This window comes from Gigantopelta aegis, chromosome 6 (genome assembly GCF_016097555.1).
Source record: "Gigantopelta aegis isolate Gae_Host chromosome 6, Gae_host_genome, whole genome shotgun sequence".
In the NCBI taxonomy this organism is placed as follows: domain Eukaryota; kingdom Metazoa; phylum Mollusca; class Gastropoda; order Neomphalida; family Peltospiridae; genus Gigantopelta; species Gigantopelta aegis.
In genome coordinates this window covers 4,792,720-4,864,808 of record NC_054704.1, presented here as the reverse complement: position 1 = coordinate 4,864,808, position 72,089 = coordinate 4,792,720, and the positions used below count along the sequence as shown (strand labels likewise).

At 37.7% G+C, this 72,089-nt stretch overlaps 2 protein-coding genes across 3 annotated transcripts; one reads left to right on the top strand and one right to left on the bottom strand.

Moving 5' to 3' along the window:
* Nucleotides 1-26,965: 26,965 nt before the first annotated feature.
* LOC121374935 (39S ribosomal protein L15, mitochondrial-like) lies at nt 26,966-56,998 on the bottom strand. Of its 2 annotated transcripts, none has more exons than XM_041502076.1 (4): nt 56,948-56,998; nt 48,809-48,963; nt 42,153-42,318; nt 26,966-27,779 (listed from the first exon to the last, which is right to left on the bottom strand). In XM_041502076.1, the coding sequence occupies exons 1-4, from the start codon at nt 56,981-56,983 to the stop codon at nt 27,318-27,320; spliced, it is 819 nt and encodes a 272-aa protein (XP_041358010.1). In that variant the 5' UTR covers nt 56,984-56,998; the 3' UTR covers nt 26,966-27,317. The 2 variants fall into 2 exon arrangements, with proteins under 2 accessions (XP_041358010.1, XP_041358009.1); XM_041502075.1 differs by lacking the exon at nt 56,948-56,998 and adding an exon at nt 52,864-53,013.
* A 119-nt stretch (nt 56,999-57,117) lies between these two features.
* LOC121374934 lies at nt 57,118-60,849 on the top strand. Its single transcript, XM_041502074.1, has 2 exons — nt 57,118-58,131; nt 60,457-60,849. The coding sequence occupies exons 1-2, from the start codon at nt 57,180-57,182 to the stop codon at nt 60,627-60,629; spliced, it is 1,125 nt and encodes a 374-aa protein (XP_041358008.1). The 5' UTR covers nt 57,118-57,179; the 3' UTR covers nt 60,630-60,849.
* The last annotated feature ends 11,240 nt before the right edge of the window (nt 60,850-72,089 follow it).

The window sequence follows — 72,089 nt, the reverse complement described above, 5'->3', positions numbered from 1 at the left end:
AATAAAATAAAATAATAAACTTTATTAAAACAATTTTTAATGGGATTTACTCTAACATTATTTTTTATCTGATTTGTTACAAACAAAATACATTATCAGTGTTTAAACGTATATGCTTAAGTGGATAATAAATAAAATACCACAATCATGTTCGTTTTTTTTTTTACAAAACACGCGAACTTCCTTGTGTCTGGTGGAATGAACATGGTCGAACGAACATAGTCAGAAACCAGAAAAGTTAGCTCGTTTTGTAATAATGATATACTCGTATGACGATAATAGGTGGTACGTTCTGAACCTGAACAACAAAACCGCCATCCGTGATCAAGACCGTATCTCTGCACAATGCAGAGTCAAATGGATATTTGGCAAAGTCTTGGTTGATTCCATGAAGCTCTATCCAGAGCCTTGTCTATAGGACAGCCACTCCTATACAGCTGACCAAGTATCGAGTGAATATCAAACATTAATAACAACAACACCAAATCAAAGACACACAAAACCACCATGGAGCCCCCGCCCCATCAAATCCCGAGAGACCACGTGGTTTATAGAGACGGCCCTGAGTGGGCTCCCATTGTTAAGATGTTTTCAACAAAGACTGTTTAAAGGCAGATATAATTTTACTACTAGGATGCAGGAAATTGAATTTCAGGACATCTAGTTTTCAAAATTTTACGGGGGAGCACATCTCCTAACCCCCTAGAAACTTTGCTTTGCGCCCTCGATGTCAGTCACCCCCTCCCCCCAATGTCTACTCGCTTCCGCCGTGCCTGCATTGTAAGTGTTTTCACCTAACAGTGCATTTTAAATAAGTTTTAAAAGTTCTTAATAAATTAATTTTCTGGTTTGAAATGTCAGTATCTGCATATACAGTGTGTTTTATGTTATCCTCATGATTGTAGTACCCCAAACCGTATTGTACCTCCAAATAGTATGTTATCCTCATGACTGTAGTACTCCAAACCATATTGTACCTGCAAATAGTATGTTATCCTCATGATTGTAGTACCCCAAACCGTATTGTACCTCCAAATAGTATGTTATCCTCATGACTGTAGTACCCCAAACCGTATGGTACCTCCAAATAATAATACTAAACGTATGTTAGGATGTAACATCAAAGTTAAACTACTACAAACATTAGGGCGACTAGAAACACATTCGATACACATAAGCTGATGTTCTAAACATTACACTGTATTCGAGAAGGGACTTTAACTGTTAAAAGCGGTTTATCATTTGGAAATATCCTACAATGGTTGCAATGTCAGGATAATCCCTTTAATGACCAACTCTACATATTAAATACATGTGCTTGTTTAGATTATCTACTCAAAGTCTGTATACTCGAGGTGTTACTTATCATCCTAATGTTGGTTGTTGCTCAAATTTCAATCTATTTCCCTTTTTCTTCGTACATACAAAATACATAGGAGGTAAAACGATTAAAAACACATTCAATATACAGACACAAAGTTTGTTTTGTTTTATTTAACGACGCCATTATAGTACATTACAGATACATTTAAAAACAAAATGTTGTTAGTGTGTTTTCCGCTGCTAACAGTTAAATTATTTTTTAATAAATAAATAAATAAATACTATACTGATACTATGTCTTGTTTTTTGGAGCATGCTTTTCTGTTTATTTTAATTTACTTTTAAAATAAAAGATTTTACTAATAAAAGCATGGTAAGAAAATCTGATTTCATAGGTTACAGAGTCTATGCGTTCATCAGTAAACCTAACAAAATGAGAAGAAGGAAATGTCTATGCGATCATCAGTAAACCGAACACAATGAGAAGAAGGAAATGTCTATGCGATCATCAGTAAACCGAACACAATGAGAAGAAGGAAATGTCTATGCGATCATCAGTAAACCGAACAAAATGAGAAGAAGGAAATGTCTATGCGATCATCAGTAAACCGAACACAATGAGAAGAAGGAAATGTCTATGCGATCATCAGTAAACCGAACAAAATGAGAAGAAGGAAATGTCTATGCGTTCATCAGTAAACCGAACAAAATGTTTTTCCTTCTTCTCATTTTGTTCGGTTTACTGTTAAACGCATAGACTCTGTAACCTATGAAATCAAATTTTCCGAACAAAATGAATGCACTGGTATGACGGACGCTAACGGCTAATTTTAAAACTATCCTTGATGACCGGTCCGAACACTGGCTGTGGTCCAACTGTGACACTGTGTTTGTGATTATTCTTCAAGTCCTACTCTTCACCACACTTACGGCAGTTACGACGACGCTTGTGTTCAAAGTCCGACCACCCATCCCCCGACCACCCATCCCCCCGCCATATTGCCATGTTAATCTGGAGAGAAATCTTAAACACATAGCCATGGAACTCTTCACCGCATCGTGGTGCACTGCGCAGCCGCGGGCTTGGTCTAGCGACAGTATCCAAAGTGACTTTGAAAAACTATACTTGTCTCCTTTTCCCTTGGATCTCACACAACGATACAAGAACTTTGTTTTGAAAATAAATTCACTTTACCGTTTTAGAAGTTTAGTGGTTACTTCGCCACTGAGTTAGACACGATTTATGGCGTCAATGGCGGAGGAATTTGGAACTCTTCAAAGGGAGGTAGTAGACGTCCTCATAGACTGGAGACTGGGAAGGAAGACCTCGGGAAGAATAAACAATCGACATGCAAATTAATAACCACTTACCCCAAGGACAACACGCTACACGGAGGTGATTCTCCATCAAAACCAGTCAACTCAACAACAACTTTTCTTCTTTTCTCCAGAACCCCCGGTCATTTTGGTTTGAAGAGATAAAGAAGAAAGAAAAGAACACTATATGACGAGTGTAGGAACGCTATGACAGTCTTGTTGAACTCACATCATACAAGACTATTTCACGGATGTTTAAACTGTTCATACACTTGTTATTACAAGACTGTCTTTATTAGAAATCGAATAGAACTATACAAAGACAAAAGGTTTAGCATTGTACTTTACAATTACATCTCAATCAGAATGACGTGACAGTTACATGTTTCATTTTGTACTGAAACTCGTCTGTTACTTACACTGACAAATAATGCATCAATTAAACCAAGTGTCTTTTTAAAGCACATTTACCAAGTTTCTAAACGTTTTGGTTTTAGTATATATAGCCATAGGCAGGGTTTTTTTAATTCGTTATTTTAATGCTATCTAAAATATGTACATAAATGAAAATAACAAAATCAACGTTTATCACGGTACAAGAAAGTCCAAGATATATTTCTGTCAAATTTGAAACAACTGTCGAAACCTCCAATGTTGAAATATTAATGTACCCGTTTGTCATAGCCAATCGAGAAACATTTAGGTCGGATGTCATGCTTACAGGAAACTTCACAAATAGACATTTGTTAAGTGTTTGGAATTTGATAATGTATGATACATTTTATTTTAAAAATACTATAAAAGCCGAACGTGGCTATATTTATAAATCAGATAGAATATATTATAATAAAGTAATAAATATAAACTATTCTAAATATCATACGGACAAATTATTGTATTAACATTGGAATCTTCATAGTTATGGAAGTACACAATATTAAAAATCATACTATTTTTTTTACTTCACTTTCATAAACAAGTAATGGTATATTAATGAAATGCAAACTGAGCATGTCCTCATTTGATGGATTGCTAGATAAACTTCAAAGAGAAGGTGCGCCTGGGGAAGAAAATAGCAATAAAACTATGGATAACCTACTAGTATATTCCACACGTCTTCGCTCGTTAGTTACATACTACGACGTCACTTAGCTCGAAGATAAAATACACTTTAAGACGAAATATTACAATTACAGGACAACTAAGTTGTCTGATGGAGGGAATCTCAGAAGTTACGGTAGCTTTGTGTATTAACTATGTATAAATACTATCGAGGGATAAGGTCACATGTTCAAAAACGTTAACGTTAAAGTTTGTTTTGTTTAAAGACACCACAAGAGCACATTGATTAATTAATCATCGGCTACTGGATGTCAGACATTTGGTAATTATGACTCGTAGTCATCAGAAGAAACCCGCTGTAGTTTTCCATTAGCATCAAGGGATCTTTTATATGCACTTTCCCACAGACAGAAAAACACATACCACGGCCTTTAACCAGTTGTGATGCACTGATTGGAACGAGAAAAGAAAACAATCAGCTGAATGGATCTACTGAGGTGGTTCGATCCTGCAACGCAAGCACCGGGGGCGAGCACTCAACCGACTCAGCTAAATCCCGCCCCCACAGACTGATAAATTGTAAAAATCAAGAAAAGCTCATTATTAATTTACAGATGCCGTTTGAAGCAATATTTGGAAGTGTATGAAAGTTGATTATTACATAGGAAAATGTTAGCAAGTCTTAGAGAGGGAGGAAGCAGTTATATATTATTTCATACTTTAATTGGAGATTGTATATTAGTAACCTTTAGAATTGGTGGAGGGGCAATGAACCCTCCCTCCTGCCGTTTCCAACACGTTTGTATTAAAACACTGATCGTTCAGTACAACTGCGTATCATATAAACTGCACACACGTTCGCTGAATCACCGTCATAAAAACGAAAGGCAAAGATAAGAGGATGGCGCATGCTTGATTGGACGTGTCACCTTCAGCGTTGCGCGCGCAGTCCCTTGATCACCGAGATAAACCGCAAGGTGCCCGTAGCTAGGTTTTTAATTGGCATATTGTCCGCTCGCCACTTGTTTCACCTGGATCAATGATGAAAAACCTACCCATCTTGACACCGCCGAGTAGCCATGCGGAAATTATTATTCACGAAAACCAATCATGATGGGGAGATAATGGCAGTAGACGGAATAGGTTGGGTCGGACCATTTTAACAAAAGGACGGGTAACCAGCATCAGGTTTTATGATCAGTTGAGATAATAGTGTCTTTGTTTTAAATGACTCCCATGTGGTTCATTTTTACTTTTCGTTTTTTTTGCCATCTCATTAGTTGAAAGCACTACCCGGGATGAGGCGATAAACGGAATAACCTTGTTTGGTATTAGTGTTCGCCGTTCACCGATATGGAACAAAACCTCAGACATATTCCTGATACAGTATACATAAATGTCATATTACGTCACATTTGATGTTATTTTTATTATGCAACATCTTATGGTTATCATTTCACACTTCGATATCATACTATCACAATAATCAAACCTACGTTAATGGGGACTACACAAAAGCAGTCCAGCGGTTTAAATAAAAATTAATATTGTTACTTCATTGAGAATATAGTTGTTGACTGCTAAATTAAGCACCTACACGTACATACAACTTTGGTGTTGAGGATCCCAGTGGTATTAGTATATCCGCTGATACTGTACATGAAATGTGTTATTTAGCAAGATAATGTTTTTTGTTAGTGACGCTTCTTTTTATATCGGAAACGAGACACATAACCTCCTATTCAGTTCGAATAAATTGATTAAACTATTTATGATTAATGTTACACAATATAGAACAGATTACACGGTAAAACGAAGTGTATATGTTTGTAAGTATTATTATATAATAATGTATACTTCACATATGTTATTGGCGTACAATGCAATATGCCATATATGTTTACCATCCCCGTCTGTGAACATTATTAATATTATAGTCTGAAAATAATATGTGAATGTTTTTATTTTATAAATTGTATGTTTTTGGTAAATAAATATAATTCTGAAGACGAGGTCTCTCTGTGATTATGGAAAAGATGACCAAACACTTCCTGCAGTTCTGTCCACTCTAAAACAGAGAGAGGCAACAGATCTGGCCTGTGAGTTCTACGATGGATGCCAAGCTGTGGGGCTCTGCAAAAGAGTATGTATGCCCACATAAGACTGTCAGATCAAATGTCGGAATATCAAATTAATGTTCAAACACGCTCACTGGGGGCACAGACTCTGACTTCCGCCAGAAAATGTGTTTCAAATGAGAAAAGAGGGTAGGGGTAAAAGAAAGCAACTGAAATTTGGAAAAACAAATTATTAATGGATACATATTTTGTAAAATTAATAGCCAAAAACTAAATTTGTTTGCGTATATCCAAATGTTTTATTTTTATTTGTTTAAATTTAAAAATATTTTAATCGGACTATTAAGACAAATTTTGAACCAGATCTAAAATTAGTTCGAGTTTAGAACCTTTTAATTGCCCAATGGCGGGTTTATACAAAATGAAAATTTATAATTAATAATAATTAATCATCAAGGTTTATTAAGGTATATGGAAGGAGCGGGACGTAAGGCAAGGTCCACTTAGGTTTTCATTCTCATTAATGTATGGACCAGCCCCACTCCGCACCCCAACATAGACCTACAAAACATTATTTACTAAAATTTTCTGCAAAAGATCTACGCCTGACAGCCCTTTTTGCGACTCTCACGGGACAAAGGATATAATATAAGCAATCGAACGCTGAAGAAGACGAGGTCTTGTATTATGTATATCTAAATATTCACTGAAAAGTAGCATCTACGTGAAATGTGTTGCGATGTCGGTGTATGGGAGTTGACTATGAGGCATGCACCTCTGAGTGGTACCCGACTCCCCTCAGCTTGGTAACTGTTTACTGACCACCACACCACCTGTCGGTACGCCTATATCAGATAGATTACACCAGCAGATACTTACATGTTTCTCTTCAGATTTAAAGTATAATGTACGTAACTTGTTGAGGACAAAAAGCAAATGGATATGTCTGTATTAGCCCGCGTACCTTAACAGTAAAATATTTGAAATCATCAAACAACTAGAAATTTATTTTGGTAAAGTATAAATAAATAAATAAATAAATAAATGAAATATTAATAATTTAAATAATAATAATAATAATAATAATAATAATAATAAAGTAAAGTAAAGTAAAGTTTGTTTTATTTAACAACGTCACTAGAGCACATTGATTTTTTATCTTATCATCGGCTATTGGACGTCAAACATATGGTCATTCTGACACTGTTTTTTAGAGGAAACCCGCTGTCGCCACATATACTACTCTTTTACGACAGGCAGCAAGGGATCTTTTATTTGCGCTTCCCACATACAGGATAGCACAAACCATGGCCTTTGTTGAACCAGTTATGGATCACTGGTCGGTGCAAGTGGTTTACACCTACCCACTGAGCCTTGCGGAGAACTCACTCAGGTTTTGGAGTCGGTATCTGAATTAAAAATCCCATGCCTCGACTGGGATCCGAACCCGGTACCTACCAGACTGTAGACTGATGGCCTAACCACGACGCCACCGAGGACGGTAAAAAAATAATAACAACGATAATTAAAAAATATATATGAATGATAAATTTACAAAAAAAGAAGAGAAAACCCCCAAATATTTTTGTCCTTGTATCAAATTTAAGAAATCTGACGCCTGATTTATATACGGCTGTGATTCGCTTAGTTAATAACTATCTCATTCAATTTATTTTCATGCTTATCGTCAGTTAAGATTCAAGTTCGCCGTCACGGTCTCACATAACACTTTCTGAGATACTTTTCTGGAGACAGGTTAACGAATCGTGAATAGTGGTTATTGACACTAATCTGTGCATAAACACAGGGTGGGAGCTGGTATCGTTTAGTGAACAACAACAAAACAACAACAACAACAACAACAACAAACCCGCGAATAATAATTAAATTTTCTGTAATTTTAGAAAAAAAACGTACAAATGAATCGTTACGATGTTTAAGGCTTGTTTTGTTTAAGGACACCACTAGAGCACGTTGATGTAATAATCATTGGCTAATTATAATTCTGACATATAATCTCAGAGAAACCCACTACATTTCGTCATTATTAGCAAGGGATCTTTCATACGCGCTTTCCTACAGACAGGAAAGCACGCACCACGGCCTCCGATATGTTAGTCCTGGGAAACTGGTTGGGACGGCAAAAATATTCAGAGTATGGGTCCATCAAGGGGGTTCGAACCCACAACCAAAACACCCACAAGAGAGCGGTCTGTCGACTAAAGTAGAAGAGTCCTCCCCCCCCCTCCGTGTGTCTCTCTGTGTGTGTGTGTCTCTCTCTCTCTCTCTCTCTCTCTCTCTCTCTCTCTCTCTCTCTCTCTCTCTCTCTCTCTCTCTCTCTCTCACTCTCTCTCTCTCTCTCCCCACCGCCAGGATGTTTGAACTTAAGTAATGACTTGTCTTCAGATATGATTCGAAAAGTTACCATATCAAAAATAAATTTTTACTAAACAAGATTTAAAAAAGCCTTACTGTTTCAAATAATCACTAAATTTTACCATTGTTCGCCTATCTTAAACTAGGACAGTGTAAAAACAGGGACATGTCGCCCATATGTACTGTTCGGGACTGCGAAACCTACATTCCGCTTCGAATAGGGACGGAAACAAAACACGAATAAAACCTCGCGAGAGGCGCGGACTAATACCCACATCCGATCATAAACTAAATGTCTAATGTACAGGTATATAGTAGTGACAACAGCACAGGTAAAGTGTAAGCATTGTTGGCGTGTTACTAATAACACCCCCGCACACAGTACAAGGCACGGACAAGTAGACTGCGCGACATATTTTAATAATTGAGACAAATGCCAATACTTAATGTAGTCCCGACAGTGGAAGGGTTTAGAAAATAAAGAATCACAGATACCATCTCTATTTATTCACTTTAAAAAGGGCTTTAACAAACTGATCGTTTGTGAATGATCACGACAGTCTCTCAAATGTGAGCGTGCTCTTCTAAAGTACCTGTATACACACGCAAATTATTTACAAACTGTTTTACTACAAAACGCCACATCCGGGTTGGTACACCAAAATACGATGGTTTAAATTGAATAATACATATAAAAACACAATAATATTCTTAAAAAATATTATTTTTTATCTACCTCATACATGAAAGATACAATTTCACAAAACTTTACGTAAAATGTTTGCCTTGGTAACATATGAGCGCTAAACAGCGTGGAAATAAAACATTGACAAAAGTAATATATTTATTATTCAAATTTTGTTTTCTGCAAAATGAATACACTATTTTAAGGCTTTAGTACATTTTAATTAATTTTTACCTCATCCTACTATATTTAAATTTAAATACATGATGTTTTTGTGTAACGATGAGTACTTAGTATAGAATAAAACAAACACTTTAATAAATTACCACGTAACAGCGCAGACTCAGTTTTCATGTTATACCGCACACCCTTCTCAACTTTAGGTTGAAACTAAAGCGGTAACTTTCTCTTTATAAGCTTTCTTACTCGATAGTTCTTCTGTATTAAAACAAGTAATGTAGCATATACCTACCCCACCCTGCGATCATTACAATAATAAACCAAAGTTTACCAAACTACAGCTTTGTCGATACTAAAGTACTTTGTACCCGTGTGTTGTGTCTGAAACTGAGACAGATATGTAAGTCCTAGTTAAATAATATATGAAATATTTATATCTTGACCGATTGATAATTATATACCTAGTGGACTAAATAAACGCCAGTGCTGTTCCCCGCCCCTACTAAAACGCTTATTCTTGTTTTCTCTTTTTTCTTTTTTCTAGCAGTCTTTTCTCTCCGTCTCCGTCTCTCGATCTCCGTGTCTTACTCTCCTCTCCTTCCTCCCCCTCTTTCTCTCCTTGTTTATTCCTCCCCGTCTCTCTCTCTCTCTCTCTCTCTCTCTCTCTCTCTCTCTCTCTCTCTCTCTCTATGAACCCCTCTCTCTTTCTTTCTTTCTCTCTGTAGCTGTCTTTTTCAGCCTTTTTATACTTTAACACAAATCTAGTCAGAAAGTCCCCTCCCCTTATATTCCCTCCAAGTTACGTCAGTGATGAGTTCACGGTAGATGAAAATGGAGGGGGCGAACCTGTACACTCTGGGCTATGCTTGTATTATTTTAGCGCGTGCTAAAATTAATTAAATCTTAACGTAACTCCCGAACAAGGCGACTCATTTTAAAACGGCTTCGGGGTGGAAGTCGCCATTTTCTTTTAAAATATTAACTGTCGTTAATCTTCTAACAGAGTTAACGTGCTTGATTACTCTTGTAAGTGACTTTAACCAGCAAAACACCACATCCCCAACGATTAGCTGTATACAGCGGTGCGTTTACTAAACTGCGCACAGAGACTACATTATCTCGACCAAACTTACCATCTGTCAGCCCATACCGCACTGCCTTCAGGGGGCGCGGTGATGCGCTCGCCAGTAACCAACAAGAGAGCGACCTGCTGGTTAACCCCGCCCTCTCTGGCTGATGATATTGATTTTTGTTCCATTTCACAAAGCTGAGCGTTCAAGACGTCCCGCCTCGTGCTTTTATTAAACAACCGCGACTCTGCTTGTGCGGCAATTCCAAACAAAAACTTTTTGTGCGTTAAACTTTTTAGTTAATTATATAAAACTAAGGAGTTATTTTAAATTGTAATAATAATAATAATAATAATAATAACGATGAATATAATAATAATGCAATAAGATACTAGGATAACGATATTAATATTAATAATGTTAATGATACTATAAATATGAATAATATGAATAATAATATATATCAAATTAATGATAACAATATTAATATTAATAATATTTCTGATAACAATATTATATTATTATTAATAATAATAACATTATTCCAATTTCAGAAAGGTTTCTTATTGTCGGAGAATAGTTTGCAATCTAATAGATGTGATTTTAATTAAAAACAGCAATAGGCCCCTACTAGTATAATTTAATAAAGTTTGTAAAGTTAATTCATTTAGTACAAGACTTAATTTTCACCCGTAAAGTATTTATTAACGTATGAAATTATTAAAATATAGTATTATTTTCTTTCAGCATCTATGCATGTATTTTTAAAATAAAATTTATTATTTTTAGTTAAAATCAAACATCTATTTCAACAACTGAAGACCAACTACTGCAACAGATAACAACACGTTCCTGTCTATGTCCGCTGAGTTGAGAGACCTCGTCTCGGACCCCAGTTGCCAGGCGAACGATTATTGTAAAGACCCCGTTTAGATATCCTTCCGTGAAGGAACTACCGTACATATCGTAATATTGGGAAGTTAATAACGTACATCTTGAATAATATTTTGTTTAAGTATTTATTTTTTTAGTACAGGCGTTTTTAATGCCTTATGTATCTGTATTGTATATCTGTTTAAACCCTGGCTACTACTAATAATAAATAACGAAGATGAAGCAGAGGAAGACATGTGCCTCACATGTGCTTGTTGTAGTTATAAAAAAAAATGGAATAATATATTTAAAGCTGTATTTAGCACGTGTATGTTACTATTTGATTTTGTAACTGTCAGTAATACATCACATACAAGAAGAACGCCTTACATCAAAGTTAAAAACTCTCAGCGGACTAAACGATCGTTAAATCTGTGATTTCAGTTCGTGACCCTGTGTCAAAATCAATAATTAATTAAGATCGATGACGTGAGAGCGATCGATCAATGTCAGATTAACGAACATGTAATCGTTCTTCAGACGCACGCAGCTGCAGGTCGCTAACCACGTTAATCAAAAACTAATGCTAGATCAAACTACCAAATACCAGCACAAAGTTAGCCAACTTTCTGCTCTTACGATTTCTACGACTGTCCATTTGCTAGTCTGGGCGCTCTTACAACTCGATTCTCGTATAACACATTAGTTGTTAATCTGGCGCACCCGTCGTAAGTCGGGAACTGGAGAAATCACAACGCAACCGTCCAATTGGCCAACTTCGTCGTGGCAGCTGACAGTCTTACCCTAGCATTACACTTAGGTCGTTCTGATTGAACACGGCTGCAATATCTGGGATCGAGGGCGCAAAGCAAAGTTTCTAGGAGGTTCGGGGATATGCTCCCCTGTACAATTTTGAAAACTAGATGTCCTGAAATGCAGTTTCATGCAATCTACAAGTAAAATACCACCAATAATATTTTTTATTCAAAATTATTGGGGGTGGGGGGCTAGAGCCACGTTCACACTAAACAACACGTTTATGTTTATATCAATGGCGAGTATTAGTGTGTATGCATGGGAGGAGGAGGGGGGGGGGGGGGGTGTAGCCCTGTAATAAAGCGCTCGCTTGATGCGCGGTCGGTCTATTGGGCTATTTCTCGTTCCAGCCAGTGCATCACAATTGACATACAAAAGATCCCTTGCTACTAATGGAAAAATGCAGCGTGTTTCCTCTCTAAGACTATATGTAAAAATTACCAAATGTTTGACATCCAATAGTCGATGATTAATAAATCAATGTGCTCTAGTGGTGTCGTTAAAGAAAACAAACTTTAAACTTTGTATTGACGAGTGGCATGTGAACAGTCTACCTCTGTACTGGGGTACGAACATGGAACAGAACACACTATTCACTCTGGCCGTTCAGCAACGGCATAATATGAGTAAAATACAAACATTGTACTAGTAATACGAAGGTGACAAGCTGGTTTACAGAAGGGACTGGGATGTAGGCTACATACAAACGCTGTACTAGTAATACGAAGGTGACAAGCTGGTTTACAGAAGGCACTGGGATGTAGGCTATATACAAACGCTGTACTAGTAATACGAAGGTGACAAGCTGGTTTACAGAAGGGACTGGGATGTAGGCTATATACAAACACTGTACTAGTAATACGAAGGTGACAAGCTGATTTACAGAAGGGACTGGGGTGTAGGCTATATACAAACACTGTACTAGTAATACGAAGGTGACAAGCTGGTTTACAGAAGGGACTGGGGTGTAGGCTATATACAAACGCTGTACTAGTAATACGAAGGTGACAAGCTGGTTTACAGAAGGCACTGGGATGTAGGCTATATACAAACGCTGTGCTAGTAATACGAAGGTGACAAGCTGGTTTACAGAAGGGACTGGGATGTAGGCTATATACAAACACTGTACTAGTAATACGAAGGTGACAAGCTGGTTTACAGAAGGGACTGGGGTGTAGGCTATATACAAACACTGTACTAGTAATACGAAGGTGACAAGCTGATTTACAGAAGGGACTGGGGTGTAGGCTATATACAAACGCTGTACTAGTAATACGAAGGTGACAAGCTGATTTACAGAAGGGACTGGGGTGTAGGCTATATACAAACGCTGTACTAGTAATACGAAGGTGACAAGCTGATTTACAGAAGGGACTGGGGTGTAGGCTATATACAAACACTGTACTAGTAATACGAAGGTGACAAGCTGATTTACAGAAGGGACTGGGGTGTAGGCTATATACAAACACTGTACTAGTAATACGAAGGTGACAAGCTGATTTACAGAAGGGACTGGGGTGTAGGCTATATACAAACACTGTACTAGTAATACGAAGGTGACAAGCTGTACTTTACAGAAGGGTTTACAGAAGGGACTGGGGTGTAGGCTATATACAAACACTGTACTAGTAATACGAAGGTGACAAGCTGATTTACAGAAGGGACTGGGGTGTAGGCTATATACAAACGCTGTACTAGTAATACGAAGGTGACAAGCTGGTTTACAGAAGGGACTGGGGTGTAGGCTATATACAAACACTGTACTAGTAATACGAAGGTGACAAGCTGATTTACAGAAGGGACTGGGGTGTAGGCTATATACAAACACTGTACTAGTAATACGAAGGTGACAAGCTGATTTACAGAAGGGACTGGGGTGTAGGCTATATACAAACACTGTACTAGTAATACGAAGGTGACAAGCTGATTTACAGAAGGGACTGGGGTGTAGGCTATATACAAACACTGTACTAGTAATACGAAGGTGACAAGCTGATTTACAGAAGGGACTGGGGTGTAGGCTATATACAAACACTGTACTAGTAATACGAAGGTGACAAGCTGATTTACAGAAGGGACTGGGGTGTAGCTATATACAAACACTGTACTAGTAATACGAAGGTAGCTGATTTACAAACACTGTACTAGTAATACGAAGGTGGTGACAAGGGACTGGGGTGTAGGCTATATACAAACACTGTACTAGTAATACGAAGGTGACAAGCTGATTTACAGAAGGGACTGGGGTGTAGGCTATATACAAACGCTGTACTAGTAATACGAAGGTGACAAGCTGGTTTACAGAAGGGACTGGGGTGTAGGCTATATACAAACACTGTACTAGTAATACGAAGGTGACAAGCTGATTTACAGAAGGGACTGGGGTGTAGGCTATATACAAACGCTGTACTAGTAATACGAAGGTGACAAGCTGGTTTACAGAAGGGACTGGGGTGTAGGCTATATACAAACACTGTACTAGTAATACGAAGGTGACAAGCTGACAGAAGACTGGGGTGTAGGGTAGTAATTACAAGCTGAAGAAGGGACTGGGGTGTAGGCTATATACAAACACTGTACTAGTAATACGAAGGTGACAAGTGATTTACAACTGGGGTGTAGGCTATATTGTACAGAAGGTGACAAGCTGACAGAAGGGACTGGGGTGTAGGCTATATACAAACACTGTACTAGTAATACGAAGGTGACAAGCTGATTTACAGAAGGGACTGGGGTGTAGGCTATATACAAACACTGTACTAGTAATACGAAGGTGACAAGCTGATTTACAGAAGGGACTGGGGTGTAGGCTATATACAAACACTGTACTAGTAATACGAAGGTGACAAGCTGGTTTACAGAAGGGACTGGGGTGTAGGCTATATACAAACACTGTACTAGTAATACGAAGGTGACAAGCTGGTTTACAGAAGGGACTGGGGTGTAGGCTATATACAAACACTGTACTAGTAATACGAAGGTGACAAGCTGGTTTACAGAAGGGACTGGGGTGTAGGCTATATACAAACACTGTACTAGTAATACGAAGGTGACAAGCTGGTTTACAGAAGGGACTGGGGTGTAGGCTATATACAAAACTGTACTAGTAATACGAAGGTGACAAGCTGGTTTACAGAAGGGACTGGGGTGTAGGCTATATACAAACACTGTACTAGTAATACGAAGGTGACAAGCTGATTTACAGAAGGGACTGGGGTGTAGGCTATATACAAACACTGTACTAGTAATACGAAGGTGACAAGCTGATTTACAGAAGGGACTGGGGTGTAGGCTATATACAAACACTGTACTAGTAATACGAAGGTGACAAGCTGGTTTACAGAAGGGACTGGGGTGTAGGCTATATACAAACACTGTACTAGTAATACGAAGGTGACAAGCTGATTTACAGAAGGGACTAGGTTGTAAATAAGTAAGTATAAAAGATCATACCCGTGTAAAGTGTGTAGTGAACAGTATACGGTATACTGGACAACACAAGACACGCGAATATTTGTTTTCAGAAAATAAAATTAATTCTACAAAGAGACGGCCAAATGGGCCTAAGATGTTAATAAGACATTGATATTTAATAAACAAAAACAAATCCAACACAACAACAAACAAATAATCACCCCCCGTCCCCTCCCCCCCCCCCCCCCCCCCCCCCCCACTCAGTATAGGTAGTACTAAACCAAATAACTTCCGGCTGGGTTAAAGTTCGAGGTGCACTCACCTTTTGATAGACAAGTTAACACCATAAGTCCTGTGATTGGTGATAAATATCAGTGTGTTGGTTGTAAAACAAAATAGTTTCATTGGGGCAAACACATGTATTCAATTTTATTTCATCTAGTACGACTGGCACTGCGTCTAGTAGCTTTGTGCTTGAAACATGAATGGGGTACCTGTAAAAAAAAGTACTCAAATGTTTTGCGGAACTAGGGTAGTCATAGACGCTACCCGTTATCTCTGAAGTGAGCAGCTTGACACCCAATTTTTTTCTGGTTGACTTTAAGGGTGAGGGGTGGTAGTATTTATATCCGTCGACTGATACGCTGCAGGTAGGAGTTTTAGCCACATATGTTACTATTGTCGTCTATGGGATTTGATTTATTAGTATACACCCTATACATGGTTTACGTTGGGTTTGTCACGAAGTCATTAATAGCAAATTTGTATTTTGCATGTATATATGTATACTATACTGTTATGTTCATATGCGGTTTGTTCCGTATGCAATGGCGTTAACTGGAAACCTAAATATTAATCAGCACGTTTAGTTTCAGTGGGCAGTATTAGTGCATAATGAATTTGACAGGACAAATTTAGCCAGGAGTATGTTTAGTTTGCCAAACAATCAAATATGCATACAAAACGGATAGAAAAACAACTTTAATAAACGCACTATTGAGGCATGATTTTTATATCTTCTAGTCTAACACACATAATGATCATGACCTTTATCACTTCAAAGGATGTAACTAAGTATCTGGCGTTACTATCAAAGTATTCATTTGTTGCTTTTCCAGACATTCATTAATAAGCAGATATGACCTTTATTGCAAACAGTTTAATGCAAATTGTTTATCTATACAAATTCAAATATATATAGTATAAAGATTTATTATGTTGACATTTTGTCTCTGTTTAGCGCAGTAGAACTCGTCAGTAAATGCCTCCAAGGAACCTAATTCGATGTAACATTTGTGAAATGGTTCGCTTCATATACGAGTGTGGAAAAAACTGAACGAAAATTCTGCGTAGCGACTTCTCAACACGCTAGACTTTATTAATAAATTATTGTTTAACGACATCTTAAACTTATGCTAAACTAAACGAAAATAGTTTAGTTTACCATGTGCTAAGATGTCGTCAAACAGTATTTTATTCGAGTCTCACATGTTAGGATGTCGCTAAGACATTTACTGACGAATCATAGGCAGAACTCGGTAATGTTAATTTCAGTGGACACTTTGGGTTTCACGGTTAACTTATCATCGGATGTCTTTAAATCTATCCTCAACATGAGTTGGATATCACAGTGTGATATCATACACTGTATATTCTCAAGTGGATGTCAGTGATCCTTAATAAAACGGACACGCAGTGTCGTAAGTCTGAAGAATTGGGCAATATTCCGCAGTTATTAGGACAATCATTAGGACAGTCATTAAGACAATCGTCTACGGCGTACTATGAATATGATTAGGGAAACAAACATTTGTTAGCTCGAAATATGTTGTTATGATGTGTAAGTTAACTATGCTTATAGATCGTATATAACATTTAGTTTAAAAATTGCTTTAAATTTCTTTTAAATCTGGTGTTGTTGTGGGCGATTTTTTTTTTTATTATTTTTTTTTTTTTAGGATGTGAAAGAAATAGAATACTGCACTTTTTTAATCATCTATTACTATTATTAAAGGTACTAACCTGAGTTTGTAGTAATTAAAACATAGTGAATTTATATACTCACATCACATGTATATCTATACCAGCCCGTCTCACCCTCCTACGAAAGTGCTTTTATTATTATTTGTTTTATTTGTTTTATAATTTCAGTTTGCTTTGTCGTAAGAAGAAAAGTAAAAGTATTTTGGAAATAACAACAAAATACAATTTTTTATGCAATTTAGAAAACAATCGGATCAGAAAGAACTAACTTGTAGCAAATTCCATAGTATAAAAAGGTGTTACTTGACTGATTAAAAGTATACATGTATAACGCATTAATTAAGTGACAGACTCTTGTTTGTCTGAAATAACGGTTATTAATACGAACTCTGGTCTATTTATATAAGGTTATTTCCCCTTTTCAACGTGACAGACTCTAGTTTGTCTGAAATAACGGTTATTAATACTAACTCTGGTCTATTTATATAAGGTTATTTCCCCTTTTCAACGTGACAGACTCTTGTTTGTCTGAAATAACGGTTATTAATACTAACTCTGGTCTATTTATATAAGGTTATTTCCCCTTTTCAACGTGACAGACTCTTGTTTGTCTGAAATAACGGTTATTAATACGAACTCTGGTCTATTTATATAAGGTTATTTCCCCTTTTCAACGTGACAGACTCTTGTTTGTCTGAAATAACGGTTATTAATACTAACTCTGGTCTATTTATATAAGGTTATTTCCCCTTTTCAACGTGACAGACTCTTGTTTGTCTGAAATAACGGTTATTAATACTAACTCTGGTCTATTTATATAAGGTTATTTCCCCTTTTCAACGTGACAGACTCTAGTTTGTCTGAAATAACGGTTATTAATACTAACTCTGGTCTATTTATATAAGGTTATTTCCCCTTTTCAACGTGACAGACTCTTGTTTGTCTGAAATAACGGTTATTAATACTAACTCTGGTCTATTTATATAAGGTTATTTCCCCTTTTCAACGTGACAGACTCTTGTTTGTCTGAAATAACGGTTATTAATACTAACTCTGGTCTATTTATATATGGTTATTTCCCCTTTTCAACGTGACAGACTCTAGTTTGTCTGAAATAACGGTTATTAATACTAACTCTGGTCTATTTATATAAGGTTATTTCCCCTTTTCAACGTGAGACTCTTGTTTGTCTGAAATAACGGTTATTAATACGAGCTCTGGTCTATTTATATAAGGTTATTTCCCCTTTTCAACGTGACAGACTCTTGTTTCACTATGTTGTAACTTTATCCAAATGTGTTACAGGTCTGTAGATTAACCAAACGTAGTGTCCATTTGTCCGTTTGAAACTAGGGTCTGCTGCTTTCCGAATCCTGTTTGACCCAATTATTTCAAAAATATTTGAAGGTTGGAAAAAAACCTAATCTTTCTTATTATATAGCATTTAGTGAAATATCTTAAAATATCAGTGAAATAAAAGTGTTATCAGTCACTCAGTGACAATAACACATTTTAGAGTGAAAATTTCACTATTTCACTCTAAAATGTGTTATCGTCACTGTAGAAAGTGTTATCTTCACTATAAGAAAGCTGGAACTATTTTGCTGCCGGCATTTTAAAAATAAAGGTAAATTGCCAAAGGTTATATAATAAATAGAAAATTTCATGTTTTCTGTCAAATATGATTTATATCTTGTGAAGTTTGCAATCATATCACACTCGTCGCGCAAGCGCGACTCGTGAGATATGATTGCAAACTTCACTCGATGAGATAAAAATCATACTTATTATCCAATTTCTGCGATTTCCTTCGGTCTTTCAAGGCATTTTTACTGCCCTTTTATAAAGGATTTTCAAGATTTTTTCTGTGACCTTCAACATATTCGAAACAATGTAATACTTTGACGTAAATTATTATCTTCTAGTGTTATTTTAATCATCAATATGTGTTCATTTTCTATGATTTCCTTGATCCAGCTCATAATTTGATGACTTTCAAGTCCTGAAAAATGACATTTACAACCATGACTGTACATGATTTCCATGACCTTGAGAAATGCCTTGAATACACTTATATTCATGTTCTAAAGGGAGAGAAAAAAAGGAAGGAAATATGTTTGTTTCTTTTTTTAAGTAGGAAAGGCCGTATTGGTCTAAAACATGTTATAAGGACCACATACGGAGGGTAGTCCCTTCGAAACTACCAAACACCTTGTGCGTTCTAATTGGTTAGTTCCGTTTACAACTATTTGCCATTGTTAATTAATGATAAACTATTTACTAGGCCTGACAGATGCTAGTACTGCCGCTGTCATGTGATAGGTGAGAGAGACAACAGCCGCGAGCGGCCAGGTAATGAGTGGAATACAGGTAATATTTCACATCATATTTATAGAAGTCTTTTTTAAACAGCCTGGGTCACAGTGAAGTTGTCAACACCCGGGTTTCACGCACTCGTGTATCAATGCGCCGTTTCAAGCGGGCGGTATTATGTTACGCTCATTTCTTCTGCTAACGAGTTCCACTGGGGTAAAATGTTCACCGTGGGGACAACAAAAGAAAGCCGTGTTCGCAGTGATCCAATCACATGCCTCAACACTCAGGGTGTATCTGACCAGACAAAACCAACACGACACTCCCGCAGACTTCGTATTGGTCGCCAAATGTAGAGAAGCTTCGTTTGGCTTGCATATTCAACCATTAACAGCATGGACAATGTCATGTTTTGTGTTCACACTTCATTTTCCCGTGAAGTCGGCCACGCGTAAGAAAAACATTTTACTTTTCAAACAACGTTTAAAACAGTGTGAAATTCTCTTATGATGTAGGTGCACGTGAGCACGTGAGCGCAGCTCCGCGGTAAATGCAACCAGTCAACCAAACTAACTGACATTGTCCGCGCGATGGAAATTGATCCCATGAAAACCATGTTGAAATAACTAACCCATTAAATTTCCAAGCTGGATTTCTTGGTCAGAAAGAGACAAGGGGGTAAACGATGGGTGATGATGATGAGAATGTTTTATATAAAAAAATGTTTTCAAGTGTTCATGAGTTCTTTAAATATTCTTCTACTGGCGTTGACTGACAGGTAAGGGCGGGGGCTTCCTACCTGATAAGTAACAGCCGGCTTTGACCGTAACGTCATCAGACCAACATACGTTTTCACACCCGAGGCGGGGCACGCAGCTATACGCTGACAACAAATGGCCATTATGCTGCTATGTGTGTAATTATGATATTAATTAATAATACTTTAGCCGCGAGCTCGTCTGGGTACTTTCGACCAAAGCTTATTGCATTGATTTCCCTATTTAATATGCCTATGTGATAACACTAAAAACTTTTTTTTTTTGTAACCCCTAACATGCACGGCAGTGACCGAGACCAAATTAACGGTTTCAGAGCACAGATAATCCAGTATAGTTGTGTGTGTGCTGGTTTAAAATACTGGCGGGGAATTGGGCCACACCGAGGTGAATCGGGTATTCTGTTTTACATTTCAGTACGACAAGCACGAGGAAACACAAGCAATGTTCGTAACGACACCTCAGCACATTGTGGACCACGGCCATCTGCTCATTATATGTGTTTAAAACCAAACCGCCGTAGTTTAAAATATTACCGTGATTGTCTACCTAGGTAATTTGGACATGATCGAGAGAGATGAAACATGCCGAAACATAGGTACTAAGGTAGTTCTTCGAATGCAGGAATAATTGTATTGGCGTCTCAAGATATGAGTAACTCGATGGCCCTGTAATTGCATTTATTCTCCATCGTTCGGGGTGGGTATTATGTTCCGAGTTAGTAGGGGGTCATGCCCGTGCTTCCGGCGGACAGACAAGACAGACAGACAAACAAATTGTTTATTAAAGTCTCACCTCAGTTTTAAAAAACATACATCAATAAAACAAAAATATATAAAATAGCACCGAGTCTATGCTCCTATCCGCACGGACATACCACGCACTATCTTTAATATATCATATTTTGTGTGGCACTGTTTGAGACTGGACAAACTGGAAGGCTTCAAGAAGATTCGATCTTGCGACCCATCACACCTGAAGCGGGTGCTCTACCACTGAGCTAAAATAAACTGACCTGTGTTTTCGCCGACATAACATTTTCCCGACTAAGCGGCGCAAATTTCATTTGTCCGCAATCTGTATATACTTTATCTGTGAAAATTAACTTTTTAGGCAAATATGCTGAGTACGTTTATTCGTCTTCGTATGTGTTAGTGTATTCGATCACTTAACGAATAACAGTGATAGGAGGTTTACCCCATGACAGTGGCACAGGCGGATTGGAAACCCCATGACAGTGGCACAGGCGGATTGGAAATCCCATGATAGTGGGACAGGCGGATTGGAAACCACATGACAGTGGAACAGGCGGATTGGAAACCCCATGACAGTGGCACAGGGGGATTAGAAACCCCATGACAGTGGCACAGGGGGATTGGAAACCCCATGACAGTGGGACAGGCGGATTGGAAACCCCACGACAGTGGGACAGGGGGATTGGAAATCCCACGGCAGTGGAACAGGCGGATTGGAAACCCCATGACAGTGGCACAGGGGGATTGGAAACCCCATGACAGTGGGACAGGCGGATTGGAAAACCCCATGACAGTGGCACAGGGGGATTGGAAACCCCATGACAGTGGGACAGGCGGATTGGAAAACCCCATGGCAGTGGGACAGGGGGATTGGAAACCCCATGGCAGTGGGACAGGCGGGTTGGGGGAAAAAGCCGAATTTTAAAACTGATTTACATGTATTCGCTTATCATCTAACAATGTTAGTTATTGAAACAAAATTTCATAAGCATTGACGTAAACTCTTTGGATAGGCCTCTTTGTAGGATTGCGTTCCCAGAAACACTTATTTGGGATCCGAACCATACGCATGGCGAATTACGTATAGGTATACGTATTGCGAATTACGTATAGGTATACGCATTGCGAATTACGTATAGGTATATACATACGTATTACGCATAGGTATACATGTAGCAGGTGGGATGTGTGTTGAATTAACACAAACTGCAGGTTTTGTTCGTGTACGCTGTGAATAAAATACAACAATCAACAGAACGTGCAGTTTATGTTAATTCAACACAAAACCCTCCTGCTACATACACCTACGGATTACGGACAAATGAAATTTGCGCAGAACAGAGCCTTTTTTTCCCACAATTAACGGTACACATTGACTATCGTTTTTTTCTTTTCTTTATAATATCAGTGTCTATATGCACTCCGTGTTTCTGGTCATTTGTTGTAGGACAAATAGAGAATAATACACGAGTGGCTGTTAGATACCATTTATCTCACGAGTTGTTTTAAAATGTATCTAACGAGCGAACGCGAGTATGATATGTTTTTAAACAACTAGTTGTGAGATAAATGGTTTCTAACGAAGACGAATATATTATTTTATTTCTTACATATCCTACCCCCCCCCCCCCCCCCCCCCCCCAGGTTTTAAGAACATTTTAACATCTCTTTCGACTAAAAGTTATTTATAGCCATTGTAATTGTAGCTGACTTACGCGTCACAGACACATGAATGTCAGGTTAACTATACGTCACAATCTAATAGATTTCCATCGTGTAGTTTTTCATTGGATGTATGGCACTGGTGACCTGGTCATCATCTAGGAGCAGCCAGCCGTATGTCTTGAAATTGTTAACACACGTACGTGTATTAACAACCATGTGTAACCAAAAATAACGCATGGTGTTCTCACCAACGGGTGTGTAAGAAAATGGATTTTACGTACAAAACAATATTATATTAAATTAGGAAATTTTAACATCAGGGCCTTCAGAAACACATATCATGCAACCATAATACTTGCGACCAAATAATACCTATCTGATAATTCGTCAGTCTGATAATACCAACCCACTGTCATGCGCAGAATTAATTTCCTAATGACCTGATAGCACATAGCAAAGCCAAAGTTACCATGCCAGCAACGTAGGTTGCTCTTTTTTCCGAAAATGCAATTTCAGCAATAAATGTTAACTGCATAAAAAAATATATATACACTGCTATTGTAAAAAAAAAAAAAAAAAAAAAAAAAAAAAAAATTAAATGGACTATTTTGAGTTTGTAGCTATTTAAAAAGGTTTTCGGCAAATAAAATAATTTTATATGATTAAAATTACAACATACCTATATTTTCTTTCTTAGAATATGAATAGCTCTATAACCAGTGCTTTTCTAGACATCGTAATGTTTTGAAATATCCCAATACTAGTAGTTTTGTCTAAACTAATTTTATACGTACGAATTTGTAATTTCTTCCAACAGCCAAATATATTGTTTTTGTTCAGAATACTAATATTTGTATATTCAATGTGTTGTTGATGTCTAAATATTTGTGTGTAACCCAAACTGGATTTGTTCTCCAAATAATTCGTACGAACAAATATATATTATGAAATAAAATGAAGTTTGACCTACTACAAACACTAGAACGATCAAAAACACATTTAATACGCAGCCATTAATATATATATATATATATATATATATATACAAAAAATATATTTAATGTAATTTCTGTCGTTAAAGCGTCTCTGTTAGTGGACATCTTAACAATGGCATCATAAAAAGCCGAATAGAAAAGGATATATTTGACAACAGAAATGTTTTAAATTCCAACCGGAATTAATTTTGAATTAAGTTTTTAAAACACGATTTCTATAGTTTTAAAATACTATATTTGTATGTTATACTTTTTTCTACAGCTGTTTACGCTATTGTTTTACTCAATTATATAAATATTATTCTTAATATAAATAATATTTTCATATACTTATCTTGTGCGACACCAAATAGCCGACGTGTATTTTTGTGCTGGGGTGTCGTTAAACATTAATTTATTCATCCATTCTTAACAATGGCAGCGAACTCACGACAGTCTCTTTAACATACATGTTACGTATCAGGCCGCGAGTGAATACCGGTAGCAACAAGCGTATTGTGAAGTCATATAGCCGACATTAAACCGACCAATAACATCACCCCAAAACATTGTTTAATTGTTATCAGGTATATTAATGTGACTACTGCGTTCTGTCCCAAACAATTTCACAACATTAGTTTGTATGAGTAGCATTTTGACGTTAACGGGTTCTCACAATGTGGATTATGTATTACTGTTACAGAGTTTGACATTTGATTACTAAATATTTTCTGGTTTTCAATATTCCACAAACAATGGTCTGAAGCTGAACTTCACCCCTCTAAAGTATTCACGCATGGAGTATCCAGTTACAAATTGCGCATCCACCACCCACCTCAAGTCGTATATTAAAGAACATAACATCCACGGTTTCTGCACTGAAAAAAGTGCGCTTAAATAATAGCCCGTCACATTTAAGCGTTTTATTAATTAACTATACGATTATACGTGTTGATATTAAGCAATAATGTGCATTATATATCGATGAATATGCATACCAGGCCAAATACTTAGTACCTTAATTGTCCCCTCGTTTAAAGGGACATTCCTGAGTTTGCTGCTTTGTAAGATGTTTCCAACTAATAAAATATTTCTACGATTAAACTTACCAATTAAATATATTTTCTTATTTAGAATATCAGTGCCTGTATATTCAATGTGTTTCAGGTATTTTTTAAATATTTTTTTTTTAGGAATTAAAATGAAATTTAACGTAGTACAAATATTAGAATGGCCAGAAACGTTTAATATACAGCCACTAATATTTTATGAAGAAAAATATATTTGATATGTAATTACAATCTTTAAAAGTCTCTGTTAGTCGATAACATCTTAAAAATTGCAGCAAACTCAGGAATGTCCCTTTAATAGCAGCCAATGTAAAATCACCGTGTTTCTGATCTCACATACATAACCATGTGTTACGTTTACCATACTGGTCACTATTACTGGACATTGAGTAGTTCCTCATAGGTGGGTGTTGAAGTAGCTTACCAGAACAGAAATTGTCAGTTACTCAGCACTTTAAGGCTTTTTGTATCAATCGCTTCAGTTACCCGGTACCTGAATAGTTGTATGAATTTTATTAATATTACACTGACGATAAAATTGCTATGCAGTTAATAGTGGCTTTGAATGAAAACTAAGGGAAGAAACGTTTCTGTTCCAGTAAGAAATGGCAGTTAGCTGAATGTTTCATATTGATAGAAGCCCATTTAAAACATAACACACAATGACCGGAAAAATAAAGCTACAAAAGTTTTAAAATATAAACCTGTTCCTGCCACAAAATCTACACTTACCAACAAACAACACACTTTAGTGCATGCACTTTCACATAGACAGAAGAGTACATACCACAAACCTTGAATATATGCAGGACACACCCTGTCCATTGCAAAATTAGCCAACTGTTAATTTTTTTAAAATACAAATTGGCTACATTTTCTTTAAATCAGCCACTTTTAAAATAATTTTCATGGAAATACTACTAGATCTAACAAGAGTATCGGTGAGATACATGATACGCCCATCAGGAGTTTGATGGAAAACCATATCTATATTAATGAATATGTTACGGGTATGAATCAATTCTAATATATGAAATTTTTGCAATGAGATTGATGAACAGTTTGTTTTGGACCAACCACCATCCCAAGTTGTTCCTACATGTGAGGTTTGATGGTCCTGTATACATCTGTATGCAAGATATGATCCAGACAAGGATTTTCTGTTATGTGCAGGAGACCGTGAAAAGTAGGTCACAATGACTTAGTAATAGAACACAACACACTGCAGTCCCAAGTTGTTCCTACATATGAGGTTTGAAGTTACTATATGCATCTGTATGCAAGATATGGTCTGGACAAGGATTTACTGTTATGTGCAGTAGACCATGAAAAGTAGGTCACAGTGACCTACTAATAGTACCTGACACACCAACATCCGAAGTTGTTCCTACATGTGAGGTTTGATGCTCCTGTATACAAGATATGGTCCGGACAAGAAAAAGTTAACAAACGGATGGACGGACCACGCCATACCATACCCGACCCATAGATGGGCATATAAAAACTGGCTAAATCAAAAACGTTTCAAATCTGAGCCCTGTATGTCATATGGTACTGATTGGAATGGTACCCCCCCCCCCCCCCCCCCCCCCCCCCCCCCCACAACTCATTTTAAAATGGTGAAATGTTCTCCCACTGAGACAAGTCCCACCCATTACATTGCAGAATGTGCCATAAAAGATTATTTAATACTGCAATTCCAGGCCAACACTACTACATGAGATAGTCGTTCTGATTTACAGAGTATCTTTTATGTGCACTTTCCCACAGATAGGGCATCACACACCACAACCATCGATATACCAGTTGTGGAGCACTGGTTGGAACATGAAATGGGTCTACTGAGGGATATCAGTGCCATGACCTATGATCTCAATGCAAGTATTTCACTAGTAAGTTACATAATGATCCCACTTTTACAAAAGCACTGCCAAATGGTTGTGTACTTGTAAGAGAAACAATCCCATACATATAATAAATAAAAATTAACATACAGTAAAGTACACTTGAAACGAACATTCTTAGAACAAATTACTGCATAGAACAAACTGGTCGTAAGGTCCTGTTTTATCTCCCTATATATTAATAACCAACTTATGCAAATGTGTACAAGCTACTGCTATAACGAACTATCCTGGTCCCTTCCAGTTCGTTATAAGAGTACTTTACTGTATCATGTGTGTGCACTTGTCATTGAAATAGTCCCTAAATATTAGAACACATCATAAAGAGTTATGAAGTTAAGACATTTATTACCATGGTTTCACAAGTAAGGAAGTTTCAGACATTACTAATAAACTCTGATGTCATCCAGCAAACATGGTTACCCACACAATAGTATAGTCAAATGAGAAAATATTATAGTCACTCTCAGCATGTGTAACAATCAAAATATCACCCACTGAGAATACCGATATCTTCCAGATCCATTTAGAAATAAGATGTTGTATACTACCTTAATATTACAACACACAAGAAGATATCACCCACTGAGAACTTCTATTAAAACTAAGATTTGTTAATTTGTTATGTCTGTTAGCATCCAACTAGCACATTGAGGGTTACACTACTCGACTCAGAGTGAGTATCATGACGCATAATACTCTAGATATTCTTTACTCTTGGGTTTGAGCACCACCTTATCTTTCAGGTTGACAACCCAGCCAGGGGCCAAGCCATAAAATATCTGTCGCGGGTCTTTCCTCATCATCAACATCTCTCTGTGTGGGTCCGCAATGATGTCTGGCAACGTGTAGCCGTATTTCTGGGAGAGTTCGAACCTCGCTTTCTCCACTTGTTCTGGGTTGGCGAGATAGCCACGTGATTTCGGGTCTGTGTAGAACTGAATGGCATCTGCCGGAGGGAACTTGCAGCGTGGGATTGGAACACCTTTCTGGAAGAACTGCAGGGGGTTCATGACAGCAAACAGGGATGCGGGGTCGAAGTAGCGTGTCGTGATGACGCCCCCGTTGCGCTCCACAGCGGCTATCACGGCTTCACTCGCCCACTGAACTTCAAGGTTGACTTTAGCCGAAAACAGGTCAACACCCTGAAAGCGAAAAACAGATTGCAATAATTCTAATCCTACCCTGCTGAATGTTACCAGACCTGTCAACCCTCCGGGTTCCGCGGGAGTCTCCCGGTATTTGATCAAATCTCCTTTCACCTGTGCGGGAGACAGTTTCTTCTGTTAAATGACATTTTTGTAAGCATAAAAAAAAATCGATCCTCTTTTGTCAAAATAACAGAAGGGAAGTAACTCTGCCTTTTTTTCTCATTCAGAAAATGTCGACTACTTTCGGCTTCTGAGAATGTAACAGGCCGAATTGTCCCGACTGTTTAACCTTTGCCGAAGTGAGAATTGTGGGATAGCCTATTTATATTGTTAAAAAAGCACATGGGGTTTATAAAATGACGTGTTATTATAATGTTTGTTGTCATCGTAATGGCTACGAAGCGTGTTGCCGCTAATTCAACAGGCTATGTATTGACATTCAGTGTTGCCATATAAAAAAATAAAACTATCCAATTTAGTTCTAATAACACCTCTGAATTGTAAAATGTCTTCCCACTGGATTACATAATGCAACTATGACGAATCTGAACTGCCAGACTCCGAGTTGACAGCGATACACACGATGCATGTTAAAATCACATGTCACAGCAAGACAACGAAAAGACCAATTAGCTGTATAAACATACTTGTGTCAGTTAATTTGGTATGTTTGTGCAGTAAAATGTTGGTTATAAGGGTACACTTCAAGAAATTATTTTTGTACAATTAAAAAATGTTGTGTTTGACATTGACATAAAGTTACTCACGGAAATGGGTATAATTTCAGTATATTTCACACGATGTCCGTAATGAGGTTTTACTTATGATTAATGAAAATACAATGTTTACTGCATCATTATAATGATTTTAAATAAGTATCACGCCACCGTTCCTCATTATAGTAAAAACTGAATATTAATTTATAAGATTTATATAAATTTGTCTTTGGTACTTAGGTACACTAACCACAAATGATAATGTAACGCAACCTGTAAGGCTGTAAGTGTAATACCGTAAATGTACTAATTAAATTTTTTATTTCTTGTTCATGTTCTTAACATTTTTGGATAAATCATAATAATATTTAAACTTAAAAAAAAAAAAAAAATTATATATATATATATATATATATTTTTTAATGCCAAGATCTAAGGTTAAGAAGTATATATGACATTATATAGTATTCATATAACTTATTGTAATAATGTTTTTTTTTAAATCTTGCGATTTTGGGTTAAATTGTGTGAATTTAAAATATCTCCTGCTTTTTGACAAAATCTCCTGCTTTTTCAACACACACCTCCTGCTTTCTCTTGACTAAAGGTTGGCAGGTCTGTGTTACTGGTACCACCTTATTTTAAAACAGCTGTCAGATTGTGGTAAAACACACCAAATTTATTACTGCTAATTTCATAAACAGTACATATAACATTGGATAAGTATGATTTTGTTTGGTACTCAGTAGGATGAACAGAGTGACTTCCCTTGGTAATCTAACCACTATTTAAAATGGGGTGGTGATAAATCTACCTTTTTTCGGGTACAGGCCAACATTGTGCATTTGGTCTCAAAAACATAGGAAAAAGATATTAAAGTGAAATTCATCACGATGCAGCCGGAATATTTCAGATTTATTTGGGAAGAGCAGAGGGCCACCCAGCTTTAAATCTGCCAGATCCTTGTTTTTTGTCCGTTCTATGTTAAAATTCTCGGTCTGCTTTGTATTCAACCTTTCTTTTGAGAGATTCTTCTGCTTACTGTTCCACTGAAGCCGCATTGCAGTCATTTCCTTGGCTGCCTTCTTATATTTCTTATACTCATCAGCTGGCACTGGCAGTTTTTCAACTAAGTCATAATCTTGAATGTCAAGTCGTAATAATGCCATCATAATTTTAATAACTTTTTTTTCCTATTGGCAGAAAACCTGGTGGGTATGAGAAGTCCATTATAGCCACATAGTGTATTTTTCGTACAAGAAGAAGTTTGGTTTATTTAACGACACCACTAGAGCACACTGATTAATTAATCATCGGCTATTGGATGTCAAACATTTCGTAATTCTGACTCGTAGTCAACAAAGGAAACCCGCTACATTTTTTCTTAATGCAGCAAGGGATCTTTTATATGCACTTTCCCACAGACAGGAAAGCACATACCACGGCCTTTGTCCAGTTGTGGTGCACTGATTGAAACAAGAAAAACCCCAATCAGTTGAACGGATTCACTGAGGTAATATTTTTTCTTCATATTCAGACAATGAATGTGACATCGCTATTTTGGCCATTTTCAGACACCTTTTTAAGGGTTCACTTACCCCACATTCACAAAGGTAATGTTTTTTCTTCATATTCAGAATATGAATGTGACATCGCTATTTTGGCCATTTTCAGACACCTTTTTAGGGGTTCACTTACCCCACATTCACAAAGGTAATGTTTGTTCTTCATATTCAGACAATGAATGTGATATCGCTATTTAGGCCATTTTCAGACACCTTTTTAGGGGTTCACTTACTCCACATTCACAAAGGTAATGTTTTTTCTTCATATTCAGACAATGAATGTGACATCGCTATTTTGGCCATTTTCAGACACCTTTTTAGGGGTTCACTTACCCCACATTCACAAAGGTAATGTTTGTTCTTCATATTCAGACAATGAATGTGATATCGCTATTTAGGCCATTTTCAGACACCTTTTTAGGGGTTCACTTACCCCACATTCACAAAGGTAATGTTTTTTCTTCATATTTAGGCACTGAATGTGACATCGCTATTTAGGCCATTTTCAGACACCTTTTTAGGGGTTCACTTACCCCACATTCACAAAGGTAATGTTTTTTCTTCATATTCAGACAATGAATGTGACATCGCTATTTTGGCCATTTTCAGACACCTTTTTAGGGGTTCACTTACCCCACATTCACAAAGGTAATGTTTGTTCTTCATATTCAGACAATGAATGTGATATCGCTATTTAGGCCATTTTCAGACACCTTTTTAGGGGTTCACTTACCCCACATTCACAAAGGTAATGTTTTTTCTTCATATTTAGGCACTGAATGTGACATCGCTATTTAGGCCATTTTCAGACACCTTTTTAGGGGTTCACTTACCCCACATTCACAAAGGTAATGTTTGTTCTTCATATTCAGACAATGAATGTGATATCGCTATTTTGGCCATTTTCAGACACCTTTTTAGGGGTTCACTTACCCCACATTCACAAAGGTAATGTTTTTTCTTCATATTCAGACAATGAATGTGACATCGCTATTTAGGCCATTTTCAGACACCTTTTTAGGGGTTCACTTACTCCACATTCACAAAGGTAATGTTTTTTCTTCATATTCAGACAATGAATGTGACATCGCTATTTTGGCCATTTTCAGACACCTTTTTAGGGGTTCACTTACCCCACATTCACAAAGGTAATGTTTGTTCTTCATATTCAGACAATGAATGTGATATCGCTATTTTGGCCATTTTCAGACACCTTTTTAGGGGTTCACTTACCCCACATTCACAAAGGTAATGTTTGTTCTTCATATTCAGACAATGAATGTGACATCGCTATTTAGGCCATTTTCAGACACCTTTTTAGGGGTTCACTTACTCCACATTCACAAAGGTAATGTTTTTTCTTCATATTCAGACAATGAATGTGACATCGCTATTTTGGCCATTTTCAGACACCTTTTTAGGGGTTCACTTACCCCACATTCACAAAGGTAATGTTTGTTCTTCATATTCAGACAATGAATGTGATATCGCTATTTAGGCCATTTTCAGACACCTTTTTAGGGGTTCACTTACCCCACATTCACAAAGGTAATGTTTTTTCTTCATATTTAGGCACTGAATGTGACATCGCTATTTAGGCCATTTTCAGACACCTTTTTAGGGGTTCACTTACCCCACATTCACAAAGGTAATGTTTTTTCTTCATATTCAGAATATGAATGTGACATCGCTATTTTGGCCATTTTCAGACACCTTTTTAGGGGTTCACTTACCCCACATTCACAAAGGTAATGTTTGTTCTTCATATTCAGACAATGAATGTGATATCGCTATTTAGGCCATTTTCAGACACCTTTTTAGGGGTTCACTTACTCCACATTCACAAAGGTAATGTTTTTTCTTCATATTCAGACAATGAATGTGACATCGCTATTTTGGCCATTTTCAGACACCTTTTTAGGGGTTCACTTACCCCACATTCACAAAGGTAATGTTTGTTCTTCATATTCAGACAATGAATGTGATATCGCTATTTAGGCCATTTTCAGACACCTTTTTAGGGGTTCACTTACCCCACATTCACAAAGGTAATGTTTTTTTCTTCATATTTAGGCACTGAATGTGACATCGCTATTTAGGCCATTTTCAGACACCTTTTTAGGGGTTCACTTACCCCACATTCACAAAGGTAATGTTTTTTCTTCATATTCAGACAATGAATGTGACATCGCTATTTTGGCCATTTTCAGACACCTTTTTAGGGGTTCACTTACCCCACATTCACAAAGGTAATGTTTGTTCTTCATATTCAGACAATGAATGTGATATCGCTATTTAGGCCATTTTCAGACACCTTTTTAGGGGTTCACTTACCCCACATTCACAAAGGTAATGTTTTTTCTTCATATTTAGGCAACTGAATGTGACATCGCTATTTAGGCCATTTTCAGACACCTTTTTAGGGGTTCACTTACCCCACATTCACAAAGGTAATGTTTGTTCTTCATATTCAGACAATGAATGTGATATCGCTATTTTGGCCATTTTCAGACACCTTTTTAGGGGTTCACTTACCCCACATTCACAAAGGTAATGTTTTTTCTTCATATTCAGACAATGAATGTGACATCGCTATTTAGGCCATTTTCAGACACCTTTTTAGGGGTTCACTTACCCCACATTCACAAAGGTAATGTTTTTTCTTCATATTCAGACATGTGACATCGCTATTTTGGCCATTTTCAGACACCTTTTTAGGGGTGATGTTTGTTCTTCATATTCGCTATATTATTTTGGCCATTTTCAGACACCTTTTTAGGGGTTCACTTACCCCACATTCACAAAGGTAATGTTTGTTCTTCATATTCAGACAATGAATGTGACATCGCTATTTAGGCCATTTTCAGACACCTTTTTAGGGGTTCACTTACTCCACATTCACAAAGGTAATGTTTTTTCTTCATATTCAGACAATGAATGTGACATCGCTATTTTGGCCATTTTCAGACACCTTTTTAGGGGTTCACTTCATCTTACCCCACATTCACAAAGGTAATGTTTGTTCTTCATATTCAGACAATGAATGTGATATCGCTATTTTGGCCATTTTCAGACACCTTTTTAGGGGTTCACTTACCCCACATTCACAAAGGTAATGTTTTTTCTTCATATTTAGACAATGAATGTGACATCGCTATTTAGGCCATTTTCAGACACCTTTTTAGGGGTTCACTTACCCCACATTCACAAAGGTAATGTTTGTTCTTCATATTCAGACAATGAATGTGACATCGCTATTTAGGCCATTTTCAGACACCTTTTTAGGGGTTCACTTACCCCACATTCACAAAGGTAATGTTTGTTCTTCATATTCAGACAATGAATGTGACATCGCTATTTAGGCCATTTTCAGACACCTTTTTAGGGGTTCACTTACCCCACATTCACAAAGGTAATGTTTGTTCTTCATATTCAGACAATGAATGTGACATCGCTATTTTGGCCATTTTCAGACACCTTTTTAGGGGTTCACTTACCCCACATTCACAAAGGTAATGTTTGTTCTTCATATTCAGACAATGAATGTGACATCGCTATTTAGGCCATTTTCAGACACCTTTTTAGGGGTTCACTTTACCCACATTCACAAAGGTAATGTTTTTTCTTCATATTCAGACAATGAATGTGACATCGCTATTTTGGCCATTTTCAGACACCTTTTTAGGGGTTCACTTACCCCACATTCACAAAAGTAATGTTTGTTCTTCATATTCAGACAATGAATGTGATATCGCTATTTAGGCCATTTTCAGACACCTTTTTAGGGGTTCACTTACCCCACATTCACAAAGGTAATGTTTGTTCTTCATATTCAGACAATGAATGTGATATCGCTATTTAGGCCATTTTCAGACACCTTTTTAGGGGTTCACTTACCCCACATTCACAAAGGTAATGTTTGTTCTTCATATTCAGACAATGAATGTGACATCGCTATTTAGGCCATTTTCAGACACCTTTTTAGGGGTTCACTTACCCCACATTCACAAAGTTAATGTTTGTTCTTCATATTCAGACAATGAATGTGATATCGCTATTTAGGCCATTTTCAGACACCTTTTTAGGGGTTCACTTACCCCACATTCACAAAGGTAATGTTTGTTCTTCATATTCAGACAATGAATGTGACATCGCTATTTAGGCCATTTTCAGACACCTTTTTAGGGGTTCACTTACCCCACATTCACAAAGGTAATGTTTGTTCTTCATATTCAGACAATGAATGTGATATCGCTATTTAGGCTATTTTCAGACACCTTTTTAGGGGTTCACTTACCCCACATTCACAAAGGTAATGTTTGTTCTTCATATTCAGACAATGAATGTGATATCGCTATTTAGGCCATTTTCAGACACCTTTTTAGGGGTTCACTTACCCCACATTCACAAAGGTAATGTTTGTTCTTCATATTCAGACAATGAATGTGACATCGCTATTTAGGCCATTTTCAGACACCTTTTTAGGGGTTCACTTACCCCACATTCACAAAGGTAATGTTTGTTCTTCATATTTAGGCACTGAATGTGATATCTAGATGGTTAGATATTATCTTCTTTTCTTTTTTTTGGCTATTTTGGTATAAATGGTCAATTTAAGCCTATTTATTGCTATTTTGGCTAGGGGTTCAGGGGGGTTGAATTTCACTTTTATAATTCTTTCCTATTTTTGAGACCAAATGCACAAATTGGGCCTGTACCCAGTACCCAGAAAGGTTTGGGGGAAAAAAGCAATTTACCACCCCCTCTATTTAAAAGGAATTTTACTGTCTGTGACACACAATAAACATTTGAAGGTGAATAAATACATGGTATCTTTGATAGAGACAACATATCTAGTGTTTTTCTAGCTTGTTTTAGCATGGTGCAGCACCATGCCTCAATAGTCTAGCACCATCTTGCCTTAATCAGCGCCATGCTGCCCTGAGATTAAACAAGCCTTTTTCAGTAATTAATTCTAAAATTGCCTTTATAAAACACCAAAAAAGGTATTATTAATTAATAAAATATGCCTTTTATATCTTTTGCCATTAATTTATTAAAGCAAGCACATAAATTACATTAATGTTTATTTCAATTAATTTTTGTTTATTTTTTAATGAAATAAAAGTGCCCCGAAAATGGTGAAAATGCCCCAAAAGTGTTTGGTCTACCATGCCTTGCCTAATTTCTAGGGAAATCACTAATATCTAAAATTAAAAGTCAATTCATTTGTTATCAAAGTTAAAAAGAATCGAAACTAATAAAATAATTTTCCTTAAAATCTTTCTAAAGAGTCTTAGTAGGGGGGCTTAGCTGAAAAATCGTTCACTTTATTGCAAATCTTTGAGCTTTTGATCATAGCTGGATATCACCTAGACATTTCATAATCTGCCGGCAGACAAGCTCAATAATGCCCCTGGCGGCCATTTTGGGAAAATCCAAGATGGCCACCACCCGGAAGACTGAATTCCGTAACTGTTAAACTAAACATCATAGATTAATGAGTAATACATCCACTTTAGGGTTTTCAAGGACGAGGAACATGATTATGACATTATTTTTACGATTCAAGGTTAATGTCAAGGTCAAATCACCAATAGCATCAAGTTTTTGCTTAATCAGCAATATTGTCCACAAAACATCTTAAAATGTATTTTTATTGTTAAAATTGTTTATGAATTATTGAAGTCAGAGTGGCAATATAAATATAAAAAATATAAAACAGTCAAATTTATACTTTTTATTTTTTTCCAAAACTCGAAAAACAGGTCGGAGGATTCGTCAAAAAAGAAAACAAAATGTTGCCTAATATACACTGCTTTAAAGTGGAACACATTTATTTGAACAAAATAAAATGCAATCTTTGCCATGTATAACAAAGTAGTACATATAGCAACAGGGAAAAAATCAATCTATGCCATGTTTAGCAAACTGGTAGATATCACGAGAACAAAAATAAAATTCAGTCTATGACATGTTTAACAAACTGGTCAACTTAGAACAGTCACTTGCAATTAATCATTAATCTGCATTGTCATTATTGACACAGCCTCCTTCACACTTGCACAGACGTACATCGCACGCCGGCTTTGCTGCACTTGCAGTGTCCACGGCATGCCTTCTGACAACCACATTGGAGAAGAAGAGCACATGCTTTACTGGCATCAGGTAATGCTGTCCAGAACGGCACCCACTGCTTTGATCTCTCGTCGAGCTCCCATCCCCACGTGCTGAAGTTAGGGATTTCCTGGTGACACTTTGCAGCCTGCCTCCAAATGAAACATGCCTGTAGAATTGACCACTTCAAATGTTCAAACAACGCAGCCTGGGATGGAGGTATAGCTTCAAGGGAGAGTAGGCCATGTGAGAATAGTTGTTGTCTTGCTTGGTTCACTGTTGCGGCACTGCAACTCTTGCTGTACATGACTACGTGGAATCGCTCAAGCCGCTGCATATGGATGGAGTCCATTGTGAACGAGTTCGGGTCGTCAGTAAGTTCCAGGAATGTCTGCGTCATCTCAGGCATGCTCTCCCATGCAGACCAAGCTGTCTTTTTCCCACACCCAAGGAGCTGAGACGTCGTGTCACACCCACTAAGGGCATGAAATAGTGGAAGAGCTCGAGACTTGGATGCACCCAGCCTTGCGTGTATGTCATGAACTGGTATATCTTGGTAGTTCTTCCCAGTTCCAAATCCAATCCAGAGTTTGGAAAGATGTAGCTGATCGTAAAAAGCAATGGCAAGAACTACCACATCACTGTCCACAGTGCGGACATATGCTCGCTCATGTCCCTGTCTCGAGGCATGTGCCAGATGGAGAATGATGCACGAATCGGCTTCAGTGTGGTTGCATGGTTGTAGATCCGATATCTCAGTCGATGGTTTGTTGGACAAAACAGTTTTCAACTTTGTTGTAAGAAGGAGAACGTCGTCTAAGTTGGTTTCTGAGAGTTTCTAACTGCAGAAGGAGAAAAGCTCTTTCTTGTTCTCGGTGTTGGTGAGATATTTCTGCCAGTCTCTTTTTGGGATGGGTGTGCTGCCATTTTGAACACCTCTGCTGTAGTCATCGCCCACTCCCATCCTGACCCACTGATGAACTTCCCAAGCATAAGTTGTGCTTTGTCCTCGATGTGCAGTGCACCCATCACTAAGACATACTTGTCTTCGCCAAGGATCGTGGGAACCTGCCAACTGTAGCTGCTTGGCTATTGCATACAGGGGCTGATCCACACCAAGGACAGGAGTCTGGCCAGGGTTGAGGAATGCTATGGATTTCTTGACAATGAGCATGGCATGTTTAATTATGCCAGGGTCAGTAGATTTGTCAGGGAACAGGGGTAAGATGCCAATCTCGGCAGGGGGTTTCACTGAGCTTGCTTCCTGTTGCTTGAACTGAAAGCCTGACCACGTCACCACTTCACCTTTCTCCAGCTCCTCCTGTGACAGTTAGCCACCAACATGGGCAATCCATGCCTCATCTTTTATTCTGGAGCCCGGTATCCTATCATGAGATGGTCTCACCACACCATCCTGTTCACTTTTTGGTATGAACAAATCGTCATGTCAGAGATCTACAGGAGGAACGATGACATAATGGTCGGGGAGTTTCGGTTTGGATGTATCGACATTGTCAATTTTGATTGGTTCACGAGTATCTCCCACATTGTCAGTTGATAGGTGATTGGTTAGAGTAATTGCCATGCCATGGAACTCGTCGTTCGATAGGTTGCTAGTCTTTTTGTGGTCTAGGTTGTCCATATCCCCAGACGTGAAAACACCAGACCGCATGTTGGTAGGAAAGACAACACCATCTTCTTCGATCCGTTTACACACACTTCGAGCAACAGCCACTTTCACCTCACGGACGCGGTCATAGGAAAGACCTAAATTGTGAAAAGTCTCAACAAGATGCTTGAGGTGTGTATTACTGTGCAGCTTTATACCAATGTACAGTGGAAGAGGGGTCTCATAATCCTTGTTGTGGCGGATGTTGGTGGTGGTGTCAGAAATAGGGGCATGCTTGACAGTGTTATACATGATAAGCTGGCAGAGAACACTCGCCACCGTAGATCTTTGGTGCACACTAGCATCGGTATCATGGGACCTGCCGGAACCTTCAATGTTTGTCTGTGGACCCTGGATTAGCGTCAACATGAAGGACAAGAGTGTTTTAGGGACAGGACCTGTCAAGCAGTCAGATGGAAATGAACCTGTAAAACGATCCTGCTTCATGAGAATATGTCTCCGCAAGACTGCAGTTGCTTTCATCACAAGCAGTGATTTCTGACTGTTTGAGACTCTGGGAGAGCGCCTCACCAACTGTGCTTGAGTGACTGAGGTACACATCCCTACCCTTGGCGAAGCTATACCAACCAGCGGGAAGATTAGACAGAAGATGATCCTTGAACCTAGTGGGGTTTATATCACGACACGGGTAGCCTAGCTCCTCCAACTTCTGCTTGTACAGTGACTCGAGGTGTGTCTGCTTAAACACCTTGCCTGACTCCGACATATACAGAACTAATTGGGCTGTGACCATAGGGTCGAATACTGGAGATGCGTGACCATGAGACGTTGATTCTGCAGAACGCTTTACTTTGGATGCAGCATATCGAAGTTCTGTGTAACAGTCGGTGTGATAAAATATATCAACTGCATGGGCATCAGATGCGGTAGTGATAAGACGCGCATGAAGAAATTTTTCGTCTGTACCGCCCAATTTTTCAGGTGTATGCCTGCATCCATGGAGCGAACCTCATGTAATTCCCCCCTATCATCATTACACACAATACACATGCATTTAGCTTGTATGGAAGAAGAGGCGGATCGCAATTTTTTGGGACTGCAACCTGTTATTTCGGCAGCATCACCACCACCTTTCTGCTCATATTTGTCCCTTGCACATTTCACGTGTATGCTATTACAAACACTCCTGCACATTTTATGATACACTGACTTGTGCGTAACGAGAGTAGAAGCAATGCCTGTTCCATCATCAAGGCGAGGTAGGTTAATTCCGAAGGGGAGAGCCCCGAACTGCTCTAAGTCTTTCAGATCCCTTTCAAGCGTAATGATCCCTTTTTCTGTTGCATTTTGCAGTGGTTGTGCCTTTTTTGACTGGCAAAGACAGCGCAATGTCCAATCTATAGCCTTCAGTGTATCAAGGGAGGAAAAGAACAAAGAAATATAATGTTAAATTGGTCAAGATTCATTATATATACAAGCAGTCAATAGGCAGCCTGTTACAGACTGCATAGTGACTGCTTTGAATACTGATATGTTAAATCTCGTGAATCTAGAATTTAGATTCAAGCATAGTAACCTATCAGATTTCATCATTTTCATTTAAATATGATATGGGCTAATAATGAAACCACTGTGATTAATTTTACCACAGTGTGTAGAATATGTCGTGTTTTTACCAATTTTTACCGTGAAATGGTGATTTGACCGTGACATTAACCGTGAATCGTAAAAATAATGTCATAATCGAGTTCCTCGACCTTGAAAACCCCAATGTGGATGTATTACACATTATTCTATGATGTTTAGTTTAACAGTTATGGAATTCCGCCTTACGAGTGGTGGCCATCTTGGATTTGCCCAAAATGGCCGCCAGGGGCATTATTGAGCTTGTCTGCCGGCAGATTATGAAATGTCTAGGTCATATCCATCTCTGGTCAAAGTCTCATAGATTTGCAATAAAGTGAACGATTCGGGTCAAATATACTTTTCTTTCTTTTTCAATACAATAGAACAGAAACTGTCACAAAAAGGTCAGGATGGAGCAAGCAAATATTGTGTACAGATGGTTATATAGATTAAAAGTGTGTCTACCTCTTCAGTGAGGTTGTTTAAAGATGACTTTATACATTGTAAATACAAGTGTGTCTACCTCTTCAGTGAGGTTGTTTACAGCTGACTTTATACATTGTAAATACAAGTGTGTCTACCTCTTCAGTGAGGTTGTTTACAGCTAACTTTATACATTGTAAATACAAGTGTGTCTACCTCTTCAGTGAGGTTGTTTAAAGATGACTTTATACATTGTAAATACAAGTGTGTCTACCTCTTCAGTGAGGTTGTTTAAAGATGACTTTATACATTGTAAATACAGTCAAATCCACTTAATTGGATGTCGGATTATTGAATATTTCGGATATTTGAATATGTTTGTCCTGCACGGAACCATTTGCCATTATGACAATACAAAATCCAACGGTTAATTGGATGTGTTTTTTAACGTGTTTTCGGATATTTGAATATAAAATTATCCTTGCCGAATGGCAATTGCACGTAAAACATAGGAAAGTTTGTGTTACTTGATGTGTTTTTTTTTAATTTATGATCGTACGTAATACCATACTATCGTACATGCAAAAATGAATACTTTTAATTTTATTTAATTTCATTGTTTAAAAAAAGGAAAAAGACTTACAACAAACTTGTTTTCTTGTTTCTTAAATTATTTCGGATGACTCGTTATTAATCAATACATTTCCTAATTACATCGTAATTAATCCATGAACTCTGAGATTCATCTCAAATGTGACCCAATGGCCGAGACAATGCAGGACAATCAAGGATCAAAGTCGGTCATTCCCACCTTGTTGGCGGCCATGTGCGTTTCGTAAGCAGGCATCCCTTAATCTCATGTCGGCCACTTTTGAAGCAGTGTATGTTTAATCCATAAATAAACACTTGTCAGATATTTTTCTCTATGAATTGTCGGTGACAGTAACAAACAAAAGCCGTTTGCTACTAGTGTTATTTTTAGCGGGATCTTTTGATCACGTGATTTTTCCTCTGCAGCTCACAATGTGAGGCCCCATTTGGGGTGACCGATTATGGTGATTATTGTTTAAATTGTTAAATGCCGACAAAAGGTAAGTTGTAGGAGATTTTCTTAGCAAGTTGGATTAATCATCTTTTGGCTATAAATATTGACAAGAACTCTTTTTTTTTTCACAATGTCAACATGGCAAATAAACGGAAAGGAAACGATTTATCTTTGGCTCAGAAATACGACGAGATATGTGCCCAGTATCTAGCCAATGCTAACCCAGAACGAAAAAGACAGAGAACAGGAAAAGCAGCCAATGTGGAGAAGGCCTTATCAGAATGGTTTTCCGTCGCCAGACAAAAAGACATTCCAATATCGGGCCCAATATTAGCGTTTGTGTTTGTGTTTTTCCTTCTGTTACATTGAATAACGGCCTTTCACTTATTTGACTTTGGCCAGTCTAGTTTACCTGTCAAATCAGTTACAAATGCACACAGATAATAGTCAGATAGACGTCCTGGTAAAATACAGAACATGGAAATGACTACTTATTCAAGATTATATTGGGTGGTTGGGGTGGGGTCTTGTTGCACTTGATTTACAAATGTACAAAGAAGTTAATAATGGCCATTTAATTATCAAGAAGTTAATAACGGCCTTTTAATTATTTGACTGTGGCCAGTCTAATTGAGCTTCAGGTGGTTTTATCTGGGTCATTAGATGTTTAGTCACTTCTGCTTCTAGGCGTACAAACGGCATTAACTGTTGTCTCTTGTATTTATCAAGTTTATAGACAAACTTGATAATGGCAACAGAGTCACAATATGGAACTTGGAATCGGTATTTTATTAACACAAAATACTTACCGGTTTTTGACGAAAATTCCACATGTCATGAGGCCCAAATTGGGAGAATCGTAATTAGGGTTTGCATAAATCAACGAGGTCTTAATTGGGTATATCGTATGTCGAAACTGTACCTTCGGTTTATTGAATATGCCGCTTATTTGAATATATTTTTGTTGCACGAGGCACATCCAAATAAGCGGATTTGACTGTACAAGTGTGTCTACATCTTCGGTGAGGTTGTTTACAGCTGACTTTATACATTGTAAATACAAGTGTGTCTACCTCTTCGGTGAAGTTGTTTAAAGATGACTTTATACATTGTAAATAAAAGTGTCTACCTCTTCAGTGAGGTTGTTTACAGCTGACTTTATACATTGTAAATACAAGTGTGTCTACCTCTTCAGTGAGGTTGTTTACAGCTGACTTTATACATTGTAAATACAAGTGTGTCTACCTCTTCAGTGAGGTTGACTCCGAATTGTCTCTTGAGGACATCGATCTTGTAGAGTCTCGAGTTGCAGATAGCACTCAGGTCAATGGGTTCATCTGCGTCGAGGCGGCCAAGGTCAATCATTCGCTGAAGCTGCAGCATGGACAAGGGAGGGTACTCTCGCCGCAAACTGTAAATATTACAACCATACCATCAAAATGACTTAAACATGACAATCATACCATCAACATGATGCAATCATGACAATCATACCATCAACATGATGCACAACCTGTCAATGTTCAGATTAGTTATAACTATAACCTAAACTGAATGAAATCATTTACATATATACCAACTAAACCAACTATATAATTATGTATACATATGAAAATTGCAAATTTTAAGTTCACAAATTAGCTAAATAACAAGAGTACCGGTGAGGTATGTAAATGAATATGGTACAGGTATTATTCAAATCTAATTATGTGAAATTTTTGCAATGGGATGGATGAACAGTTTGTTTTGGACCAACCACCATCCCAAGTTGTTGCTACATGTGGTTTGACGGTCCTGTATGCATCTGTATGCAAGATATAGTCCGGTTAAGGATTTATTGTTATGTGCAGTAGACCATGAAAAGTAGGTCACAGTGACCTAATAATAGTATGCGACACACTGCCATCCCAAGTTGTTCCTACATGTGAGGTTTGATCATACTGTATGCATCTATGTGCAATATATGGTCCGGATAAGGATTTACTGTTATGTGCAGTAATCCATGAAAAGTAGGTCACAGTGACCTAGTAATAGTACAAAACACACTGTCATCCCAAGTTGTTCCTACATGTGAGATTTGATGGTCCTGTATGCATCTGTAAGCAAGATATGGTCCGGAAAAGAAAAAGTTAACAGACGGACGTATGGACGAATAACGCCATACCATAACAGGTCATCGGATTTCATGGTAACAATCGTTACCGGTAACGTGTCGGCAAAACCACGGAACCGAAATTTCATTAATTAAAATATTTATCTATACATATATACATGTATATGTATTATACAAATAATAATGTTTCTCATATAAAACTACTGGAGATAGTTTTCAACACAATCACGACACCCGATTCGGATTTTAGTGTTCGCCATACTTCTCAATGTTCGAGTAAACCCGAATCAGAGTTCGACACTGCGCTCAAATCAAACCCAACAAAAAAAATTAATATTGACATCATGGCATCTGCTCCAAAGAAGAAAAAGTCTGAATCTGTTTCTTTGAAAACGTTTTTAAAATGGCCATTTAGTGGCGATTTTGAAGTCGAAGTCAATGCAGTCGATAACGATCTGATATCTGTTAGATGTAAAGTTTGCAGTGACCATTACAAGTGAGATGCTTATGAAATTGCCCAATTTTTTTTTTTTTAAGGGGCCATTCGTTTAGTACGATACAAAAAAAGTTGTGATTTTCGACATCCTTCTTCCTATTGTACATGTACAATCGAATAAGCTCCACAATTTCCTATCTTTTCATTAAGGGCAGAAATGACGTAAACTGTTATATTTATGTAGCTGTCAGTCAGAACAGCATGCGTATGTAATGTGGAGGGGAGGGGAGGGGAAGAGGCGCGACTGTGTTTAAAATATTGAGTTTGAAAAGGTGTCTTTTTCAACAGGTTTGTGCGTTGGATAATTGGTAGCTTGGGACATTATTTTTTATGTATTATGTATGTATGATAATCTGTACTGTTCAAACTCTCTACAAGAGGAATAAAGAATATATATACATGTATATACACATACATCACCGCAGCAGGTGGAATTAAAGGTGCATCATAATCTTCATATAACATTACACTAATCTGACAGAAAAGTCAGTGATAGAGATCGAACAGTTATAAATATATTGAAAAATAAAGATTACTGCTGGCTTAAAAAAAAAAAAACCAAAACCCCCATATATATATATATATTAAAAATATTTGATGTAAAAAAAACCCCAGTCAGTTGGCTAATATGGTATAAGAAATGGGTTCCCATAACTTGTTTTCATGGAACCTAAATTAAACAGCTTCCGATGGGTTCCCATGATCTCAGGGCACAGAACCCAAAAAGTGTTTCCCATGAAATTTGAAATCCTATGGCTTGTATATAATACGACCCATCATAGATGGGTGTATAAAAAGTCCCTCAGTGCAAGCCCTAATTACAACTGTCTACTTAATGTTATCAAGAATTTTAATAAGATGTCGCTCAGAGCTGTGTATATCGGTATCATGTCAATACCAATTTACCGTACCGAGCAAATTTCAAATACCGAAATTTCAGAATTGAAAAATGTTTCCCGCCAACTTAGTAAAGCACTAACAATACATCTCATGATCGCAAAATAGGTTGAGTATAAATTAGACAAGAGCCTTGTGTATAGAAGTTAATTTTATTTAGATGAAATTAGCGGGTGAGCCTTAACTCAGGCATGCATTCAAAGCCGAGTATACCGCAAATATCGCAGGGCTAGCTTTGCCAATCGCCAAATTCACCAATTGTGAATTTTAGGAATAATTGGCAAATTTTATTTTAATTTGGCAAAAATATTTTAATTAATAATTGATGTTTTGTTGGAAAATAACTGGGTTTTGCAAAATGTTTTGCATCACTCCACATCGGTATTGGGTCAATACCGAATACTGTACCAATACCAAGGTAAATCACCCCAAAAATACCAATATCAATGCTGAACCTCAAATTTCACTACCGCCCAGCTCTAGTAGTGCAGTCAATATCCTAAAGTTTGAGCAAGTGGTTCCAGTTTCCTGTTTTAAGATTGAAGGGAGATAACTTGTGGATTATTTTAACTGAAATGGGGTAGTCAAATCTTGTAATTACCAAGTGAAGGGGACAACTATTCAAAGTAAATAGAAGTCAGTTCACTTCATTTAAAAAGAAAAGTTCACCTAGGTAACCAATTGTTTCGTTGCATGAATTATAATAATTTTCATAACCAACCAGTTGTAATATAGTCCTAACACACTTGTACTCTGATTCTGAACTACAATGACATTCAAAATGTATTTGAACAATCTGATTTTACCATTTATGAGATAATGTTACATGTTTAGAATACGTTATTAAAATTTGGGTGATCCTAAGTTGTTAACTTTTCCTTTTTCAATATACAGTGAAACCTCTCAAAACGGGACCCTCTGTAAACCGGAATTCCCTCAAAACCAGACGTTTTACAGTCTCTTTTTAAAAACCAGTACAGAACGTAACCTCTCTAAACTGGATCCCTCTTAATACCAGACATTTTTATTGGTACCAAGGGTGTCCGGTTTAGAGGGGTTTCATTGTATAACACTTCACCATGTAACCCACTGCCGGTTTGTCTGAATTTAAAGTTGTGTAACCCACACACAAACAGAACAACGGTTTGCATGATGTGGACAAATATTACAGGTCTCATGTATACCTTTCCAGTTAAAATGACTACCTTTATTCTTTTGCAGTTAGGCGAACAAAAAATGCAAGAAGCCCCAGGGATCAAATTAGTAACTATTTAGTCCAAAATGTGACCATAATTTGACATTTGTACCTAAATAAATATACTCTTCAAAAAAAGAAATGCAAAAGGGTACAAATGGGTTATAACTCCGATTTTATGTTTCCTACCGGTTCATGCTTTGTGAATATAAGGTCATTGCATGTCCCAAACACATTCCCACGGTTACATTCGATAAAACGCAGCTACTGTAAAATAAAGTATCAAAATGTGAATATTCGCAAAAACGCAGCCACGTGCAAACCATGTCACCACTGCACGTGCGTTGTCTGCACGTGCAACATGAACACCGACAGTATAAAAGTGCAGGGTGTTCGCTTGCCTGGCCTCTGTATCTGGCCGACAGTTGACAATCCAGGACATGCCACGTCTCAGTGAACCGCAGAGAAACAATGCCATCGGCCGACTAGACGCAGGCGAATCCAGAACGGCCGTTGCCAGGGTATTCCATGTGTCCCCAAGCACCATCTCCAGACTATGGGACTGTTAGCAGCAACATGGATCAACACGTGACCTCCCTAGATCCGGTCGACCACGGGTCACTACCCCCGGGCAGGACCGCTACATCCGGGTACGCCACCTTCGGGAACGATTGACTACTGCCACCTCCACAGCCGCAGCAATACCAGGTTTGCGCAGGATATCCGACCAGACCGTACGGAACCGCCTATGTGAGGTAGGAATTCGTGCCAGACGTCCAGTTCGAGGTGTCATCTTAACACCACAACACCGTCGACTCCGACTGCAGTGGTGCCAGATTCATCGACAATGGCCTCAACTGCGATGGAGACAGGTGTGGTTCAGTGACGAGTCCCGATTTCTGCTCCGACGTCATGATGGAAGATGTCGCGTGTATAGGCATCGTGGTGAACGTTATGCGGCAAACTGCATGCAGGAAGTGGACAGATTCGGCGGGGGTAGGGTCATGGTGTGGGCAGCCATCTCACACACTGGCAGAACTGACCTGGTCCACGTGCAGGGCAACCTGAATGCAAAGGGCTACATTGACCAGATCCTCCGGCCACACATTGTTCCAGTTATGGCCAACGCCAACGCAGTGTTCCAACATGACAACGCCAGGCCTCACACAGCACGTCTCACAACGGCTTTCCTACAGAACAACAACATTAATGTCCTTCCTTGGCCATCGATATCACCGGATTTGAACCCAATTGAGCATCTATGGGACGAGTTGGACCGACGCCTCCGACAGCGACAACCACAGCCCCAGACCCTGCCCGAGCTGGCAGCAGCCTTGCAGGCCGAGTGGGCCACCATCCCCCGGGACGTCATCCGTACTCTGGTTGCTTCAATGGGCAGGCGGTGCCAGGCAGTTGTCAACACACGCAGAGGCCACACCTGGTATTGACTCCAGATGACCTTGACCTTGGTGGTGTGTCCTATCACTTACTCACAATGGACTAGAGTGAATTGTGAACAATCCTGCAACATTTGGTAATTATCGGACTCACCATTCAATAATTAAATCAATTCTCCAAATGTTACGACAATGTGGTTTTGCGTTTCTTCTTTTGAAGAGTATAGTTTAAGTCGCATTGTGTGAAGTGATCTTTGACTATTATTCTAGATTGTGATTTATTCAGTTACATCTACCAATTACACAGCCAAAATCATTTACTTGTAACAAGTAACACAGGTACATTGCATTTTAATTTACTCATAGTACTGTCCCTCTCTTCAGTATTACTCCACAAAACCTACTTGTAATCTTGTTTATTAAAACTGATGAAGTTCGGTTGATTTCAGTATGTAAAGAATGTTTACACTTTGCACATTATATATTTCAAAATACTGGTCATCTGCATTCAATTGCACACATCAAAAACATGATAACTGGCTTCTAAACAGTGCAATATACGCATGCAACAGTACTGCATAACTTTAAAATACTTTGAAAAATAAAACATTGAAACAGTTGCTAACAATTTTAAAGGTTCATTTGAGTGTAATAAATTACTCTTATTTTTACATTTTTATTAATAAAAATTTTGCTCCTAAAATAAAATAAATTTGCTCCCATTTTATTTTCTTAGTTTAGGTGCACTGTGTGCCTAGCTAAAAATGTTACCTTCGAACTCCAAGGTGAAAATACTTTTAAAAAAACAGGAAGCTGAAAAGCACCACGGTTTCAGATAGAATACTTGACACTGAATTTTCTTAGCACTATTTATCAGCAAAAAGTCTTAAACAAACACCTATTTATGCCCACAGAACATTACAACTGCAATATAGCAGTGTTCATTTTGTAAACATTATAAGTGAGATCCATTCAGGTGTGATTATTGATCAGAAACAAGTATATATACTGCAACATTATGATAATGGATGTTTAATGTGTCATCATAATTCACTTCCTTTTCATTCATTTAGTCAAAGCTTGTTATACCACCCACTTTGGGACCCAACCGATTCTGGCATTTTAATGAGTTTGGCATTTTTACGAGTTTTATTATATCCACTCAGGTAAGTACCGGCCCCAAAGTAGCCTAGTTGTGTTACAGAATGACAAAAATATGCTATATTACAGCCCTCTTTATTTTGACTGATATGCTTGCAAATACTGATGAACGGGGGTAAAACGGGGTAAATTTATATCAATTTAAATACATTTTTTAGGAGATATGCGGAGAGGGCGGTATACCGATGTTTAACTGTACATATACTTATTTTCAATTCAGGTACAAGCATGCTGTCATGGGCTCACACCACAGCTATCTGGGCTGTCTCTCCAGGACAGTGGGTTAATGGTTAGTTGTTAGTAGTTAGTGAGAGAGAAGTCGGTGTAGTGGTCTTACACCTACCCAGTGAGTCATTACACTTGCTCTGGGTGGGAGCCAGTACCAGGCTACAAGCCCAGTACCCACCAGGCTACAAGCCCAGTACCCACCAGGCTACAAGCCCAGTACCCACCAGGCTACAAGCCCAGTACCCACCAGGCTACAAGCCCAGTACCCACCAGGCTACAAGCCCAGTACCCACCAGGCTACAAGCCCAGTACCCACCAGCCCTATGCCCGACGGCTGAACCACTACACCACTAAGACTAGTACTGATTTTCTTAGTACTATACACCAACATTAACACTCAAGATCATAACTTACTGGTGTCCTCTGTAATACGGCTCCTTGGGTATGATGAGGTAGAACGGTGTCTGTCCGCCCTCAAACCCGAGTCTTGGCATTGTGTTCCTTTGACCCTGACCCTTGTGACCTCGACCATGAGTGCGACCTTTCTTAAAGGATCGTCGTCTATCTTTCTGCAATGAAACATGACATCACTAGACACTATCATCTACCTGTATGTTTAATGTCAGGGGTGAATTTCGAAAATGATCAAACTAAAGGTAACAACAAGCAAGCAAGGGTCACAACTCTAAATGTAATTGTTAATTTCGATTTTAAATTTAAGTGTACCTGTTATGACATTAAGCACTTTTACTGCTTGGTCCACACAGGGAAACCAGTAATTTTAATGAGGTAGAATAAATAGCATTCACAATCCTGTAAGTTTAGTATTATAACAAAATACCGGGTAGATAAATTAAGAAAATACTGCATAAAAATATAGGTAATCTATTTTATACCCCTGCGCGTGCTGTGCTGTAACCTCACTGTGGTGCAGGGGTGTAACATTCTCTTTGAGAATGGCCAATACAGCACAAAATTTAAATTTTGCGTAAAAGTCAGTATCTATCTGTGATGTTTGTATTTTTGCACAGTTCTTTACAATGTTTTTATTTGAATCTTGAATTCTTATATATTGATGTTGATCATCACTTTATTTGTTTTCATTACCATAGTTTGACACCCAATAGCCGATGTATTTTTCATGCTGGGGTGTCGTTAAACATTCATTCATTCTACTTTATACAAATAATCAAACAAGATCACAGTTTATATATTTTGTAAAAGCATACAGTGTTTATGATGCCATAACCAGTCTACTGGTCTCTCGAGAACTGAACAAAGGGACACAACTCTCACCAGATTTATTGCAAACAACAGAACTATTGTACGTGACATCACAATTCAAACACCCAAAGCACTACCAAAACAGTCATTTACTGTGAAGTAATTTGAAAGACATTTTTTTCCTCCACTGAGTGCATTATAATTGTTGAATAGCTATTTCTCATTGCTTTTCTCGTAAGACTCGAAGGCACTCAAATCATGTAGTGTCGCCTTTAGTAATATGGACATATATGATGACACACTGTCATTAAGTAATTCTAATTCTGCACATTTATTTTGTCCCAGCATACATTTTTTTAAGTCATTAAAAATAGACAAAATATGGGTAATATGTATCTAGATGAATAAGGGAATTTGCAGGGGACAATATTTCGAAATCTGAGGTAACCGGAAGTCGGTTCACATGGTTTTTACCTAGGTAACCAATTGTTCAGTTATGTGAACTATATTTGCGTAACCTGTGGATTACCTGATCGGTTACCTCAAAATTACGTTGAAATTATATTTTAAATACATAATTTTTTAGCTCAAACATAAAGTTAAAACAAAATACAAAACAAAACGTTTTATAAAACAGTTTCTTTAATGCTTGCAAATCGAAAGAAGTGACTTGTAGATGTTTCTTTTATTTTCGTACAATCGTAGCGTTGTAGATTTTTTTTTTTTTTTTATTATTTTTTTTTTTTAAAGATTTATTGCCCCCAGAACATAGACAGTGAACAGATTGGGGAGCCGTGGTCACTGCCTTACAAAGTACATATTTAAACAATAGTATCTAAACAAAATATGCTATTTAAATATGTTAATGCCTTCTGTGGTATTTATAAGACGGAAAGGGAGAGAGAGAGAGAGAGAGAGAGAGAGAGAGAGAGAGAGAGAGAGAGAGAGAGAGAGAGAGAGAGAGAGAGAGAGAGAGAGACACACACACACACACGGTGCAACAGTAGTAGATAAGTATGAAGAAGTTATGGGGATATTGAGAGAGTATTAGAGAATGACATTTTAATTAGTACTCTATTTCCAAGTGAACTTTCAAAGCATTATTTTTAATTAAACATTCTTTCAAAGAGTGTTTTATAGGGTGTCCATTGCTTATGAAATGCTTCATAGTTGCAATTTTTGTAATAAATATATTTTTCTATAAATATAATATTTTATGTTGATAGTCAGCCAATTTACAAAATCACCTTTTTCGTTGTTGATCATGCCTAACATAACTATGTCTCTGCTTAGAGTGATATTAATTCCAGTTTCATTTCTTATCCATTCTTCTATTGCTTTCCACAGAGAATGTACTAAACTACATTCAAATAGAAGGTGTTGTATGGTTTCAGGTGATTTGTTGCAAAAACTACAGGCATTGGAATCAATATAATTAATCATATTTAGAAATTTGTTAGTTGTAAGAATTCGGTGTATGATTTTATACTGAAACCAAGATAATGTTGTGCTTTTGACAGATCTAAAGGGTAGAATGTAATATTTTTCCCAATCATATATATCATAGATATATCCTTCCTTAGAATATTTTATTTGTGATTTTGGAATGGTGGTTTGAGTGTTCAGTAAATCATATATATGTTTGCAACCTTTCTGTAGATTTATTATTATTATTATTATTATTATTCACCACTTGCCATCGGGATCGTAAAAAGTAATTTTTAGTTGCCCGAATCTAAAAACCACTGTCCTCGGGCATCGGGCCACCGTATGCTAGAACCTAGCAGCTTGCGGACGTTAATACTATTGTAAAAGGACTAAAAATGCCCATTCCCTGGTGCATGATTAGACTAATAATTTTCTTTCATAAGTAACAAATAAAGGCTACCATTTGTCACTGATATGTAAAATTTAGTGTGCAGCATACTAAAACCCAAACAACAAATGTCCAGTTCCTCTGAACTATAAAGCAGGCTACTCATTGGTGCATGATTAGATTAATAAAAATAAATCTTATAATAACACAAAAAGAAAGACCACAATTTGACACTGATATTTTGCGGTGGCGATGTTACTTTCACTTTATCGCTGGTATTTCTATACTACAGTGACGTTCCAAATGTTTGTTATTTAAAGCTCATTATGCGATGTTAGTATTTGTGACATTTTTGCATTTTTGTTTACGTTAAAACCGTTTTCAACCTTTGTAAAATTATATGCAATCCAATATTATGTCTACATATATTCCTTTAGAGATAGAATAGCAGCAGATAATTTAGGCGCCTTAGCGGTCCGTGCACATTTCTTTAAAACTTTTGGCTCGACTCTATACTGAGCTTTTGGTCGCAAGTTACAACCGTTGCAATATACCATTGTCTACTGAGTTGCCGCGCATCAAGTATCTAAAAATCTGTCTAAAACATTTGTTGGAATACTAGTAGTATGTCTGCATGAATAAACTTACTGTAATCGTGAAGCCTGCAAGTTTTAATTTCTGAACGTCTACAGGTCGCGATGTAACCGATTTGCGGTTCGCGTAAATTTAATTTTGCGTAACCAACACACGAACAGAACGGCGGTCCGCGTGAAATATTGTGCCCTGATTTGGGAAATGGATATTTCATTATTCTTTTTTAAAAATTATATTAAACTGACATTGACAGAGAGGTGTAAATTAAATATTTTTTTTGTAAAGTTACTGTCATCAATTTACCTGATGACCTTTCTAGTCATGAAATGTGACTAGTTCACTCTCAGTTTGTATTATTTTAAATATTTGTTCATGTCTTTTTCTTTGTACGTGTACATCAAATTGTTTAGAAGTAATTATATGGCATTTATTAAAGGTGAACTTTATGATAAAATGATGAACTATAAGCTGTATGTAGGGCTAGTCTAGAGGTGACTTTAGGCTGAATTAGTTACTATGATCAGATTCAAAGGCACCACAATATATTAAACACATTGATGATTGAGCGAGACTCACTGTCTGTGATAAAAGTGCAATGGATGGTATGAATTTACTAAAATTATTTTAAACTAATCGATAAAAACGAATCGAGGGGAATGTGTGTCTGACATTTTGTCCAAGTATTTTCAACTTTAAGTTTGTAACGAGAAACACACGTGACGTTCGCGATAACGTATTAGACGACACAATAATGTTATTCGATCTTGCAAACACGCTTCTATAGTTAAATATTGTCCAAATGACATTATTTAAAAGACAACATTTAACTCTATACCTTCACATTGGAACCCGGCAATCCTTTAATGTTGCCGATGGTGACCCGAGGCAAATTTCGGATCAACTTCAAGGCCTTTTCAGCAACGCCAGCCATTATGTTTTTGCCTGTGTCAATTCCTGCGAATATTTGCCGCACCATCATTTTCAGTTAAATAGCCAAGGTTTTTATTTTGTTGTTGGATATTGAGGTTTCCTTCTCTTTTTTTCTTCTCTTTTTTTTTAATAAATAAAGAAGTAACTTCAGCAAACATTAGAAAAAAAGAAGAAGCTATTATTAACACTAATAATATTACAGTTTTATGGTTTAAACAATATTTATTCCCAATTATAATGCTGGTTGGGGATTGGCCAATATATGCCTATATCAAGGTTTCAATAATTATGATCAATAATGATTCACTACTTGAAAACCCTTGAGTTAGTTGTTCAAACGCAATACTAGTAATTAGTTTGGTAATTAGTTTGTGTGGAACTGAATTAAAGTCACTAACTTAGTGCTCAAGGTACGTAAATAATTTTCATATAATATATATGAACTAAGTAAAACTCGTATCTGAATGTTTTATATTTTACAGGAGACGAAAAAAACTGTTTTGGTACAAGCTGATTCAGTGTAACAAATGGTTCTTAAGATCTATAACTTTATGAATAAAGTAATTTTAAACTGATGAATAGTATTTATCAATAACTGAATCTGAATAACAGAAATGTCATTTACGAGTATTTTACTGTGAAAATTTTAATTAAACTTTACTTACTAGTTTTTCATATTAATAATTTCTTCATTTAGTATGACCAGTAGACCTACATTGTTTTTAAAATTATCCTGATACTTAAATCTAGCCATGTAAGGTGTATCATATTATAAACACTGTCAGTCTCAATTGTGTCCTGGGCCCTGTTCCACAACACAATCTTAGTGCTAAGATCACCTTAGGTGAATAACTATATTATATACTTGAGGTGATCTTAACGCTAAGATCGCTTCATGGAACGAGGTCCTTAATCAGTTAGCGTACTTGCCATGTGTACTTGTACTAATTTTTAACTGTTTTTAACCGCGCACATGGCCAGGTGCCCTTTGCTGGACCAGAAATTCCTCATTAAAATTAATAAAATAAACATGTCAGGGGCCAACAACATAAAGGTTGGTAACAAAATTGAAAGTGACCTTCAGGTACGTATGCAGGACATTGTGCAGGGGCGGGGGCCTAGACTGTGGTAAGCAATGATTAGAGAACACTTCTCCGGACAATATGTTTTTTAATCGCTTAAATCAGGAGCAGTTCAACAAATCCTCCTCTCCACCTCCACCCCACACACTTTCTTGACAAGGCTGCAACATGTAAGGGTCAAATTTTAAAACCGTATTTTCTAGAAATGACAATTTGTAATGTTCGTTAGTATTATCTGCTACATTCAAGAATGTGGCATAATAATGAATTTATTTTTAAAAACGACCAAAGAAAACATTTTCACTAGCGATTGCTTAACAGATGGTTACAGTAAATGTATCTGTGAAACTGGCCCCGGGTCACCAATAGATTAGGTGTGTCAGCGTTTTAATAAACCTTGTATATTATATCTTAAAAGTTACATGGTAGGTTTCCTATAGGGTGGCTGTCTGCCACTTTTTAGGGTGTATAACGATATAATGTGTATACAAAATGTTCATTGTCCATTTAACTAACAAGAATATCCATCAATGGTTTAGAAAATGTGTCTTTTAAGATATTATCCACAAATATTTTCAAAGTAATACATTTCGTTTTAGCTGAACATACTTGTCTCACGGAATAAACTAAATTTTTTAAAATCTGGGACATGATTCATAGGTTCAACAACATTTACTTCATCCCAAGATTATTGGGATTCATATGAAATGAAGCCCATAGGTTTAAAAACAGTAACATTCGCCGCATTTAAGACTATTGGCATGAATTCGAATACTATTTTAATAGAAATGTTCCCTGGGCTAACAAATAACATCTTATTTACTGCGTAACTGGAGGAAATTTTATAACGAGAGATTTTAAAAGAACTTTAAATAAAAATGCATCATCATGTTTGCTCTCTTTATATAAATAACAATAACAATGAAATAAAATAAAATAAACAAATAAACCATACATAATTTTTGCGTATATAATAACTCGATATTGTGAAACCTGTGCAGTGGCTTCCCAAAGAATCCTTTACCTAAAAACTGAAATGTTTAATGAAGTAAACATCAGCTATCCATTAAAATAACCCAGTTATATCTATAGGCGTCGGGTGTACCTCCTCCCCTTTCCTCAACTATGAAACAGCTAGATGTCTAGAATATATATAAGCACTGCCCTTCATCATTTAAAATTAAAATTAATAACTGTTCCTCCTGTCCTACATAATGGTATTGAAACATGTGTTGCCTTGTCATTGAATGATATTACATGTATGTTGTCTGCTGCTACCCTAACTTGGAATTTTCCCCCTTTATTATATGTCCATGTATAGATACATTTTTGTCAGCTTCTTAATGTAAGTCCCAGACTTAAATTTTAGATAAACCTTTATTTTCTCCAAGATGGTTTTTTTTAAGCTTGGACCTTAATTACGGAAATACCTGGTGGGCCTACACTTCTTTTCTGATATGATAGTTTTTCCTTGACCACCAGCTGAATACATAATATGTACATATATACAATATAGACACTTTCGTCACTAACAATTTACCTTTACCCGATAGAAAAGGTTGAAATATGATGAGGATAAAAATAATCAGATGGTAGATACGAGGTTTTCATAACAGATAAACAGTGGTTTTCAAATACGTGTTTTACTTATTTGACATTTTCCACACTTTCCATTGCCTGGACATGTACAAGGTTTTGACAACAAAAAGATAATAGATTTCTGCTTATGAAAGAATAAAAAAGTGAAAATCGCCAAAATTGCACATACGAGTTTTTCTTAGTTCAGCGACGATATATATATATATATATAAATTAAATAAATAACAGTTATAAATAATCCCCTTTTTTCATTGTTTGGTGTTAATTAAAAAAAAAATCTAAATTGACCCTATTACTTAGGTGATTCCTGTCCCGAGTCAGACCCCTGATCTTATCGGGAGCCGGACTCGGTATAGGCGTGTTCGAAACCATAGAGGCATATGGATACGTTAAATACCTAGTCAAGTCAAGTCAAGTCTATAAATTACGTACACATACCGGTAAACAGGCTGAATTAATGGTAACCATTTTACACTAATAACTACAACGTCAATGTCTTTAATGGATACTGTCTATTCTCGAAGTTCTGCATATCTGATTGTTGGGTAAACTATATATAAATCTATATATTAATTTTAAAAACAAATAAACAAATATCCCAACCACCACCACCCTCAAACAAAAAAAAAGAAAAAGAAAAAGAAAAGAAAGAGAAACAAACACGCGAAACCCCACCCCCATCACCCCCATCACCACCACCACCAACAAACAACCAACGATGAAAACAAAAACACAAACCAAACAAAAATGAAACAACACACAACACAAAACACATAAATCCGTGACGAATATGAATGCAAAAGTAATTAAAATATTTTATCCAAATGTAATTTAGCATTTCATGATATATACAGGGGCGGGACATAGCCCAGTGGTAAAGTGTTCGCTTGATGCGCGGTCGGTCCAGGATCGATACCCAACGGTGGACCAATTGGGATATTTCTTGTTCCAGCCAGTGATCCACAAGTGGTGTAACAAAGGCCGTGGTATGTACTATCCTGTCTGTGGGATGGTGCATATAAAAGATCCCCTGCTGCCAATCGAAAAGAGTAGCCCATGAAGTGGCGACAGCGGGTTTCCTCTCTCAATGTCTGTGTGGTCCTTAACCATATGTCTGACGTCATATAACCGTAAATAAAATGTGTTGAGTGCGTCGTTAAATAAAACATTTCCTTCCTTCCTTCCTTCATGGTATATACAACAAAAGCATTTCTAGTTGGAGGGTGTATTTTATGACAAGACTGCTGTATTGCACGTCGCTTGTTTTTTCTTTTTGTTCATTTGTTTGTTTGATTTTTAACTACTAACTTTAGTCTTTTTTTTCATCACGATGACTAAGAACATATTTCCTATATTTCTTACACCCATGTACTTATTATTATACTTTTCAAAGTGCTAATATTTTCAGAATTTCACAAGAACCATCGCAGTCAACCATGTTCTAACAATTTAACGTCGCTACGTTACACCGATGACGTCATTGCCATTATCATCACCATAAAAAAGCAACCGATTCGTAGAACAAGGTGGAAAGCCCAGAATGTCTTTTAAAGAAGTGAACCCAGATAATGAGGCAGAGATGCACTTGCCGCGGAAGTGTAACCGGATTGTGTTCAGACACCACCGAGTGCCGTCCTACGTCTTCCAGTCGACCGACAGGTTCGTCAACTTGAGGCTGGCTCTTCTGGGATCCTGCAAGGAGTTGGGCAACTGGGATTTTGACAGACGAATCAACGCGTCAAAATCGTTCAAGAAGGACTTTTGGGAGGCGACGGCTCTGATCCCGATGTTCACAGAGTTGGAATGGTCTTGGGTAGTGATAGGAATAGAGAAGGACGACCCGCGGCGCTTCCGGGACAACGTCAAACACGAGGAGATGGAGAAAATCGTGTACTGGGAACATACCAAGTATGGCCGCAGACGCAAACGACTGGCCGATCTAAACGGCGTGATTCACACGATCTGGGGGAACGACAAACAGTTCTTCAACTCGAGCTCCTGCAGGGTTATCCTACGGACAAACTATGTGTGCAAACCGGCGGAGACCATCGCCATAACCGGGTCAGGGTCGCTGCTCGGTGACTGGGATCCTCAGAAAGCCATCTTTGCTCGACAAGATCCGCTCAAGGAGGGTCCATGGATGGCCAAGCTACTGCTACAACCCGACGTCCTCTACATCTGGAAGTGGATTGTCCTCGACAGAAAGACGCGGCAGTGCAGACGCTGGGAGGAGAGGGAAGACCGGCTGCTACACACGAGGCACGACGGGCTGGAGATTTACGCGCCCTGGAACGAGGAGTCCGTGGAGACGGTGACGAGTCAGTCGATGAACTCGAACCCAGGACTGCCAGAAGAGCTCATTATCAAGTACTTGGAAGGGGAGCGCGCATTGCTCAGCGACAGGTCGTCGTCCTGGTGTAGACACGGGCTGGGAAACTTCGACAGCGGCATCCAGATGGCCTTTTTACCGTGCAACTATGTCACTGTAGTGGGTAAGTGGAACAAGTCGTTGGAATGGGCAATCATAATAGCTGTGTCCAAAGGACATGTATCTGTCCTTAAAGCCCCAGTCATATATATACACTATTGTTTCCCCGAATGGCCACGACTTGAAAAATAGGTGTTATTTTTGGACGTGTGTAGTGAGACCCTAGCGGCTTCCTGGTCATTCTTCAGTATTCTTGGAACGTCTGGATAGGCACCCGACAGTTTTGATCATGTTCAAAACTGTCGGGAGTATTCTTGGAATTTTCAATTCGTGACGCATTCTTAAAGGAGTCGTGAGTACATCGTACATATTCGAAGGTGCACCGTGGACAGTCGTGATAGTCGGGGTGTAATCGTTGAACTTGGGAAAGTAGAATGAAATCTTAGCTGATCGGCAGGCCTTTTTATGAGTAGTCGTAGAGAGGTCACGAGTGTAGCTAATTCATGCCAATTCTGGCTACAATTCGGGAAGAACCGTGGCAGGATAGGATCGGGGCTATTCGTGGCCACTCTGGGCAAAAATCGTGTATATGTTACTGGGGCTTTAAACTCTTGTAACACCTGGTAATATTATACAGTTAGCTCCCTTGTGTAGTCTGTTGCACAGAGTTCGCTTGTTGGCCTCAGTGGTGTCGTGGTTAAGCCATCGGACATAAGACTGGTAGGTACTGAGTGTGCAGCCTGGTACCGGCTCCCACCCAGAACGAGTTTTAACGACTCAATGGGTAGGTGTAAGACCACTACACCCTCTTCTCTCTCACTAACCACTAACCCACTGTCCTGGACAGACAGCCCAGATAGCTGAGGTGTATGTCCAGGACAGCGTGCTTGAACCTTAATTAGATATAAGCACGGAAATAAGTTGAAATGAAATGTTGGTTTTGCACAGACCCATGTTTGAAGGCTAATTAATTCTTAAGCTTAGTGATAGACAAGGAGACAATTGGTTCATCATCAGCAGTGCAAACTGTTTAGCTGTAACGAGACTTGGTATTCATACGCCGGCTTTTACTTGTGACAAAAGTGGGACGCGATCTTTTTGGGTAAGTTTCAAATATGCTGATTTTGTGATAAATAGCTAAACCTTTAATCAAATAAGGGTTTTTGTAAGGTGGATGAGCAAAGTGTCCATACATATATGTGTGGTAACCACCAACTCCCGTCTGTATGGCCCTGTGGGTGTGAACATTGTCAAAAATGCACCCAAAATCATACAGTTTGGACACATTATGATGCAAGTAACACCGACATTTGACTAAAACTATTTAAAATAAGTCCTCTTTATGATTATGACCCTTTTTGTAATTTTTGGAGACTAAAAATAGCTGTATTTTTCTTTATTTTTAAACCACAGGTGGGCATTTAGGTTGCCATGGGCTGGTATGTATAAATCTCAGCTGAATATTCACAAATAACTGTGGTCTTCTACCTTAATGATAACTTAGGAATAATTTAAAAAAATTACATTTGGTTTTTCATCAGGAGTGCAAACCGTTTATCTGTAATGTACGGAAGCGTATTAGTAGGTGGCACTAATACGCTTCCGTAGTAATGAGGTTTGGTTTTCATACACCGGGTTTTTCATGTGACAAAAGTGGGTAATTTGGGTAGTTTTCAAACAAGCTGATTTTGTTAAAAAATTAATATCTAAACCTTTATTCAAATGACGATTTTTGTAAGGTTTGATAATATACTTTCCATACACATATGTGTCATATCAGCCAGCGCCCGCTTGGTTTGTACGTATGGGTGTGAACATTGTAAAACATGCACCCAAAATAATGCATTTTGGGCATATCATGATGGAAGTAACATACAAATGTAACTCAAAAATATTTCGAACAAGTCCTCCTTATAATTAGGACCCTATTTGAAATGCATAACTCTCAGCTGAAGATTCACAAATGACTGTGATTATACCACCTATAATAGGTTAGAAAGAAAGGTCTTGGAGAAATTCGTTGAGTATGCTTAAGACAGACACATCGATGGATGTAGCACTGTTGATGCATGTCAATAGTAACACTCCGAGAAAATTATTTAATGTCAATATCCAAATAGGTTGAAGCATATTACTAATTTTATGAAGCACTTACACGTTGGGCTCATTGGGCTATTAGTGGTTCCAGCCAGTGCTCTACAACTGGTGTATCAAATACTGTGGTATGTGCTAGCCTGTCTATGGGATGGTGCATACAAACGATCCCTTGCTACTACTACTTGTTGTATTTTGTGTTGTTGACAAAGCTACATGTACGTATACCTTTCATAGTTTGTTTTACAGAAAGCAGACTTACTAAAACAACAATGTTTGTTATCTTTTTGTTCAGAAAAGCGCACTGATAAGTCAACGATGACAGGATATGATGACGTCACCCAGACAGACAGGATATTTATAGCCAGTCCAGGATCAATATTCGGCGGACCCGCAACCCTCCTGACCCACCCATTCGGCATGATGTCTGCGCGTAATGCCATCATGCAGGATGAAAGTGCACAATGATCTTCAAAAAGTGGATACAAATCGACTGTCGCGTTCAGTATGAATACGCAGTGTTCATTCTTTATACAGTATTGCACCAGTGGTGCTATTATTTATACAGTATTGCACCAGTGTTCATTCTTTATACAGTATTGCACCAGTGGTGCTATTATTGATTTGTGAATGTGCAAAATAAACATTTAATGAAATACATTTCCAGATAAATGAAACTCTATTCAAATAAAGCCGTTTGTTGTAAGAGTGAACATAATCGAAATTCTTAACGATGTTAAACGGCTGTTTAGTTGGCGTTAGTATACGTCCATGGGCGGATCCAAGGGGGGGGACCAGGGGGACGCGTCCCCCCCCCCCCAAATTGTTCAAGTGCCCTCAAAATGTCCAAGTGCCCTTTTTGTTTGTAGAATTTTTTTTTTTTTAAGTAAACAATAATTATATTGTAGATAAATGAAATCAAGATTTTCGTGTACATGCGCAAGCTTGCAGATATGTGTCTGTGTTATTGAGTCTCAATGGGGCCCCATTGAGGTTCTAACGCGAGTGACGCCAATTTACTTCGTTATTGCTAGTATATTATGACGTAGAACTGTAGGAATTCATATTAATTGTAAATATCAAAACTTGTAGTAAGGTGCCCTTTTGACGAGTCAATGTGCCCTTCTTTTTTGGTCCCCCCCCAAAAATATTTCCTGGATCCGCCCATGACGTCACTTAATGATACCAAAAGACAGTTGGCGATATGGCCACAGACCACAACAGTTATGTACGCTAAATTCAACTTCGTAAATTTCGGCATAAAACAATAGAAAAATTTGAACAAAATGAGCTGGCCTAAAAAAAAAGAAGAAGTTTGGTTTGTTTAATGCCATCATTAGAGCACATTGATTTATTAGTCATCGGCTATTGGATGTCAATCATATGGTCATTTTGACACAGTAATAGAAAGGAAACCCGCTACATTTTTTCATTAGTAGCAAGGTATTTTTTATATGCACCATCCCACAGACATGATAACACATGCCACGGCCTTTGATATACCAGTCGTAGTGCATTGACTGAAACGAGAAATAGCCCAATGGGCCCACCGACGGGGATCGATCCTAGACCGACCGCGCATCAGGCGAGCGCTTTACCATGACCTGAACAATTCTACCAACAATATTATTTGTAATCCATATAAAAATGCGTGGTGATTCGTTTGCAACCCTCTATAGCTATTTGGCAGCAATGCTAATATGAATAAATTTAATCCAGATTCGGGCAATTTTATTAAATTCGGGCAAACACCAGCCTGTCCCCCCCCCCCCCCCCCCTACAAAAATGGGAGCCCGTATGTGCTCTTCATTGTCAAATTCAGTGTAATATATAGTTGCCACTTCCAAGCTGTCAGCCATGAAATAATCAGTCAAACAGTAGACTGCTTGCACAAGATTTGTAGAGTAGCACCAAAACAAACCGTACACTTTCGTCCTCAATTAGGGTGTGGACAGGACCCGGCCCGCCCCGCCCCGTGTTTATTGCATGTACGGATTATTATGACAACAGAGTGTAACTCGACGATCAGTAACTCGTTTGTCGAAAACTACTGTAATTCTGGCTGTTAGTAAATCGTACAAAATATCCCATGTTGTTATAGATAAAGGCGACGAATATCTTCTCCAGTTCTCTAAATATTTACACACCTCAGTGACACACTATATCGGGTATAGACATTCATTCTGACAAAATATCCATTTAAATAATATATATATATATATATATATATATATATATATATATATATATATATATATATATATATATATATATATATACAAATGTATATATATATATTATATATGGGGTATAGATATTCATTCTGATAAAATATCCATTTAAATATATATATCTGAATGAAAAAGAAAGAAGCAACCAAAAGGAAAACTATTTAAAATCAAGCCTTTATACTATGTATATGTTCATGTTTGCCATAGTAACCGACAATTCGAGTGATCATTTGTGGGTTCGTCTTACAATTTAAATTATTTATCAGGCGTTTTCTACAGGAGAAACTGATCTTCAGATATCTTTACTTTCTTTACTGCATAATTCAGCTGTTTTTCGCTCTGTCAGTTTGATAATGCATCGAATTATTCCCATCACGAGTTTCTGTAAACGTCAGTGTGGGGCGTATCCCAGTGGTAAAGTGCTCTCCGGACGCACGGCCGGCATAGGATCAATCCCCGCCAGTGACCTATTTCTCGTTCCAGCCACTGCTCCATAACCGGTGTAACAAAGGCCATGGTATGTACTATTATGTCTGTGAGATTCTGCATATAAAAGATCCCTTGCTGCTAATCGGAACCAGTAGCCAATTGCGTGGTGGCAGCGGGTTTCCTTTCTCATTATCGGTGTTGTCGATGATCCATCCGACGCCATATAATCATAATTAAAATGTGGTGTCGTTATACAAAACCAATTTCTTAGACTTAAAGCTGATGTTATGTAATATTATTAACATTGAAAGGGACAGTCTAGTTTCCACCGACTCTGGTCGACCTTGCGATTACTCAGATCAGTCGCCGACTGAGTATTCTGCATCAGACTGATATTGTACCACGATGGCGTGTAACAGATTCGTCGGCGATCCAGTGTGACCTGAGTGATCTTGCGATGGTGTTACGACGATCGGCATCAGTCGGTGATCCAGTGTGACCTGTGTGCTATTGTGATGGTGTTACAACGATCGGCATCAGTCGGTGATCCAGTGTGACCTGTGTGCTATTGTGATGGTGTTATGACGATCGGCATCAGTCGGTGATCCAGTGTGACCTGAGTGCCCTTGCGATGGTGTTACGACGATCGGCATCAGTCGGTGATCCAGTGTGACCTAAGTGATCTTGCGATGGTGTTACGACGGTCGGCATCAGTCGGTGATCCAGTGTGACCTGAGTGCTCTTGCGATGGTGTTACGACAATCGGCTTCAGTCGACGATCCAAAAATGATCCGTCACAAGAGTTCAAGACGTTGAACTTCTACTATGCGACGAAACAGCTTTCCGACCAATGGGTACAGATTGTAGTCGACCTGAGCGTGATTGCGATTTTCTGTTTGCAAATTTTACACGTCACACGATCGTCATGCGATTTCCCCCATTTATGACCTGAGTGTGATTTGCTTTCTGATCCTGACCGTCGGGGTCAGCCTGTGTAATCGCAAGGTCGACCTGAGCTAGGCGTTAGATGTGTCTGAATAACAGAGTCTTCGTGATGACGAAAATTACCTTTAAATACATTTTCTTGTTTAGCATACCACTGTCTGTATCTCCAGTGTGTTTGTGGTCGTGTGCTAATGTTTGTAGCAGGCAATTTTCATTTTACTCTCTTTTGTACGTACGAACTCAATGAAAGGTAAAATCCGATTTGGAGTACAACAGTCATCAGGACGAGCACCTTGTTTATACAGCAAGACGGCTCCGAATGTCGTAGACGTCTTACAATGGCAGCAAACTCACGATAGTCGTTTTAATGCTTTTGTATTTATTTATTTTTATCGCATTGCCCCTTTTCTTTTCTCGTCTTTGAATTCTATCTTATTTGTTGCCGATGTTTCAACTTCTTTTGCTGTCCACCTCTACATCCCAGTCCTTGTCTCTCCAACCGCGACAGACGCTTGTCTCTTGTGGTCATCCATGCTACACACCTGTCATTTTCCACCAGTTCACGTAGCTCAGTCGTAAAGCGCTCGCTTGATGCGCGGTCGGTTTGGGATCGATCTCCGTCTGTGGGCCCATTGAGCTATTTCTCGTCCCAGCCAGTGCACCACGACAAAAGCTGCAGTATGTGCTGTCCTGTCTGGTGCTACAAGGAAATATGACTTACAAGTTATCGAGTTGAAGATTCAAGTTTGAGCTGAGCTGAGCTGAGCTGAGACCCCAAATTTGACCAACTAATACCAACAGAGGGCACCAAAGTTGGGGGGTTTATATATAAAAAATAATTTATTTATTTATTTATTTATTATAGATGTATGTATCTAGATCTCAAAACAACACGATGGGCTTTGCTTAAAGTCAGAAAATTAGTTTTAGTAGAGAGGGGGTATTTTTTTCATAAAGTGTCTCTGTATTAGTCTGTATGTCAATATATAGCTAATATTGATCACACAAACTGAAATGTACTTGTCAACATTCATCAGGAATTCATTTTGAACTATTCCCAGCTAATTAAGGTATCGCGACATCATTTTAATCTACGATGGCCGCCAATATACAAGCTAGAACAAAGATATCGTAACTCATCGCATTTTACATCAACTAGATATGTTTATGCTATTAAATTAATTTTATGGGCCGACGAATTTATAACGAACTTTTGCTGAGATATTGCATCCTCATTCAAATCCAAGATGGCCATTAAAATGACCACCAAGAATAAGAAATGTCGATATATTTCATTCAATATATTTCCCCCAAAAGAATAATTTATACTTCAAATACAGGGTTTTCTATATGGTAAGCATTTCAAGTATCACATTCACTTTCTAAAACAGAAAACGTTTATTATTGCATGAATAAAGAAATGACCACTTTATATATTTAAAACAATAATTTTAAAACCAACTGCCAATTTCAAGGGTAAAAGAATCATGGAGCAAGTAGTTTACAATGACAATATTGCTGTGATAAATGGGTAAATGCACTCAAACCGCAAATGACATATTTATAAGAGGGGTGGCTGAAAAGCTCTGAGCTTAACTACGAATGGTATATTGTACACACTTAACAGTTTGCATATATTACGTACAATACCAAATACACAACCTGGTAGCATATTTCTGCAGGTAACAAAGTAACTAGGTATTCTCTGTTGATGAAACTTGACAAAATTGGCTTCTACCCTGTCATCAAGTATCTCCACCCAAAAGAGCTGACAGCCACCCATGCGGCATTTGTGTCACTGTTAATTGGTGGGCAGTGGAATGCAAGACAAGAAGAGAGCCTCGAAGATGATCTAAGACCAGGAAGACGTTCAACTGTCTCCACTAAGGAAATTATTGATAAAATCCAAGAATGATCAACGACTCACTGCACGCCACATAGCCAATGTAGTAGGCATTTCTCACAAGAGTTGAGAACATTCTGAGGAAAGAATATGAGTTTGACAAAGGTTTTAGCACGCTGGGATCCAAGGAACCTATGCGTTAATATGTTGTTGTCATGGCTGCAATGCATGACTGTGGCTTTGAACTCATTAACCATCCTTCATTTTCACCAGATTTGGCACCGTCAGATTTCCACCTCTTCCTAAACTTGAAGAAAGACTTGTCCAGCAAGCATTATGCAAATGATTATGACATAATTTTCTGAAGTGGAGTACATTTTACACCACCAGGAGAACGCTTTCACTCCAGCATGGTTGGCAGCAGTGTGTAGATCATGGAGGGGATTATGTTGGAAAATAATGACCAACAAACTCAATTCGGTTCATTATAGCTAGCCTCAGAACTTTTCAACCACCCGTTATAGTTTTATCATTCGCATTTTCTATCTCTATATGACTGATATACATGTATATACTTTTATCGACCAAGACAGTTTATTTCATACGACGACAACATGTCTCACCATTAAATCGCGATTATTAGTATACTAGTATGCTATACCTGGAAACGATCAGTTATCACCAAATGAACGTAGTAGGTATACATCCACGTGATTCAAATAACCACAAAAGGATTACTGCCAACAAAAATAAATATTTTATTTAAAAAATATACCATCAAATGATCGATGACCTAATGATGTAAATGTTTTATTAAATGTTTTATGATGTAAATGTTTTATTAAATGTTTTATAATATACAGCCACTTCACTTGCATTCTCCTCACAACATTGTGTACGGTTACTTCTTTGTGTAGCGGTTCTAGCATTTGTCCCATGACAGCGACAGAAAATTATATAGTAATTGTTCTGTTAAACATCCACATTTCGCATTCAAAAAGGATATTTTTGTGTTGATACCTACATCGAATTAGTTGCATAATGTCTGAGGTGCTGCAATGGACAATGTGAAAACGGCAAAGAAGCTAGAAAAGGTTGCTTCTCACTTGGTAACTCGTGTCCTGTTAGGCTGTGATACTGCTGCTATAATATAAAGGGTTGCAAAAAACCCCAACAACACCCCCCCCCCCCCCCCCCAAGTTTGAAGTTGGCAGAAATTGGAATAAAAATTTAGACGTTAGGTCAAAGACCTAAAGCCAAAATGAGCTGATTCATCCTACTCATGTCTGGACAAAACTTTAAAGGCCAAAAATAAAATTAGAGTGCTCGGTCGAAAAGGTTTTAAGGTGATTTGAGCAATTTAGACGGGCTACTAAAATGAAGTGCGTCGGACTGTTTACAAAAAAAATAAACATAAAATTTTGAACCACGGCCAAAAATGTTTAAGTTCGACTAAGCTCCCAAAAGGAGGTTACCTGTCCTAGGAGAGGTTGGCGGCGGAACTCATGGCGTGTTGATGGGGTATTCGGGTCGAAACTTCGGGAAGAAATGGACGAAGTTCACGTAACAGTCCCGAAGCAAGGCTGTGTAATTCTCCGGTAGGACGAGCTTGAATATCTGATGTATAATTGGACTGTCCATGTCTGCTTTCAGAAGGTCTTGCCGATATAACCCGTTCCGCTCAGCTGTTAGGAAGAAGTCCATCTCCTTGATATGCTAGATCTGGTACCGCCCCTGACCTGATGGTGTTGGTCGCCAGCTTGTCTCTTTGTATGGGCCGACTGGTTGGGAGGGAGAAGTAAACTGTCCCCTAACACAAATCCGGTACTTCGCAGGCAGCTTGTCACAGGCGATTTTCCAAGTAGAGGGCTGAGGTCTGGACGAGTCCTGCTCCGATACCTGCCTCTTCTTGGAGTCTCGCTCTGTGACTGCCGTGTCAATAACTTGTGGAGGCGTCGGTCCGCTGGTCGGTTGTCAAGTCTCCATCAGCGTTTCGCACACGCCCGTCACGGGCTTAACGTCTGACATCGCCAGTGGCTAACTCCGGGCCAAGAGGGGGGGGGGGGGGGGGTAAGTTTGAGGTGGGCGAAATTTGGAATAAAGACCTAAAGCCAAAATGAGCTGATTCATCCTTCTCAAAGAATGAATGAATGAATGAATGAATGAATGTTTAACGACACCCGAGCACGAAAAATACATCGGCTATTGGGTGTCAAACTATGGTAATGCAAAGAAATAAAGTGATGATCAACATCAATATAAAAATTCAAGATTTAAATAAAAACAGTGTAAAGAACTGTGCAAAAATACGAATATCACAGACAGATACTGACTTTTACTAAAAATTGCAATTTGTGCCGTATTGGCCATTCTCAAAGAGAATGTTGCACCCTTGCACCACGGTGAGGTTACAGCATGCGCAGGGGTCATCCTTCTCATGTCTGGACAAAAATTAAGGTCCAGAAAAATAAAATTAGAGTGCTCGGCGGAAAAGGTTTTAAGGTGATTTCAGCAATTGAGATGGGCTACCGCTTGCTTCGTCTCCATCGGTGATGGTGCCGCTATAGAAGGGACCGCCACTGTCAGTCTGGCTGACAACTTTGCCCCCGGCCGCTCCTGGCGTGGGCTGCTTCCGAGTGGTAGGGGGCGACGAAGCAGAAGGGACCGAGTGTGTATTCACACACACACACACACACACACACACACACACACACACACACACACACATATATATACATATACATATACATATATATATTATTATATATATATATATATATATATATATATATATATATATATATATACATGTACATATAGATGTATATGTATACGTATACGTAGGCTATACGTATCCTCCGTATCCATATCCATATCCATATATATATATATATATATATATATATATATATATATATTTAGAGAATAACTAACGAGCTACGAGGAATTATGAATTATCTGTCCCGAGTGAATGAATGTTGTAAACCCGAGCCTTTGGCGAGTGTTTTACAACATTCATTCACGAGGGACAGATAATTCATAATTCCTCGTAGTGAGTTGCTTATTCTCTTTATTACCCATTGTCAATTTTAACTGATTTTATCCCTCTGGAGTCTACAACATCAGCCATTACGTGATATAATCTTACGCGCATTACATGACGTAATGTAAGTGACGTCATAGCATAACGGAGTCCATTTGTTTTTGTAAATCTTTGTAGATCGTATAACGTATTTGTAATCTGACTCATGAATGAAAAATTTATATGAATGAAAGTGAAGTTCCGGCCATGGCACGCAACCAACCAAACGTCGTGATTTTAAAGCCAGCCAATCAGTGGCTGTAGAAGCAATCTGCACACTGTGCAGATATCGAAAAAATATTACCCCGTATATTTGAGCCCATATGGGTAATAAATATATATATATATATATCAGACATGGGGTAATCGTAATCAGTAATCGTAATCGATTACAATCGATTACATATTTTCATGTAATCGTAATCGTAATCGATTACTCTGTTTGAGAATACCATGTAATCGTAATTGTAATCGATTACATTGCTAATGTAATCGTAATTTATAATTACTTCCGTGATTACTACACTAGGATTAAAGTTTCAAACTGTATGAACTTGCACTTGTTTTGATGATTATATTATAATTATTAATCATTATTACAGCATCCTTCAATATACATGTATATTTAAAGTAATACAGTTATTACCTACTAGCAATGTAAACAAAGTATGTAAGTTAGGAAAATATTTATACAAAATAATAGGAAGGCGTGAATCTATGGTTACTTAGTTTTAAATAGAGTTCTGTACACATATTATTATATTCTCCTTAACTGTTTTATACCAACGCCTTCCATTATGTCTGTAAATGGTTATATTATGTTATAACGTACATAAGCTTATGAAAACATGCCTATTGACCAAACCTCTTTGATATGCTTGGTAACAACTCAAGTAACAGTGCTAGTAGTGAGCAAAGGGACTATCCTGAGATTGTATCCTTTTAACATGTTTTTTTTTCTTCTGGTGTCACCGGTAACAGTGACGTCACGGCTCAAACTCGATCTATTGTTTTCTATATTTTCATTTCGTTGCATTTCAAACCATTATTATAAGTAAATATTTTTAAAACGTATCTATGAGTTCATCTATAATGTGTTTGGTGTTTGCTATGTTTTTTATTCAAATAAAACAACGACGAAACTAATATCGAAAGAAACTAGGAGTCAGTTACACATTGCCTAATTGGGGGTTTTCTGTGACATTTTGTCCTGTTTTTGTTTTTTGTTTTTTTTGGGGAGGGGGGGGGGGGGGGGGGTATGGCTTTTTACCTGTCAAGTGAATTAGTTGATTTACAAATTGACTGAAATAATTGATTCTCCAGAAGTCACGTGGCAAGAAAGTGCTGGAGCAAAATATTTTTTGAACCGATAGAACACTAAAAAATATCCTATTCTTTTAATCTTTCTTTTTTAATTTGTGGGTGATATTACTTTATATCAATGGTTACCTAAAATTGTAACGATTGTAGTGATGCTTTGGAGGGAGGGGTTATATATGTTAAATGACTTATTGCTGTGTGTGGATTTGGCTGCCCAGTCAAGCTACAGAAAAGAGATTAAGGTTGTGCGCTGTCCGTCTGCAGCAAAGAGTATGCCACAGTACAACCAATCGCATTCAACACTTTTGATGTATTGTCAAATGATCATAGTTGACAACTCGTACCTTTGATAACTGTAAACTATATGTCTTGTTTTATGTGACACTGAACTAGAGCAGTTCGGCGATTAAAGGGGCATGCTTTGGTTTCTTTTAGCAGCTTGGGGATTAACACACATGTAATTACGTTTTGTCGTTAAATATAATAATATGTTTTAAATATTCATGTAATAAGTAAAGTTTGTTTTGTTTAACGACACTACTGTAGTACATTGATTAATTAATTATGGACTATTGAATGTCAAACATTTGGTAATTTTGGCACATAGTCATCAAAAATAGTTCATATTTGTGAAAATGTAATCATGATTGTAATCATGATTACTGGGCAGTGTAATCGCAATCGTAATCGATTACTTTCATTTTCCTTGTTATCGTAATCGTAATCATGACATTCTTAAGTAATCGTAATCGTAATCGATTACTTTTGTCATGTAATCGCCCCATGTCTGATATATATATATATATATATATAATATATATATATATATATATATATATATATATATATATATATACATACATACATACATATACATTGTATATATAGTCAAACCTGTCTTAAGCGGTCACACAAGGTAGTAGATAAAAGTGACCGCTTAAGACAGGTGGCCGCTGATTACAGGTTACGACATAAAGTCTTTAAAACATATGTTGTTGTTTCTTGTTTTAGCGTCTGTACTGCTAATTAATGGATGTGTGATTCACAGTTTACTATAAACTTTTGACATGTCGCTTCCTTCAGGAAAAACTGCAACTGGAATGTATTAAATTAACCGTTCTCAACAAGTTTGTTTTCTCTTTCCATTGAATTATTTAATTTCGACTTCATGCTGTATATTGTCATAGTAAGTGAATCTACAAATGTCAAGCGTAGCCCGCCCAGAGGCAATTAGATGCTTTCCTAGTCATACTTTCTTAATTGATAAACAGTAGAGATGTCTGGACTGAATGGGTACTAGTATTCCTGAAGGTGTGAAGATCGGTTATCGGTTATCGGTTTATCCCTTTTATATAATAGTTAATATTTACTGTGGCCGCTTAATACAGGTATTTGAGCGATTTGGAATCAGATTTGGGTGGCAGCTGGCCTCTTAAGGCAAGTGACCGCTGAATACAAGTGGCCGCTAGGACAGGTTTGACTGTATATATATATATATATATATATATGTGTGTGTGTGTGTGTGTGTGTGTGTGTGTGTGTGTGTGTGTGTGTGATATTAAAGAATTTAAATCATCAAAATGTTTGTTCGTCTCTTAATGTGTTGTAACTTACAAGATACGCTGATATTTGTTTGAAAACCCCCAAAACAACAACAAACAAAAGCCCAAAACCAATGAAACATGACAAAACAGCAAAGGCATGCATTAGTATCGATCTAAAGACTTTGCCACAAAGTAAAGTGATTCATATTGTGCAGCTACGCTTGGATAGTACTTTGGGGAACATGCTGAATGGCAGGCATTTATTATATTTAGTATTATCCAGATGCACAAAGATAAAACAGACGTTTTTGTGACACATTATAGAATACTAAAATAATAACAACCATTTGACAACAAACAGATTTATGACCCGTTTTCTGACAATTTCTTTTGCGCCAAAATTCTTTCAATCTAGTTTACATTGAAATATACCGAAATTGCAACTACTTTATCTCAAATTTCTTACTTTAAAAAATCAATAACTGTGTGGAAATCCTTTAAGATTAATTGCGTTAAATCTATTTAAAGTACATT

What these genes read in the sequence shown, in the direction of transcription:
- LOC121374935 (XM_041502075.1), bottom strand. Translation starts at nt 53,007, where the DNA reads ATGATGGTGCGGCAAATATTCGCAGGAATTGACACAGGCAAAAACATA. An exon ending in CCGTATTACAGAGGACACCA is followed by an intron (nt 42,319 to 48,808) that starts GTAAGTTATGAT and finishes TAATATTTACAG; the next exon opens with TTTGCGGCGAGAGTACCCTC. An exon ending in GAGTCAACCTCACTGAAGAG is followed by an intron (nt 27,780 to 42,152) that starts GTAGACACACTT and finishes TTTCGCTTTCAG; the next exon opens with GGTGTTGACCTGTTTTCGGC.
- LOC121374934 (XM_041502074.1), top strand. Translation starts at nt 57,180, where the DNA reads ATGTCTTTTAAAGAAGTGAACCCAGATAATGAGGCAGAGATGCACTTG. An exon ending in CAACTATGTCACTGTAGTGG is followed by an intron (nt 58,132 to 60,456) that starts GTAAGTGGAACA and finishes CTTTTTGTTCAG; the next exon opens with AAAAGCGCACTGATAAGTCA.